This window comes from Canis lupus, chromosome 23 (genome assembly GCF_011100685.1).
Source record: "Canis lupus familiaris isolate Mischka breed German Shepherd chromosome 23, alternate assembly UU_Cfam_GSD_1.0, whole genome shotgun sequence".
Taxonomy (NCBI): domain Eukaryota; kingdom Metazoa; phylum Chordata; class Mammalia; order Carnivora; family Canidae; genus Canis; species Canis lupus.
The window spans coordinates 3,279,209-3,351,297 of record NC_049244.1 but is presented as its reverse complement, the minus strand read 5'-3'; the positions used below and the strand labels follow the sequence as shown (position 1 = coordinate 3,351,297).

At 43.9% G+C, this 72,089-nt stretch overlaps 2 long non-coding RNA genes across 2 annotated transcripts; both read right to left on the bottom strand.

Moving 5' to 3' along the window:
- Positions 1-25,395: 25,395 nt before the first annotated feature.
- Positions 25,396-53,731, bottom strand: LOC111091904. Its single transcript, XR_005376798.1, has 3 exons — positions 49,928-53,731; positions 49,607-49,676; positions 25,396-25,777 (listed from the first exon to the last, which is right to left on the bottom strand). It is a non-coding gene; the product is annotated as an uncharacterized LOC111091904 (long non-coding RNA).
- Positions 53,732-57,459: 3,728 nt separating this feature from the next.
- LOC102153192 lies at positions 57,460-63,106 on the bottom strand. The gene is made up of 4 exons (XR_005376797.1): positions 61,386-63,106; positions 61,195-61,270; positions 60,550-60,626; positions 57,460-58,954 (listed from the first exon to the last, which is right to left on the bottom strand). It is a non-coding gene; the product is annotated as an uncharacterized LOC102153192 (long non-coding RNA).
- Between the last annotated feature and the right edge of the window lie 8,983 nt (positions 63,107-72,089).

Sequence of the window (72,089 nt, the reverse complement as noted above, 5' to 3'; positions counted from 1 at the left end):
TTCATGGCCTGAGTGTGCACAGTATTCACCCCATCACTTGGCATTGGGTGAGCTCCAGCTGGCCCCAGAGCACCTACACAGACTCCAGGGTGGAGAGGGCCGATTTCCCCAAAGTCTTTCTTTCTGAGGTGGCATTTTTAAACTGATGGGGCCCCTCTCTTCACAGCATTGGAGCTTTTAGGCATCTCTTATTGGAGGACACGGAGACCAGTCTACTGGACCTAACGCTGACAGGGCCATGCAGTTTCCTCCTGCTTTGGTTTTGGGTGGAGTATGCACGTTAGTGAAGGATAAGACTTGGACTGAGGTAGACGTCGTGTTTCCCCAACAACCCATTCCAGTGAGTCAGCCTCTCTCAACCCATGTCCTTTTTGGGCTATCTTGACCTGCACGGCTCATGCATGTGCAAACCGCGCACTCTCTCTGAGTGCTTCAGCACCCTGCTCTGGCCGTCTAGGCTGGGGCTGGTCCCAAACCCCCTGCCTAGCCTCGTCAGTGAAATTTTTGTGAGGTGGCACCCTAGAGCTGGATCAGCCAGTCCACATTTGGACTGGCTGCCTGATGGGGTCTTTTGCTGCTTCCTCAATCAGCCTCCCACATCTCTCTCTCTCTCTCTCTCTCTTTTTTTCAGATATCTCTTATTAGAGGGCACCCTGACCATCCCATGAGGCCCAGCCTGGTGAGGCACTGCAGGTTTTTCCAGTTCTGATCTCAGAGGGATTCTAATAATTATATAGGGTAGAGCCTGGAGATTGAAGCCCCAACAGCCAGCTCCCATGCCCTTGTCTCCCCAGACACTTGCTGTGTTCTAGGTCCCTGGCTATTTTGCCCTGCTGGCTGGTGCATGCACAGCTGGGATCTTCCAGCCTGTCAAGCTTGGGTAGGTCCTGAATCTTCACAGACTATGTAAGGGTAGAGGAAAGTCAGGGACCCAGATTGTCCTTTCACATCCATATCCTTCTCTCTCCCTGCCTCCTGACTTCCTCACAGCCCACTTAGAAACTTCCAGAATGCCAGGCACATTCATAGGAGATTCTTCCATCAGTCAGAGTTTGCTGCAGAAAGGGAGGCTGTTTTGGGGCGCCTGCATGGCTCAGTAAGTGAAGCGTCTGCCTTTGGCTCAGGTCATGATCCTGGGGTCCTGGAATCGAGCCTATCAGGCTCCCTGCTCAGCAGGGGGCTCGCTTCTCCCTCTGACCCTCCCCACTGCTTATGCTCTCTCTCTCTCTCTCAAATAAATAAATAAAATCTTAAAAAAAAAAAGAAGAAGAAAAAAAAGGAAGCTATTTGTACACAGCTCCCCACCTACATCAAACTTTCTCACTTCTAGCTGTCCTGGCCAGGGGCAGGAGATATGATGCCAAGTGCACAGGCATAACTGTACAGCTGAGTAAATGCCAGGACTCAGCTCAGTTCCAACAGTTAGGATAGCTGACCACGCCCTCAGCAAAATGGTACAGGTGGTGTCATCTGTCATTAGTACCTCTCCCCCTTGTTTTTCTGCATCTTTTTTCTTTCCTTTGGGCTGACTCTTCCTCCTCTCTAACCAGCCTTCAGATCCATAGGTCAGTGTATGTTCTCCTGTCATCTTTTCTTTCTCTTTCTTTCTTTCTTTCTTTTCTTTCGGTGGGCGGGCGGCGGGCTTTCTTTCTGGATGGCGTGCGTGCATTCTCTTTTCGTCTTCTTTTCGTTCGTTTAGTCTTTTTAGTTATTTCTTGATGTCGTTATTCTTCTTCTTCTTCTTTTTTCTTCTTTCTTCTTTCTTTCTTTCTTTCTATTTTCTTTCTTTCTTTTTCTTCTTCTTCTTTTAATTTTATTTATTTATTCATGAGAGACACACACACAGAGAAGCAGAGACACAGGCAGAGGAAGAAGCAGGCTCCATGTGGGAAACCCGATGTGGGACTTGATCCCAGGATCCTAGGATCAGGACCTGAGCTGAAGGCAGACGCTCAACCGCTGAGCCGCCCAGGTGCCCCTCCTGTCATATTTTCATTATTACAAGTGATACAAGGGCAGCATTTGGTACCAGTCATTAATCGCACAGGATGAGTTTTATACCTGTGTACTTTCCCCTTAGGTATTCTCTGTAAGGGTGGAGGAAAGGCTTTGTCCTTTGCTAGAGAATGTTCAGTCGGGTGTCAGTAAGTGGAAAGGTATCAGGGTAGAGTAAGACCTTCCCTATCACACTCAAAGTCATACTCAGGAGGTGGCCACACCTTTCCAGATGCTTCAGTTATTTTTCCAGACTGTACGGATCTGCCTTATCCTTACCAGTTCCATATACACCAGTTCAAAACTCCCGAGACGCCCCCTATATGGGAGGAGGCCCATGGGGCTAGCTTAGCGCCAGGCTGGTCTGGGTTTGAAAGCCAATTTACTCTTCAAGCAAAGTCCCCTGTGTTTCTTCCGTGTGAAGGAATACAGTAGGCAGGAGTTGGAGATGTTTGGGATCCTGCTGAGAGGCCACTGGCTGAGTCCCATCATGATGTGGGCTCCATGAGTGACCAGGATTCTCCATCACCCCCACTCTCTTGTCTTGATGGGGTGGCTGCAGAGGCTTGGCCTTCAAGAAGAGCATCTTGGTACCTGTACCAGCTCTGGAAACATCCATCTGTGGGAGTAGTTGGAGTGTGGGCAGCCAGACCTACAGGAGAGGCCCAGGACTTCCTATTTGGGATCATAATCAAGGAGCTTCTGAAGGGAGGCCCTTTAGGCAGAACTGCACATTTTCCAAAACACAATGGTATGCTTTATTCCACTGACTCCTTACAAGTCATGCAGCAAAACAGATGGGGCAAGTACTATTACTCTTACTTCGTAGACATATCTGAGCTCAGAGAGTGACTTTCCTCATAGTAGAACTAAGAAGTTCTGTGCCCAGCGTCAACTGACTGCTCTTCCCATCCTTGATCTACTCATACACTGCCTGCTAACTTCTCTGTGCCCTTGTTGTGAGATTGACAAGTGGTAGGGCCAGGTCTGTAGCAGCCTTCACCAGCCACTCACCAACGTGGCCTTTCTCCTGACACTGTCTTCCCAGGCTGCCATCACTTGGACATCATTCCTCCTCTGTGTCCTTCCCATAGCACAGCAGCAGCTATTCAGGAGAAAGAGCCTCTTGAACAACTGCTGGTAGGGCATGTGATTGTACATACCCAGAACCCAGTGTGGGGGGCCCGCAGAAACCAGGAGTTTGCTCCATCCATGTTTACACCCAGGACTTGTGTCACCAGGCATTTCTGCTGAACTAGGACAATACCTCTGGAGATATAGAATGCATAACATCTGAAAGCATCTATTACCCAAACATGTAACTTGTCTAATTGCCCTTCCTGGGACAGGATCCACCTCTAAGTTCTATAGGTCAGGCCTGGAGTCCACACCTCAGCTCTACGAGGAGAACACAGTTCTTGGGGAAGAAAACCAGTCTTCAGGCTCAGCTGAGGCACATTTTCAGAGATGGATGGTAATAGTCATAAACTGTGCTCATTCCCATGTCCCTTTCCTCCTTGGCTACACCAATCATCAACTGGAAAAGCAAAGAGAAGGAGGCAGAGATAAAAGAGCTAACCAGATTCACAAAGTCCTATGGCTATTCTCATGGGAGAATAGGGGCTACTTCCTGAGAAGTCCCAACCATGGGCTCCAGGGACAAATAGCTCCAGGAAATCCTCCATCTCTTTGCAACCCACAGATACTCAGATACTCACCTAGAGGTAGGTGCCTGCTCTACCTCTCTAGACTTTATTGCAGCTCTGTGTGTGCCTCCTGGTCCTGATCTGTCGTCCCCATATCTCCTTACCACCTCCCCTCACTCAAGCTCCTCTTTGCTCAGTAATCCTCAGAACTCTGGGTCTGGAAGTTCTGGCAAAATATCCTCCAAAGCTTTCCTAACCCTATGCAACAGGCATCCATGGGCTGGTGTGTGGTCCAGGGGGCAGCTGACTTTAGGGTTGACTTGATCAAATCAATATACTAGCAATAACAAATAATTTTACTTACAAATATTTATTAAATAGCCAAAGAATAGTGTCTAAAAGGATTAAGCCCAGGATGCAAGAAGTCTTGTGGAATAGGAAAAAGACAGCAAGTGACATTTCTAAATTAGCCACCTCAGAGGAGGAGGATGTGAGGAAAGGTCACTGCTCAGGGAAGAAACAAAAGTTCTGTCTCCAGAGTTAACAGATAAGAGAGAAGGCATAGTGACTAGAAAACTGTCACCTGCCTGGATAGCCTAGCACAGACCTCACAGGGGAGGAGAGAGCAAGGTTTCCATGAGTACAGGCCCAGGGACTTCCCCCCAGAGGACTGACAGTGTGGCAGCCTGATTTTCAGGAGTCCCTGTCAGTGGTCTTTGAGAAATTAGAAGAGCAGAGAGGTGCTGCAAGCCCAGAAAAGAACAGATCCTCATTTTCAAAAGGATAATAATGATTTAGTCTAAAAACTTTAAGCAAGAAGTCTTGATATTGATCTTTGGCAAAATTCAAGAGTGGATTGTTGCACTGAGGGTGTGTGAAAACTTAGAAAATAATGAACTTTAGAAACCAGAGTGTTTTCGCTAGGAGTAAAGTAGGCTTCATTAGATCAGAAGATCAAGGGCATTGCAAAGATGGAGGCTCCCCTTCCGCTTGGTGAGCCAGTGAGCCAACACTGTCTGCTTTCCTGGGCAGTGCAACATGAGCTGGCCTTCCTATTGTTGCCTTAGCTCTGTGTGTCTCTATGGATGCACTTGGGCTCCTTTTCCTGCTGACCTTTGGCCCCACACTACATATACTCCTGTGTTCTGCTCACCAGAGCTCTCTCAGGGGACAGAATGCTTGAGGGAAGCTCTGCTGTCTCTCCATCTCAAGCCCAAACCCAATCCCAATCCCAATCCCAGCTTGAAGACCTGGAGCTGGAGCTGGAGCACCAAAAGGGGGAAGAGTAGCAGCTTTTGGAAGACTTGAAGGAGAAGCAGCTGGAGCTCTTGCATTTTCAGGAGGAGCAACTATCCCTCCAGGAGAAAGACTCTGGGTAAGAGGGAACCCATTTATAAGGAAGGTGGCTCCATGTTCAAATCTAGAAGAAGGGATATTAGCAAGAGAGTTACTGGCCCCTTTTCAAAATCTGTTACTCCCCTCTGCTATTCCTGCTTTATGAATGACTTTGAGCAGAAGGAAGGACTTCTCTGGGAACACTCTTTTTACTCCAAAGATAGAGTGAAAAACTTTGTTGTATAAGTTCTCAGCATACCAGATACTGGGGAAAGGGTGTATTCATGCTTCCAATTACTTTAAGGATATTCATTTTACCATAAGGTAGGAAGCATCTACACGATCCATGATGCCCGTCCCCAGCATGAGCCCTATAACAACTTGCCAACATGGGAAGAGCAGTAAGATTACAAGGCTGCTGTGCCTGTTGTTAGCTAACCTAGCTAATGGCATGACTTCATGAAAAGTTACTTCCCTTCTCTGAGCCTCTATTTCCACATTGTTAGAATAAAAGTAATGGTCTTTGTGATCCCTATGGTTGACAACTAGGGCTGAGATTCTCTGATGCACAGGCTGGCTGACAGGCGGTTGCTGTGGGATGGCTGAGGATCCCCAGCAGCTCGGCAGGCCCTTGCCTTTCTTTCTGCAGCTGCAGCACAAGCTGGCCTCCTGCAGCAACTGTGTGAAGAAAAATCACAGTCCCTCCAGTCCCTCCAGTCAGAGCTACAGATCCATTGGGCACTTATGGTAATTCCAGAAGGGGCTGAAAAGTGTGTGTTCCCTCACTTCTTCCACCCTATAAGCTTCTTGCTCTTACTTAGGATTGCAGTGAGGTCTTTATCCTGAGAATTGTGGAGCTCTGGAAAGCTACAGAGTTCTGTCTCTGAAAAACAAAACAAAACAAAACAAAACAAAAAAAACAGCTAGGCCTGGTTCCCAAGAAGAAGAGAGGAGAGCTCTCATCCACAAAGCCCAGAGGTTGGTGACATGAGCAAGATCCTGTCCAGACATCTTTAGAAATATGCCATAAAGGTTCAACTCCACCCACCTAGATGGCCAGAGAAAAGTTAAAATCCAGATTAGAGAGTGATTTTTTTAAAATATAAAGCACTGTCCTGCTCATGATGTGTAAAGCTCTCAAATACTATGAATAAAACAGTATAGTAGACAACCTGCTCCCACCCTGACCCAATTCCCCAGTGAGAAAATTAAAAGATTCAATAAACATTTACAGTAATACCACTAAGAGAACTTGAATTTCAAGCCTGGATTTAAAATTTAAACTCTTTTATTAAGGACTTTTACCACCCGCTTAAATAATCTAGTATTTGAGAATCTTCTACACATGAAAGAGGGTATTCTAAAGTTAAGAAATCCAAGCAGGCTAGAACAGAGGGTGATGTCAAGATGATGAAGTTTAGCAAAGATTTAAAAAAAAATCCTGAGCTTGATTAAAAATATCAATGGTAGACGTACTGGCGGGGAGCCATTTATGGGCTTGTGGATGGGGGAGTTAGGTAGAAACACATTTACACAAGCAACCTGTAGGCCAGCATTGCTGGAAAAGCCAATTTAACTGGAGACGGAAGTAGTGTAAGGATAGAGTCCATATGGTGAGACCGTGTTGGAGACATCACTAGATTGTGGGATGCCATCTTGTAAAAGGGACATGGACAAACGAGACACCATAATGAAGACAGGGCCCACGTTGCTGAGGGGCCAGACATCTGGAAATGGTTGAAAGGACTAAAAAAAATTAGGCCTGGAGAAGATCATGAGATGGGAATTTTATTTGAGGAACTGTCAGATGAAGAAGAGCTGATATGTTTTGAGTTCCTTCAGAAGGCTGAACAGGGTCAAGGGGTAAAGGACAACGGAACGTCAACCTAGATAGCTAATGCTTTCCTCATCACGAGAGCCTTCTTAGTGTGGAATGGCTGGTTTGTGAAGGAGCAAGTTTCTCATCCAGGCCCCCTTGAAATAGAAAAGGATGATCTATCAAGAACCCCATCGAAGCAATTCTTGCTTTGAGTGGGATTTTGATTCGGTAAGCTTTCAATTGTAAGTTTTCTTGATTATATTTTTAAAAATTCCTTAAGCAATATAATTAAAGAATTTTCAATGTTCAGCCAAACTTGAATTTTCATAAAACCTGATTGAATTGTCTAATTTGCTGATGGGAGGTGAACCGGAACTTGAAGAAATGTTGGGGGTGCAAGCAAGCTGAGGGTGTAGCTTGTGCACAAAGTCATGGGAGTGTCGGGTCACTGGGGAGTGCTGGGAACAACTTGCTTGTAAGCCAGCTTTTTGTTTAGGGGTATGAGACGTAGGCCTATAAGGTAGGATGAAAGTTTACATTCTACACAGTGGACCATGGAAAATGAGCATGTTTTTTCCAAGCAAAACAGGTACTTGGTGGGAACAGAACTCTCAGATGGTAAGACTGGCAGGACATCTAGAGTCTGGAGACATTAGAAGCAGGAAAACCTGCTGAAAGGGTACAGTGATATTCTGGGCATTAGTGATGAGACTTTGATATAAGGTGTTGTCAGAAAAATAAAGCAGAATGGTTAGAGGGAGGGCATTTAAGATAAAACCGGTAAAATTTTGTGAATATTTGGATTTAGGGAAAGAAACATAGGGAGGAGCTTCATGGAACTTTGTGGGAACTACAAAGTACACAAAGATACCAAAGTATCTGGCAATCACTTCATCCTGAACTACCTCCCCTTTTGTGCCTTTCTCCCTTTTAATGGGCCTTTTAGGATTTATTTCCAAGCTACTGCCACTAAAGCCCCATAACCCTTATCCTTAATTTTATAATTTAGTAAAAGGTCTGAATTGAAATCTTTTCCATATAACTTATTTGGCGATAAAACTTAATGACAAAAGGGGATTCGCAGTGTTCATGTATCCCACTTAGTGAGAATATTCACCTAGCTCATCCCAGAAATATGAATGTGCTTGATTAAAGTCTGTGGCCCAGATGCAGCTGGGCGCATGTGCTTTATGGCATGTATGGCATATGCATCTGATTGTCTTTCTAGAAACCAAACAATTTCTATCTTTAGAAATAAATTTGGCTTCCAAATTTTCAGATAAGAGATTGTGATCTCATAGACTATTTCTTAGATCTCTTTGTCCCCAGTACATAGAAACACACTGTGTGCGGTGAGTACAAGTAAAAAACATGGAGAAGTCAAACAAAACAATGAGTTGTGACCCCTGGTCTATGCCGGCCTCCCATCCTATGTGCCACCAAAGGCCTGGTGCCCTCCTCCTCCCCTCCTCTGCGATGCCTGGGTGTAGAGGCATGAACCTCCTCTTCCTCAGTGCCTGCCCTGGTTGAGTTCCCTGCTGAGCCCTGTCTCAGGAGACCCTGTTCTCTAGCTTGCAGGACTAAGGTAAATGTGGAGGTAGACTACAAGGCTTGACTTCCTCTGCCCATCAAAGCCTCTTTAGGACCCGTGGGACATGCAAGCCTCAGCAACATTCCAGACTGGAGTGTGTAGTATCTCAGTGCGTGCCAGGCTCCACACAGGAGGAGTGGCAGCTCTGGCCCAGATGTGTTGCTGGGACCCTGAGATAACAGTGCAGTCTTGAGCAGAAAGAGATGTTCTGACAAATGCTTGGAAATGCTTGGGTCTGTGCCAATAAACCCCTCCTGTCTCTTTTAGCCTCCACCTGGGATGCATGTCACCAGGTCCCTTTGAGTAGTCACTTGAGCCACCTGGTGGCAAAGCTTGGAGCTTTGCGAGGAGAGCAGCCAGGTGAACAACTGTCTATGACTGCAGGTGGAGCAGCAGTTGGATGGTGGGGGGGGGCAGGAGGACGGTACGCAAAGCCAGCCTCAGCCCCTCCTCTGTCAACCAGGACATCCCAACCCACACAGAGCCTGGAAACCAGCAGCACCTCTTCCAAGGTAAGAAGGAAAAAGTGCCAGGAAGCCCACAGTCCATGGGACCTCACCAGCATGTCTGTGGCAGAAGGGGTAATCTTGCCTCTTCTGATCTCCTTAGGCTTGGGGTGAAATCAGAGGCTTCAATAGAGAGTCTTGGGTGAGAGCATGGGATTTAGGTCAGACCTGGCTCCGGATTTGGAGTTTGCCACATACAGGTTGCTTGTCTTGGGCAAGGTGTTTTAATTCTGCAGATATTCAAGCCTTAGTTTCCTCACTTTAAGGTGGGAATATAACAACATAGAGAGAGTACAGTTATTTGGAGCATTATGTGAAATAATTTGCAAGTGCCTGCCACAATAAGAATTGCTCAACAAGTAACAGTTTTGTAAATTAATATCTATCTCTTGTATTCGTGGAGTGCTTTAAAATTTACCAAGTCTTCAAATATTTTCATCTGTGGTCGGGCAGGATTACGCTCTCTGTATTTGACTTGAGAAAACTCAGGCTCGATTAATGTCTCGATAGACATTAATTGACATGCTAAGGTTTATAGCAGCTGAGAAACCAACCCAGGATTTGAAACTGACTTTTTTAAACACTTAAAATTTTTTTATTTTTTAAAAGATTTTATCTATTTATTCATGAGAGACACAGAGAGAGAGACAGAGACAATAGGCAGAAGGAGAAGCATGTTCCGTTCAGGGAACCTGATGGGGGACTCGATCCCGGGACTCTGGGATCATGCCCTGAGCCAAAGGCAGACACTCAACCACTGAGCCACCCAGGTGCCCATTGACATTTTAAAAAAAGTATTCTCTGATGTGATGTGGGCTAGGAGTGAAGGGTCAAGAAAGGATACTCGAGACATTTCCAGTGCAAAAAAAGGGTAGTTTTATCATATAGCACGGGGACAGGACCCATGGGCAGGAAGAGCTGCCTCAGGATTGTGAGAAGTGAGTGGTTTTATACTTTTGAGTTGGGGAGAGGAGTAGAGACAAAGGAAGTTTCCAAAAGGATTTTTATATGTTAAAGAAGACTTACAGGATCTTGGAGGCCTGGTTATTGTCAAGCTAAAGTTATTTTTTTTTTTCTCTAGCAGAGCATTAACATTAAGACAGCTGGGAGTTCCTGAAAGAATGTCATTCTCTGCCTGTCTCAAGTATTTGTCAATGGGATTTCGTTGTTGTTGTTGTTGTTGTTGTTGTTGTTGTTGTTTTTAAGACGCTATTTATTTGAGAGGGAGGTAGGGGTAGTGGAAGAGGCAGAGAATCTCAAGCAGACTCTGCATTTACTGCGGAACTTGATTCGGGCCTTGATCCCACAACCCTGAGATATGACTTGAGCTGAAATGAAGAGTCGGATGCTTAGCCAACTGAGCCACTCGGGTGCTCCAAAATTTAGTTTTATCTATGTTTCCCTTTGTCTTTGTTCTCCACATAATTCCCCACTGAACAATTTTGACGATTAAATCTTTAGGGTTGTTGAGGGTAGAAGGTCTTACCTTCTGTAACTTCTTCCTGTTGAATTGGGCCATAGAGATGCTTCTACCTATGGGTCAACATTGGTCAGTTACCAAAGGCAGAGGCAGCCAAATGCAAGCTAGACAACATATATGAACACCCTTGGGTAGAAAGGATCATCTGTAGGCTGGAATTATGGCAGTGAGGGAGTCTTGGCACTAGGTGGAAGACACTGGAAAAGACAGCAAATAAGGTTAATATTATTATGAGAAAAAGAAGCCCAAATAAAAAAAGCCTTTGATAGTTGATGAAAATTCTCTTCTAGTCCTTCACTGTCATTTGAAGGGAAGTTCAAGGTCTTCTACAGGCTCACAGGAATAAGATGTGTTAGTTGGCACCACCGGATTCCTGTAAGGAACATACAGGTTTAATTCTTGATATATGAGTCCATGAGGAATGTCCTTCTAATTTTATGGTCATGAAAGTACATGATGTTACCTGGTAGAGGGCCTTCCATTTTTTTTTAATATATTTTAAAAAGATTTTATTTATTTATTCATGAGAGACACAGAGAGAGAGAGAGGCAGAGACACAGGCAGAGGGAGAAGCAGGCTCCATGCAGGGAACCTGACATGGGACTCGATCCCAGGTCTTCAGGATCACACCCTGGGTCAAAGGTGGCACTAAACCGCTGAGCCACCGGGCTGCCTGCCCTTCCATTTTGGAGTTAAACCCCCTATTGTATTAGACTTTCAATCTTTTAAATGAACCATGTCTCCTGGGTTTATATGGGGTGGGTTGCTAGTCCTGTCAGATCAGGTTTAGGGAGAATGTGGTCTGTGTATTTGTTTAGACATTTATGAGTATTAACTCTGCTTTTTGGGCAGACATATTTTCTGGGAGGGCTTTGGCCCCAATAGTCTGAGTTAGACTGAATATAGCATACCCAGCTTTTCTTATCTCTTTTTCCAGGAAATTACTGCCATCAGTAAACCAACTGTTATCTGCATTATCAATAGGAGAACCGTAAGTCTGATCTGCTGGAATAAACCCTGTCAATAACCTCTGAAAAGTTTTGCTCTGTAGAAGTAAAATAGTCAGGTCCAGGCATAAGGGATATAAATAAAGTTTTATTCATTTATTTTTTAAAGTTTTTATTTATTCATGAGAGACACAGAGAGAGAGGCAGAGACACAGGCAGAGGGAGAAGCAGGCTCCCTGTGGGGGGCCCGATGCAAGACTCGATCCCTGGACCCAGGATCATACCCTGAGCTGAAGGCAGATGCTCAATTACTGAGCCACTCAGGTATTTCATAAAGGCAGTTTTAGTTTGCAATGACTTTTTTTAAATTTTTTTTTTTTAATTTATTTATGATAGTCACAGAGAGAGAGAGAGAGGCAGAGACACAGGCAGAGGGAGAAGCAGGCTCCATGCACCGGGAGCCGGACGTGGGACTCGATCCTGGGTCTCCAGGATCGCGCCCTGGGCCAAAGGCAGGCGCCAAACCGCTGCGCCACCCAGGGATCCCAGTTTGCAATGACTTTAAGCTAAGAGAATGAAAGAAGATTGGAAACCTCAGTTTGGAGAGCCATAGCTAGATATTTGATGAAACCAGAAGAATTCAACATGTAGTCTTGTTTATGATAAATATTAAATTCCAATATCTACAAAGATGTGTTGTTGAAATATTTTCTCTTTATAATCAGCCTCATTTTAAATCGAAGATAGCCAAATCAAGATTAATTTGTAAAACAAGTCCAGTTTTATAACTTGGCCTAGTTATTTACTACATAAGCTCAGTAAGGATAGTGATTGATCATGTAGATCTTTTAAAATCTGCTTTGTTGGAACTTTTTATAAGGAATCTTGATTGAACTTTTAGTAGCCTCTCTAGGCCAGAAGCCAAGTCAGATATTTGCCATCAGACATGCCTGCAATATCTGTAGATTTGGGTAAATTTCTCTTTTTGAGGTATCCAAAATATCCTGAGTTCTTTGCACCTGCCAGGAAGGACATTCTTTACTCCTCAGGTAAGCTGGGAACTCTGTAAGCAAGGTATCAGGCCAACATTTCCAAGGGGCTCTATTGGCTTCATGCTTCATAAAGTCAAGCTGTCTGGTTATATTCGAGTCCAGGAATGTCTCTCAAATAGGACATCCAGTCAAAAGCCTTGGTAAAATGACCAAGTTTCCAATAGTGTCTTATCACGAGGAGAGCAGATCCATATTGAACTTATGCAAATATTGTAATTGCCATGGCAGAGAGGATATTCATGGAGAGTTTTTGAATTCTGGAGGGTGTACATAGAGAGAAAAGTCAAATGTTTCAATTTGTTCACAAGGGAATATTTTATTATATTTCTTTACAGCATAGGTACATATATATTTTTAAAGATTTTATTTATTTATTCATGAGAGACATAGAGACAGAGAGGCAGAGACACAGGCAGAGGGAGAAGCAGGCTCCATGCAGGGAGCCCGATGTGGGCCTTGATCCAGGACTCCAGGATCACACCCTAAGACAAAGGCAGGCACAAAACCACTGAGCCACCCAGGTGTCCCTGTATATCGTAGGTATCTTAAAAGAAAGTTTACTTAATCTGGAAGAGCAAACATTAGGGAACCAGCAATGTTTCAAACAAGAGTCACAAAAACTGTTACCATCTTCCTCAATTCATTTAGTCCCGCGTTACTAATTCTTGTTCAGTTTGAGTGCAGCCTTTTAGTTAGTTCTGGAAATTCTTACTTAGTTCAGTTTTAGGATTTTAAAGTTTTCAAAAACCTGTATTTGTTGAAAGCCCTTTTTATGAATCTCCTTGAAGATGAAATGTTTCTCAAGAGAATAAGAATGATAACGATAAATGACAAGACTCAAAAATGGCATGGTGAAAGATTGCATAAGTGATCAGTATAATGTAGCTGACAAGGATATCGGTTATTTCTGTGACACCTAACACTTCAATAATCAGGATATCAAGTGATGGCCTTGTACCAAAACATATGAAAACTTTAGGAATTTCTGGGGCACCTGCATGGCTCAGTCAGTTAAGTGTCTGCCTTCAGCTCATATGCTCTCAGGGTCCTGGGACAGAGCTCTGTCGTTGGGTCCCCTGCTCAGTGGGGTATCTGCTTCTCCTTCTCCCTCTGCCCCTTTATGGGCCCCCTCCTTTGTGCTCTCTCTCTCCCAAATGAATAAATAAAATCTTAAAAAAACAGACTTTGGGAATTTCATATAATCGCTAGAATAGTTATAGCATTTACCCAAACAACATAACCTTAGGCTTATCATTTGTTTAATAGTATTTCCAGAGTAACTTAGCATATGAAATGAAAAGGCCTAATTAGTCAAAAAGACTGCATTTGCAATTTAAATTTCAGGGAAATTTGTTAAAAACCTCAGAAAGTTATATAACGCATGTCTAAATAGGATTACAGATCACTACATCATTTAAAACTTATTTATTTAACTAAGGTAGCAATAAGAGATTCCGAAGGCTAATATGTAGGGTTATATAGTTGTTAGCAAAACTTAGCTCCTTCAATGTTGAGAAGTTTTAACTTTTAAGTAATCAAAGATCTGATAAAGATAAAACATAAGTGTTGGTTTAAGAGGCAGACAAAAGAGGAAAATCTGTTTACATTTTCATATCAAGAGCATACCAACAATCTAAGAAAACTTTGCGTTTTAACAGGGAAAAGCAGAATCCTAATCTTACACCAGTGTACTTTCAAAGCTCATCATTTTAACCTTAGCCTTGACTGCACATGAAATTTATTTCTAGGGGTGCCTGGGTGGTTCAGTTGGTTAAGCATCTGCCTTTGGCTTAGGTGGTGATCCTGCGGTCCTGGGATCAAGCCCTATGTCCAGCTCCCTGCTCATCAGGGGAGCCTGTTTCTCCCTCTCCTTCCTGCTGTGCTCTCTTTTACTATTTCTGTCTCTCTCAAATAAATAAATAAAATCTTTAAAAAATTCCTTTCCAAAGCTTTCCCTTCATAAATGCTCTATAACTTTTTCATTCAGATTTTGACCTAAGCCTTTTTTTCATTAGTCTTAATTACATTTAGCAGAATTTTAAGTCTTAAGAACCTATAGTCTCCAGTGAAAATTAAGTAGTAACCAATTATGAACATTGTTACATCAGAATTCTTTAGATCTGAAATTCATGAATACATTTCAGAATTTTAAAGACATGTTTATCCATAGTACAATCTTTCAATAAAGCACAAAGCATATTTACCAACAGACCCAGGTGTCCTCAGCTTCTCTGAAATAGGAAACCAAAAGCAGATAAACCTTATGTTTAGTAATCAATCCTTCAGCATCTTAGCTTATTTGGAAAAGGCTTAGATGTTCAATGAACTCAATCTAAATTATCATCCAAGCAAAACTTATTTATTTATTTATTTATTTATTTATTTATTTACTTATTTATTTATATTTTTTTACTGGAGTTCGATTTGCCAACATATAGCATATAACCCAGTGCTCATCCCATCAAGTGCCCCCCTCAGCGCCCATCACCCAGTCCCCCCAACCCCCTGCCCACCTCCCTTTCCACTACCCTTTGTTTCCCAGAGTTAGCGGTCTCTCATGTTCTGTCACCCTCACTGATATTTCCCACTCATTTTCTCTCCTTTCCCCTTTAATCCCTTTCACTATTTTTTATATTCCCCAAATGAATGAGACCATAATGTTTGTCCTTCTCCGATTGACTTACTTCACTCAGCATAATACCCTCCAGGTCCATCCACATTGAAGCAAATGGTGGGTATTTGTCATTTCTAATGGCTGAGGAATATTCCATTGTATACATAGACCACATCTTCTTTATCCATTCATCTTTCGATGGACACCAAGGCTCCTTCCATGGTTTGGCTATTGTGGACATTGCTCCAAGCAAAACTTTAAAGTTTCAGATTACTAAAGACTTTGAAAGCTATCTTTACAATTACCCATGAAAACTTTGAGACTGACAGAATTAACCATCACTTTAAATCATCTTTTTGCTAATAAATTGCAGCAAAGATCATTATTCAACCCTTAGCAATCTCCGGTAGACTAAAAGTTTTATTTAATGCTGATAACTCTAAAGACATGTCTGTCTTTCTTAATAAACCAACAAATTAAATCAGCTTAAATACCAAGTACTAATAAACAGTTAGTTAAATACCATACCCATGTTGTACCTGGGTCTTCTTAAATGTCAATTGATTTGTTCCCCATTGTCAAGTTTTTACCTTGGGCACTAGTAGTGAAATCTGAAGTGCGTGGTGTAAGTCTAGAGGGGTGCTCTTTGCTCACTTGACAGCAAGGGAGGAGGAGCAGGAAGCCAGTGCTGCCAGAGGCACCCAGGATGATATAGGAGCCAGTTATGCGGGCACACTCAAGGTGGTGCAGAAACAGGAGGAGGGGAGAAAAAGGCAGAAGAGGCGAGGTGCTGCCAAGCAAGGCTGGAGGTAGCTGAAAGCCCAGAGGGCAGAGCAAGAGGCCTCCCAGTTCTGAAGCTTGTCAGCTCAGACAGATTAATAGGCACTTTTTAAATTTTTTTTCCACCAAGAAGTGAAAATGGGCAGCCCACGTTGGGCTGGAGAAGACAGGGAACTTCCCTGAAATAAATGAAGTTTCGGCAGGTGCTTGGGAATATTCCTTAAAGTCCTTGACCTGAAAGGTACACTAGCCAGAGACAATTGGCTCCAGTTGTCATAGTCATTAACTGGGGGAATGAATGAGGGAGAAGCCCCCACAGACTACAAAAGTAACCTGGGTCTATTTAGGAGGTGGAACGGTGAGAGAGTCGGTGTCCCCTTTGTTAGGGATGGCGTGTGTATCCTCCCGCAACCTGGCCGTTTTTCCTTGTCTCCTAAAGAGTACTGAGGCCACGCAGTATTACAGAAGAAGATCATTTCTTCCCCCTTAAATCATGCAATCCAAATTTTTTCCAGGGGGGTTAAAAGGCATCCCAAGGGAAAGTCTTGGGGACAGAAGAAGATCCCATGCTCCTGGAAAAGTAGAGAAGGTCTAGTACCAAGAAAATCTGCCCCCAAACACAGCTCCCAGGTGATGTCCCAAATAGGATGTCAGAGGGGCCTGGTATCAAAGCTACTGGAGGCATCCCTCAAACAAATGACTATGATCACCACCCTCTCCTGTAAGAGGGATACTGGTATTACAACCTCCTGCTTCCTCATTGTATTCTAGACTGCAAATGGGTGCTGTACCATCAAGAGCCCACCATTTTTAACCCATGGAAAACACTAGAAAAGTTTTAGAAGAGGAAATTACCCAATTTTGTAATTTAAGTAGTTAGTTGGGGACACTGACAGAAAACAGCAAAGATAGAAATCCATTACGGTCAAAGCAACACTTCAGACATGTAGTTCTTACAGCTAACTTCCCTAGGAAACAGTCCCTGGCTGGGTTTTATTTTATTTTAAAAAATGTTTTATCTATTTATTCATGAGAGACATAAAGAGACTCCGAGACAATAGGCAGAGGTAGAAGGAGAAGCAGGCTCCCTGAGGGGAGCCTGAGCCGGACTCTGTCCCAGGACCCCAGAATCACACCCTGAGCTGAAGGCAGATACTCAACCACTGAGCCACCCACACCCCCCTGGTTGGATTTTAATTTTAACAGTCCCTGGTTGGGGATTGGTTTCGGCTGGTTCTGTGTGGTCTTGGGGCTAGAAGTGGCTAGACCAGACATGTGAAGGCGATCATGTTAGACCAGTAAGGAGGAAACCTCACTCGCAAGTCTAAAGATTGGGAGCTATCCTAGTGACTTAAGTGGCTATCCCATGCCCAAGACAGACAACTTTACATAAGAATAGGAATAAAGAGAGGGCATCAAATTTCTGGGTCTTATTACCATTCCCACCAGGGTACTAGCTTCTAGCCAAAAAGCAGGCTTTTTATTTCTTCCCATAGAGTAGCCACAGGCTAGAGGATTGCAGCCCGGGAAGTTGACATGAGAGTGTTCCAATAAGTCAGTTCTTCTGGAAAAGCCCCTGAAATGAAAGTAAGGAAGAGAAGAAGAAGTACTCACTGGGTTTGCACCAAGGCTTGGAGTCCTCAGTCCTAGTTTCCCTCCCCATCCCCCCCCCCACCATCTTGGTTCCCTGTCACACTGTAACACCTTCTCACCCTGCTTATCCCTCCTTCCAGCTGCTTCTGGGGTCTAAAGAATTGCAATTCAGTTGGTTCTCAATGTCAGAAAATATCTGGGCATCCACTTCTGAATTAGCTTTCGGTAAAGGCACCCTGGGGCCTGTTGTGCCATTGGTGGTCCTATACCACTTCATGAAAAAAATAAAAGCAAGATGCAACCTCATCAATCAATTTCACTGCACACTATGGAGCTGAGAACAGCAATGGGATTTTGATACATCTTTTTATTTAAGCAACATCACAAAAGAAAACCACTGGGTCTATTGGCCTAAAAGAGAATCGGATAATAAATGAAAACTGAAACTTCCAGGGAGAGATGTTCTGTACGTCGATTTAAACACTAATACATTCCCTAGCAAGCACTTTTTTTAAAAAAAATATTTTATTTATTTATTTATTTATTTATTTATTTATTTATTTATTTGACAGAGAAAGATAGAGAGCACAAGTAGGTGGAGCAGCAGGCAGAGGGAGAGGGAGAAGCAGACTCCCCGCTGAGCAGGGAGCCTGACACAGGCTCCATCCCAGGACCCTGAGATGAAGACCTGAGCTAACGGTAGACACTTAACCACCCAGGTGCCCCTGTAGTAAGCACTTTGAAGAAACATTTGAGGTGTATGACATGGCTTGAAAATCAGAAATTAACCCTTTTAACTAGGACTTAAAGCTTTGCCATAAGCAATTGAGTATATTCCTCAGAATGTTCCTCAATTGTAACCTGAAAGAATGTGGATCTTGCAGTATGAAAATGGGTTGGGCCATGATTTCTCTGTGCCTTTTTTTTTTTTTTTTTTCTAATTCCCCTTTAGTATTTCTCTGGTGATTCCTTTCTTTCCTGAGTCTTTGTAGAAGAGCTTTTACAAAAGGGCCTCACTCCTGCCCCAGCAAAGGTAATCCAACAGCACTACAACCTGAGAGCTTCTCCCAGTTGGGAAGTTTCCTTTCCATTTCCAAGAGGCCATAGAAAGCACCAGAGGCCTGGATTCTAATCCCAGGCTCATCACTAACTGACTGTGTGGCCTTGACTGGCCCCTTCTCTCTAAGAGGTAGCAGTGGACTTAGGGGATTTCCAAGCTCCCTGCTGATTTGGACCCTCCCACCCTCATAAGAAAATGGGACATGAACTTCACAGGGAGACTTCCTGCAAAATGTCTTCTCCTTCCTGCAACAGACTGTTTCTATATGTCCTTGTCTCATAATAAGCACTTCTTTCCCTGGGAGGTCACAAAAAAGCCATCATTTGCTCCAAATTGAGTTACAGAGTAAAGTGTCCCCTGCAGAGGGAGTGGTGGGATCTAGCTACCTGGTGTGCAGCAGCTCTGCAGGGACAGGCATCATCACCGGAGGAGGTGGAGGAGGAAGCTTTGTCCCTAACCTGGTGGCACCAGTGGCTCCTCCTCCCCTTTTGCAGTGCCACCTGCCCCAGTTCATCCCTGAACAGGTTCTAACGGTGCTCCTGTGTCTCTAACCACCACTCCACTTGGTTCTTGCTGCAGCCTCAGGGAGCCACCAGCGGGGCCTGATGATGGACTCTAAGCTTGTTTTATTTTTGTCACCAAGTGAAGTCTCTAAGGGCTCTGCTCTGGGACGCCAGTCTTGTGACCTTTTCCTTCCAGGAGCCATGTGAAAAGCAGAGCCCCTGAGCCTTCAAACAGCAGGAAGGATAGGCCTCCCCAACTTTTGTGCAGTTCCCCATCTGCTGAGGTGATCTGGCCCCACTTTTCCACAGCTGCTGGAGGGTCCAAAAGGAGCCAGAGACGAGGCCTGGTAGGGCAGGGCTAAAGGCAGAGAGCCTTTCCTGTAGATAAGGAACACCATTAGCCAACGTCTGTGTGGCCCCACACTCAGCAAAACTGGCATGGTTCGTAGAGGACCTTCTAAACATCACAATGGCCTGAGAACTAGCAACCGCCGTTCCTCCCCACCTCCCCACCCCAAGTGCCTATCTTCAGATAGTCAATGCTACAGATGGAGCACGTGGTCCCAATACAGGAGCTCCCAGAAGTTCTAAAGCATATGATGGACAGTGGTGCACTGCTGGACAGTGGGGCTCAGCCAACACTTCTCCCAGGGAGGTGCATGTTCACCTGGGGCCGGCTCAGCCAGGTTACCCTCAGGTTGGACGTCAGGCTAACATTGCAGCACCTGAGTACTTTGAATCCACATAGCAAAAGCAATGGCTGCCCACATGCCATCTCATGCTTAGTCTAGGACCTCCTATTTTAATTCCTTTATGATCTCCAAACTGTGGCAACTTCACTCTAAATACACTGTCCCATTTTATCATCCTAACTTCTCTCTGGGGAATTGGGACCAATGGCTAGAACAGCCCATTGTAAGTCTTATATAAAGCAAACCAGGATTGATTTTTATGTGGTAAGCGAGAGGCCCCCAATCATGAGAAAACCTAGCCTGCATCTCATGGTGCTTTAGAGTGTGCACACATGTGTCTGAATGTATGATACACATGCACATGTGTTACAATAGCAATATGGTGAAGGCCAACATAGCTAGTGGACAAGGTCTATTAGAGGCAACGAAACACAGTCTTGGTGGCTATTAAAGCAATAAAGAAAGAAAGAAACGTTTTTTCTTCACTTGTTTTGTTTCCAATTTTTGCACCCATCTCCAGGCTGAGTGTGGAAGAGTAGGGAAGACACACTGTGGTCAAAAAGCTCATAGTCTAATGCTTGAAGTCTAAGCCTAAAAGATTAAGCTTTTCCTTGTAATTTTGTAAGAATCCCCAATCTAAAAACGATGAGAGAAGTTCTGAGATTTGGGGGACCTTGGAATCAGTGGTGGATATAGAAGCTGCATCTTGGTCTCCAATCCCAAGCCATTTAGTTGGTTGAACTAGAATCTGCATTTCTTACATAAACACCCTAGAAAGTTCTGATGCAGGTCTGTGGCTGCAGACCACAGTTTAAAAAACATAGATCTCTAACATTGAACCAAACTACAAGTAAATTTAATTAAGGGGCTTTAATTGAAAAGTGTATGTCATTCCATAAGTGTTGATATAAGGGTCTTAAAATATTCCTTGGGGAAAGTTCTTTGTTATGCCTTTTTGCCTTCCAGAATGAAAATAAAACTATCACATCACATTATTTCTGAGAAAGTTAAACATTTAAAATAAACAAGAACAAAAAACCACAACTACTATCACCATAACCACCAGGAGCAATACCTGAGGCGGAGATGCACCCTACTTCCATGGTGAATGTAAGGACCTCAACTTCTACTTTCACACTGTGTTAAGCATTTTCCCGAGTGCCTTTGGGTGTCAACCCTGAGGAACTCGCTGGCAGAATCTGCAGAATGGATGAAAAGTCAGCAAAACCACGAAGTATCACTTAAGACAAAGTGACACAATCTGAGGCCCTAGGCCTGTGGTTGTTCGAGCATCCCAGCAATTCTTCCTTCCTCCCTGTGCTGTCAGGTTGGTGGTGCTGATCATATAATCAGTAACCAATGCAGAAGTCAGACATTCTTGTAGGAAATTCATTTCGTGTACATAACATCTATGAAAACAACAGCATACGACACCACGTAAGCCTCAGATCTGGTCAGGATCCAGTCACAAATTCACTCTATGAAATGTGGGCAAGTAGCTCTGTGCCTTAATAAAACTCCTTGCAAGATAAGAAAAAAAAGATGGTGAGGATTGTCCAATATTTAGCTTTTTGTAAGTTACATTATTCTCCCTCATGTGACTGAAACAGAGCCCATTCTTTAAAAAAAATCCACCTGTGTCACTGCCAATGTCTTCCAATTTGCGTAAGTCACATAGGAATCATGTGCTCTGTGCAGGGGAGAGGGTGCAATCCTACAGAAAATAATGGAAAGAACAAGAGGCAGAGGGATCCCTAGGTGGCGCAGCGGTTTGGCGCCTGCCTTCGGCCTAGGGCGCGATCCTGGAGACCCGGGATCGAATCCCACGTCGGGCTCCCGGTGCATGGAGCCTGCTTCTCCCTCTGCCTGTGTCTCTGCCTCTCTCTCTCTCTCTGTGACTATCATAAATAAATAAAAAAAAAAAAATTAAAAAAAAAAAAGATTTTAGAACAAGAGGCAGATACTTAACGTAACATTCAAATATGTAAAAGCAGCTCTTGACCTGCCAGCCTCAGACAGACAAACTGCAGGATTTCTGTAAGGTTTATTAACATCCTGCAGATCTTCTTAGTGCTCAAGCAAATGAGCCAGACATGTGTATTGGTTTCTACTGCTCTCATAACAAGTTACCATAAACTTTGTGGCTTCAAAGAATACACATTTATTATCTTGTAATTCTTTTTTTTTTGTTTTGTTTTTGTTTTATTTATGATAGTCACAGAGAGAGAGAGAGAGGCAGAGACACAGGCAGAGGGAGAAGCAGGCTCCATGCACCGGGAGCCCGACGTGGGATTCGATCCCAGGTCTCCAGGATCGCGCTCTGGGCCAAAGGCAGGCGCTAAACTGCTGCGCCACCCAGGGTTCCCTTATCTTGTAATTCTATAGGTTAAAAGTCCAAAGGGTATCTCATTGAACTAAAATCAAGGTGTCAACCAGGCTGCCTTCCCTGCTGGAGACTGTAGCAGACAAGCTGTTTCTTTGCTTTTTCCAGCTTTTAGAGGTCCCTCACAATCCTTGGCTGGTGGTTTGTTCCTCCATCTTCAGCACAAGCAACAGCAGGAAGAGTCCTCCTCACACAGCATCATTCTGACCTCCTTTTCTGCCCCTTCCAGTCGTAAGGCACTGGCCCCAAAGGGGCCAGCCGGACAATCCAGGAGAACTGCCTCATCTCGGGGTCCTTACATAAGCACATTGGCAGAGTCACATTTGCTATGCGATGTAACACACTCACAGGCTCCAGGGACTAGAAGGGGGACATCCTAGGAAGTGGAAAGGGCGCAGGTATTTTGCCTACCACCACATCATTAAATCTTGGTGTCAACTACTAATATTGGAACTAAAAAAGTATCTTTTCTAATATTGACAGTAAAGTCACGACACTACCCCAAGGTGCAATCAAGAAGAGCAAATCAAAACAAAGGCAAATCAGAGCCCTAGAAGTGCTCCGTGGATGACCATAAATATTGCCCAAGTACCCAGGCTGTTTGGAGTAATTGCTCTGCTTTGCGTTTAGATGGGACTTTTTCCCTCCAAGGGCCGACTTTGATTGCAGAAATCTCATTCTGGGGGATGCGCAGTGGTGGAGGAAGGGAAGGCAGGGACGGGGTCCAGGCCCCTGGGACCCCACTGACATCTCAGCAGCGCCTAAAGGGGTCAGGCAGGATGGTTTCCTTTGCCTTGCCGTTGCCTGAACTCGAGGATCCTTGGGCGCCTCCCCCAGGCGGCCACGGTGGGGCGCCCTGGTACAGTGCCCTGAACTCGCCCTGTAAGGAGGCAGGCACCTGGATTCTCAGGGTGTGGGCATCTCCGGGGGCTGGCGTCAGCCTTCAGTGCCCAAGGGTTCCTGACTTCTGGCCACACGCCTGCCACGTTGCACTTAGGCGGCGCTGCCCGGGCTTCGTGGCTGTGGAGACGGAGCTCCGCAGGTGGAACTACCTTCCTCTGTTGCCTCCAAACCAGGTCCTGGACAGAGAGCAGAGAGCGGAGAGCGAGGCACCTATGCTGCTCCAGGGATGCGGAGGAGGACTGGGGCTCTGCGTGTGTGCCTGTGTGTGTGTTTAGGAGGTTGGCCTGGGTGTGATCAGCCTGGAGAGGAGAGGATGAGGAGGCTAGGGGTGGAGGAGGAGGAGGACCAGAGCTGAACACCAGCTGGAGCTGGGGGCAGGAGACAGGCGTGGAGGAAGGGGGTGGCCCTAATATCACCGATGTGAATCACGGAGCACAAGGGTATAGTTCTCCGTAGAATTCCCTGGGCTGTGGAAGTACCAAGCTACTGCTTGCATTTTGTGAGGAAGAGTTGTGCTGGGCCCGGGAGACTCCAGAAGGGAGGGGGTGCTGAGGGTTGTGGGCCGCCGAGTGCCCCGTGTGTGTACAGTGCGAGGCTGTGAAGCTGTCCTGGGCAGAGACAGAGCTCCTACATCTACACTCGGGCACATTTCTCAGTTTGGGGCTCGCCTGTTGTACACTAGCCAGGGCTCAGGGGTGCAACAGACCACGTCTGGCCACTGGCCACTGACAAAATCCAAAGGCAGAGAGACAAGTGGTGGTGAAACAAGAAAGGAATTTATTTCAGGGAGGCCAATTCCAGGAAGACACAGGACTAGCGTCTCAAAGGCTGTCTCTCACGTGCCGAAAACACTTCCCATTTTATGCAAGGAAAATGCAGGACAAAGGTTGGAGGGTACATGCAGGTGGACGCTGAACGGCAGGTTTATCACTGTCACGGTGGTGTCTGGCTGGCCCAGGACGGTCGTTACTGCCTGAGAGGATAGTTTCAGTTCCCATCAAGGGGTGTTTTGTCTGCAGAGTCATTCGCCTGGGTTCAGAGATAAGCTGGAAAGAACGTAAGCAATTAGAAAGTACAGACGGGGGCAGAATGGAGGTAGGTGAAGTCAGCTTTTGTGAGACACGTGGGTCCTCGCTGCCTCCCCAGAGGAGGGGAATGGGGCTGTGGGAGCTGCAGCAGCGGGGATCCCGGTACTCTCCCTGGGCCACGAGTGTCTGAGAAGTCAGCGTGGAGGACGTTACTGTTGCTTACTTAGGGGAAGCGGCTTTTCATAAAAAGCAAAATCTAAGCGCCAGGATTCCGACTCTTGGGCCGCTCCCATTCTGCAGTTTGGGCTGGATTGGGAAAGAACTGGCTTCAGTCAGGGAACGGAGAGAGACCCATGAGGACACGTGCTGTGTTCTGCAGCACGAGACATGCAGACAGCCAGACCTCCAGCTCGTAAACGGCATCCAGCCCCATTTTTGTTGCTTAGCAGGTAAGGTACACAAACTTTTTAGTCTGATCTGATGTGGGGAACAAAGGCAAAAGAAATGTGGAAAAAATGAAATCTTACAACTTGCAGCCCCTTGATAAATATTGGAGGCAGACAGAGTGACCTTCCTCCAGGAAGTCAGCTGCCTCGATGTTAACACTTGGCTAGAGGCAGAGGGCAACCTTAACATGACTTTAGCCCCACCTCCGGGATCCTGGAAGTTTTCTTGAACATATGAACATTTTGTGTCAGAAATTTTGTGTCAACTCCAACAAGCTACACGTTAGCAGTCTTCCTCCAAACATATGGCCTACTGATGTACCAGAAGGCCCTCATGACTAATATTTTACTAGACAGCAATAAATAACCTTATCTGGACAGCAGCTAGCCCCTCAATGTTCTGGAAGCCTCGCTTCCACACTCCTTAGAGACCTATGCTCCCCCTCACCCCCACTAACTAAAAGGTATATAATCAGTCAGACACTCCTCACAGCCCCAGTGAGGTTCTTCTTGCTTAGGCTCCTGTCCCTGTGCTTTAATAAAATCAGTTTGTTGTTTTTTGTTTTGTTTTGTTCTGTTTTGTTTTTCCTTTGCCTCAAAGATGTCTGCAGAATTATTTCTTGGCTATTCACTCCTGGACCCCAAATATCACAGCATGATCCCATGAGGAGGGGCCTTTCTTGGTCTGTTTTGAAGCAGCCCAGTGAGGTGCAGGAGAGGTTTGGGCATCCTTGCCCCTCCTTCCATGCTCCGGTTACAGGTTACTGCTCATGGATCGGGCCAAGCTGCTCCCTCTATCTATTCATGGGGACATGAAGACGTCAGCTTGGGCCCAGTGTTGGTCAGGGATACCTCACAGAAGCTCAGAGAAAGCTGGGACTTTGCCTCAGGCCACTTTGTAGTCCTGTTCCTCCTTCCTTTGGAGGGCCCTGGAGAGAAATGATCAAGGCTGACATGCATTTATTTGTTTGTTTATTTATTTTTAAAAAATATTTTATTTATTTATTCATGAATGACACAGAGCGAGAGGCAGAGACATAGGCAGAGGGAGCAGCAGGTTCCCTGCGGGGGAGCCCGATGCGGACTGGATCCTCCCTTCCCCCCTCGTAGGTGGGCGTGGGCATAGTAGGGTGCATGTGCCATAAAGAAACACGCCGGTCCACACCTTGCAGGTTACGTAAATGAGGCTCCAGCTCCTCGCTGGGCGGAGGTCTTAGTATCACAATGAGGTAAAAGTTGTCCCGATCATTCTGCAGGTCACTGCGTGATCCGTCTGCGCAAGCAGGAGTCCGGGCTTAGGCTCAGACTGGTGTGGCTGGAGGTCATCATCTGGGCAGCTCTTATCCCTCTGGGGGAGCTTTCGCTTTCATTTGCCTGAGGTAAGAGATAAGCTGGAAAGAAGAGCTTAAGGAAAAATGCGGGACAGAGGTCAGTGAGTACAAGCATGTGGGCGGTAAAGGTCAGGTCTTGGGGTATAGCCCGTGACAGCTTCACCCTGGCTTTGGCTGTTCTCTGTATTCTGTAAAAGCCTCTATTCAGAATCCCTATTAACATTTTCCAACTTTTTTTTTTAAGGTTTTTGTTTATTTATTTGACAGAGCACACACAAGCAGGGGGAGTGACCGAGGGAAAGTGAGAAGCAGGCTCCGCAGTGAGCAGGGAGCCTGATGAGGGACTCGATCCCAGGACGCTGGGATCATGACCTGAGTCAAAGGCAGAGCTCAACCACTGAGCCCCCGAGGAGCCCCAACATTTTCCAACTTTGATATTAACATAGGGGTACCATGACATTGCAGAGTAATAGGAACTGGATTTGCCCTCCTGCCTGAAGCAACAAAACAAAACAAGAACAAACCAGGCAAAATCCAGGAAACAGATTTTTGAGATATTAGACATCAGGCGAAGAGGACAGTGATCCCCTGAGGGATGGAAAACAAACAGGTGAGCCTTGCAATTGCTCCAATTTACTCCCTCGAGCGAGTTTCCAAGCACTGAACTGAAGAGTTGCTTAGTGGACCCTATGGAGTTGAGCACACGAGGTGAGATTCCAGGAAGGCTGAGGTAGCTGGTGTCCACAGGCCAGAGTGCCAGGGAGGAGAGAGACGAGGAAAGTGGATCAGAATGATTTGCCTAGGGGGCCTGGCCTGAGTTCAGATCTATCCTGACTGGGCCTCCAAGTGAGGCAACTCTACTGTCAGGGGGAAATCATTTGAGAGGATTAGAAGGAACAATGTCTGGCACTCCTACTTCGCTGGCAAAGGTGCTTGTTCCCAACAGAGAGACTGCAGCAAAGCAACCCCTCAGAGTTCATGGGGTGTGGGTGGAGCCCTCAGGAAGGTCTTGCCTCAGTGGTGGGAACTGCTCCTCGACTGAGCACTGCTCTGGACAGCTTGAATCATAGAAGCGAGACCAGAAATGATCAAAGTATTTTCTTTTTTTTCTCTTTTTTTCTAAAGATTTTATTTATTCATGAGAGACACAGAGAGAAAGAGAGGCAGAGACACAGGCAGAGGGAGAAGCAGGCTCCTTGCGGGGAGCCCAGTGTGACTCCATCCGGGGTCTCCAGGATCACGCCCTGGGCTGAAGGCGGCGCTAAACCACTGAGCCACGCAGGCTGCCCTATCAAAGTATTTTCAAATAACTTATATGCATCCCAAAACAAAGCTCGAAATTCAGAGAAGACTTATATAAAAATAATAAAATCAGTATAAGAATAACCAGCAACCAACAGAGTAAACTTCAAAATGTCTGGCATTCCATCAAAGGCTTTGAGGTATGTGAAGAGCTGGGGGAAATGACTCTTAAGGAGGAGATCAATGACTTGAAAATGACCCAGAGCTGACGCAGATATTAGAATCATCAGAAGAGGACGTGCAAACGTTTATTACAATTATAGTCCATAAATTTAAGACATTAAGTAGAAAAATGAAGCATATAAAAAAGATCTAGTCTAACTCTTCAGAGATGAAAACTGCCATGTCTGTGAAAGGAAATGTACTGCAAGGGATTGACAGCAATTAGGAAATGAAGAAAAACATTTGCTAGACTTGTGTTGAGTCTGCAAATCCCTTTGAGCAGTAGGGCCACTCTCACAGCACGAAACCCTCCAAGCACAGGGTGCTTTTCCACTTCTTTGCACCTTCTTTAACTGCTTGCAGCAATGTAGAGTTTCCAGTGTACAAGTCTTTTGACTCCTTGGATAAATTTATTACTAGATAACTTTTTTAGTAAGATTTTATTTATTTGAGACAGAGAAAGAGAGACAGAGAAGGGTCACAGGGAGAGGGAGAAGCAGACTCTTCACTGAACAGGGAGCCTGATGCCGGGCTCGGCCCCAGGGCCCTGGCATCATGACCTGAGCTGAAGGCAGACACTTAACAACCCACTGAGCTACCCAGGTGCCCCTATTCCTAGATAATTTATTCTTTTGGGTGTTCTTGTAACTGGAATTGTTAATTCCCTTTTCAGAGTGTCATTGCTAGTGTCCAGAAACTCCATTGATTTTTGTCTGTATTCTACCCTATGCCTTTACAGTTAGTTTATTGACTCTAGCAGGGTTTTTTTTTTCCCCGTGTGAATTAATTGAGATTTTTCACCTGCAAAGAGAGATGGTTTTATTTCTTATTTCTACACTGATTTTGCTCACCTTCAGTTTTAAAAGCTAGTTTGGCAGGGTGCCGAACCTGTATATAGCCTGCCACGGGCCACCCTTGGTCTCTGCAGGTTATCCAGGAGCTGAGACAGGAGGTTGCCTACCTCAGCTGGTGTCCGTGATTGGCACTCACAGGCTTGCCCCCGGAAATGGAGATCAACGGGACCCTTTGCTTTTTGCAAGTTAGGTTCCAATTGGAAGGATGCCAGTGACCCCTTGAGGCCCCTGCAGGGAGGGCTCCTGGCCCTAGGTCAGAAAATGTGGATCCCCAAAAAGCTAGTCCAAGTGCCCCTCTGCAAACAAAGGAGAAGTCAAAGGATCTGCAGGCTTTCTTCTCTTGGTGGGATTGGGGGCCTCAGAGTGGGTGCAGGGGAGGGGCTGCTGATTCCAGGTCCTCCACAGGGTACCACTGCCTCAGAATGTGTACAGTTCAGTGTGGTGTGCCTGGGCCACTTGGCTTTCCTGCTCCGCGGCAGAAGGGCGGGGAGCCACCACATCCAAAGGGCAGACTCCCCACGTTGCTGCTACAACCCAGCTCCATAGTCCTTCCTCAGTTAGGGCTCACATTCAAACCCGAGCCTCAGGGTTCCAACAGCACACCAGTCACACCAAGACTGCCACCAAGACTGCCGTCCTGCACCACCCATCGCTTGTGGTGCGGGGTGGGGGGGGGTGGGGGGGTGGCTTCAGGTCTCAGCATCTGAGGTTAGAAGCCAGCTACTGCTGAGCAACCCCGCCCCATACTCCAGGTGGCCTACTCTCACTGCTCCTCTCCAGCTTTCCCTGTTCACCCTGCTGCCTGTGCAGCCCTGTGTCCTCCTGCTGCGGTGTCCGTGCAGATGCAGGTGCAGGTGCAGGCCGAGGCTGGACATCAGGCATCCCCCTGTCCTCTAAGAGCCGTCTCCTGTGACCAGCGTCTGCAGACCCCTGCCCTGTTCCAGTCCCTGGAGTGAAACTGTATACAACCACTGTATGGAAAAAACTCCCCATTTGCTTTTTTTTTTTTAATTTTTTAATTTTTTAATTTATGATAGTCATACAGAGAGAGAGAGAGAGACAGAGACAGAGAGAGGCAGAGACACAGGCAGAGGGAGAAGCAGGCTCCATGCACCGAGAGCCCGACGTGGGATTCGATCCCGGGTCTCCAGGATCACGCCCTGGGCCAAAGGCAGGCGCCAAACTGCTGTGCCACCCAGAGATCCCCCATTTGCTTTTTAAAACAAATAGGCAAAGAACCCTTGAATGGGACAAGGAGACCTTTGAACTGGGACAGAAGAGGCAATTGCTTTACAAGCAGTTGCTCTTTAAAATTCAACAGGACCACTGATATCTAGACCACAAAAGTGTTGGGGTGAACTCTCTGGAGACTAATTAATGCATACCAAGAATAGTCTTCTTTGTTTATGCCAATAGAATAGTTGGTCCAGTGACCCAAAAGCCACTCACCTGGCTTTGCTTGCACCAGTGGTGGTAGGGGAGGGCGAGGTTCTGGTGCTGCCAGAATCTGTGGCCCAGAATCGCAATTCTGAGACCCCAAATAAAATGCCTTTTAATATCACCTCCTTTTCTTGGTTGCCGCTGGCAACCCTGAAGTGCTCAACTGCGCATACGCAGAACCCACCTCCCCAACCGGACATCCCCCTCCTCCTTCACCTCTTCAGCGAGCCTGCCTGCCCAGATAAGGCCCTCCAGGCCCAGGGAGCTAGGACTGTAGTCCCCAGGGTGGTGCGAACCCACCCCCTTAAAATCACTCTGCTCTGGCAGCTACAACTTGAGTGAATCCTCCGTGGACCTGCTGTCAACAGGCCCCAGGTTTCTCCCAAACCAGGGAACCCAGATGACTCTCAGAGTCACCAGTCAGCAGCCCTGTCCTTCCCTGACTAAGTAGTGCGAGATCCCTCAACTAGCCTGCAGGGGAAATATGCAGGCTATGGTTTGAGAATAGTCATACCCTGTTTCCCCAAGTGACACCAGTCAGTCAGCACCTGCAAACCCCCATCCTGTTCCAGAAAGCTGACAACTGCTGAGCCGTGAAGCCCCCTTATGCTCAGTAGTCTTTCAGCAGGTCTTGGGCAGCAGGAATCTTCCAGGCCTAGGGAATTTGGGCATGACCCCCCAGTTATCAGGGGATTTGGAGCCCAACCCCCTGATAACTACCCTGGGGCAGCAGCTCAAAAAGGTGACAGCCAGTCCCCAATGGAATCTGCTGTCTAATCTGCATGTAGGCTTCTCCCATACAAATCTCTCTTCTTGGGGGATACCCAGTCATCCTGCTAGGCTCTGCCCTGGCAAGGCATTCCAATTTCCTCCAGCTCTGCCTTCAGGACAATATGCCCATTTGAGTTGGTTAGGATTTGGGATTAAAAAGATGCTTTGTAATTTTCAGAGTGTGAGCTGTCTCCACCCGGAGGCCATTCAGGTGGTTAAAGTTTTACCTGAGCTCCGCAGGCCTGGAGTGCTTCCTGCAGCCCAAGGCCTGCTCACAGAGTACAGCTCTTACATATAGGGGACAGGCTCACCTCTGCATATGGCAGCAAGAGGACAAATTAAAAGGTGAGTCTAAAAGCTGCACCGCCACAGGACAGAGCAATGTTATTAGTGATTTTTTTATGATAAATTTATTTTTTATTGGTGTTCAATTTGCCAACATACAGAATAACACCCAGTGCTCATCCCGTCAAGTGCCCCCCTCAGTGCCTGTCACCCATTCACCCCCATCCCCCGCCCTCCTCCCCTTACTCCACCCCTAGTTCGTTTCCCAGAGTTAGGAGTCTTCATGTTCTGTCTCCCTTTCTGATATTTCCCACACATTTCTTCTCCCTTCCCTTATATTCCCTTTCACTATTATTTATATTCCCCAAATGAATGAGAACATATAATGTTTGTCCTTCTCCAACTGACTTACTTCACTCAGCATAATACCCTCCAGTTCCATCCACGTTGAAGCAAATGGTGGGTATTTGTCATTTCTAATGGCTGAGGAATATTCCATTGTATACATAGACCACATCTTCTTTATCCATTCACCTTTCGACGGACACCGAGGCTCCTTCCACAGTTTGGCTATTGTGGCCATTGCTGCTATAAACATCGGGGTGCAGGTGTCCCGGCGTTTCATTGCATCTGAATCTTTGGGGTAAATCCCCAGCAGTTCAATTGCTGGGTCGTAGGGCAGGTCTATTTTTAACTCTTTGAGGAACCTCCACACAGTTTTCCAGAGTGGCTGCACCAGTTCACATTCCCACCAACAGTGGAAGAGGGTTCCCTTTTCTCCGCATCTTCTCCAACATTTGTGGTTTCCTGCCTTGCTAATTTTCCCCATTCTCACTGGGGTGAGGTGGGATCTCATTGTGGTTTGGATTTGTATTTCCCTGATGGCAAGTGATGCAGAGCATTTTCTCATGTGCGTGTTGGCCATGTCTATGTCTTCCTCTGTGAGATTTCTGTTCATGTCTTTTGCCCATTTCATGACTGGATTGTTTGTTTCTTTGGTGTTGAGTTTAAGAAGTTCTTTATAGATCTTGGAAACTAGCCCTTTATCTGATACGTCATTTGCAAATAGCTTCTCCCATTCTGTAGGTTGTCTTTGAGTTTTGTTGACTGTATCCTTTGCTGTGCAGAAGCTTCTTATCTTGATGAAGTCCCAATAGTTCATTTTTGCTTTTGTTTCTTTTGCCTTCGTGGATGTATCTTGCAAGAAGTTACTGTGGCCGAGTTCAAAAAGGGTGTTGCCTGTGTTCTCCTCTAGGATTTTGATGGAATCTTGTCTCACATTTAGATCTTTCATCCATTTTGAGTTTATCTTTGTGTATGGTGCAAGAGGGTGGTCTAGTTTCATTCTTCTGCACGTGGATGTCCAATTTTCCCAGCACCATCTATTGAAGAGACTGTCTTTCTTCCAATGGATAGTCTTTCCTCCTTTATCGAATATTAGTTGACCATAAAGTTGAGGGTCCACTTCTGGGTTCTCTATTCTGTTCCATTGATCTATGTGTCTGTTTTTTTGCCAGGACCACACTGTCTTGATGACCACAGCTTTGTAGTACAACCTGAAATCTGGCATTGTGATGCTCCCAGATATGGTTTTATTTTTTAAAATTCCCCTGGCTATTCAGGGTCTTTTCTGATTCCACACAAATCTTAAAATAATTTGTTCTAACTCTCTGAAGAAAGTCCATGGTATTTTGATAGGGATTGCATTAAACGTGCATTATTAGTGTTTGCAGGCACCAGAAACACAGAACTGATTGACTTGGTAAGAACAGCTGAGGAAATAAACCAAGATAACATCCATGTATATAGGCAAAGCAGGCCTACGCCTAATGTAAATAGACCCAATCAAAATAGACCAAAGAGACTTACACTACCACTCTTTAAAACAAATTATAAAAATAGAAACCTGAACAGAAACCCCAGAAAGTACGTAAGTGACAGAGAAGTGGAAACAACTAACATTCGAGAGTAAATAGACCTACAGAAAATAAACCCATACATAGAACCACTAATCCCTTTATTGTAAATACTAACCTCTTTATAAAGCCTAATCCCGTTAAAAGACAAGCCACTGAGGGTCAAAGGAGGCATTCACCCATGTTATGCTGGCCATATCAATAGAAACTCCATTTGCAAATAAAAATACTACATATACCACCAGATTGTTAAATACAAGTTCCCACGTAACAATGATGCAAGGATATTCTACTAATTAAGAACCTTTAATAATAAAAAGGGACTAATTGAAGGGTTGGTTGAAAATTTCCTAACAATTGTTGACAGATTATGCATTAAAGCTAAATGCCTTAGAGGGCCTGATTTAGGAAACATTTTTGGAATGGATGTAATAGGACATATTCAAAGAAAACATTCAGAAACGCCTAAGGAATTTATTACTGTGCCTACTAATTCACCATATAATAACCCAATCTGACCTATTAAAAAGCCAGGCGGGTCCTATAGGTTTATAGGAGATGATAAGAACTTAAACATTCTCCCAAAATTGAGGGAGCACCCCCCAGATACAGGCCTATCATAAATGGTATCACCACTGGACCTTGATGAACCTACTACAGAGTGATAGACTTATCTGACATGTTCTTTGCTATTTCAATTAACCAGGAGAGCCAACCCATGACTGCATTCACATAGGAAAGCAGACAATGCCACTTTACTAGGTTACCACAAGCACAGTTTAACAGTCCTGTGACAGCCCACAGCCTAACACGAGACATCCAGACCTTGGACAAAAACAGCACACACATAAAACAATTTTCCCTATCCTGATGACATCCTTATTTTTGGGCTCAGTTTTATCCATCCTCACTTATGTCAAGAGGAAAATAAGAAATACAACATGATGACATGTATAAAATAAAACAGGTAACAAAGTCTTCTAAAACAGGTAATAAATGGGACAACAGATGGAAAAAGATATTATTTAAGGTAAGATAAAGAAGATAAAGGAATTATTAAGATAATTAGAGAAATATCTCACATTGAACCTCCTAAAATAAATCTAACAAATGTAAGTCATACCTTAGAAAACTTAAGAAAAGAAACATTTGGAAGATAATACTGACAAAGTCAAGATAACTTTGCAGATGTTAAAAACACAAAAACATGCATTCCCTAAAACAACAAGAGCTTTGAATTCTGATGTTATGACAATCGAACATGTACTTGATAGCAGTGTGCAAGCTTGTAACCACCAGAGATTTATAAAATACTGGGAAGAAGCCCTATGACATGGGGACATGTAGACTATGAACACTGGGACTTGTGAGGAGCACGAGAGTGGTCGGTTTGGGCAAAGTACACTCTGTTGATCTAAATAAAATAGCTCTCCAGAGGCCTTGAGGCAATTAGTTCTTGCTGCAGTAAAGGCCACCCTTTTGCTGGCACTAGTGAAAGTCATGCAGCGACCCCTCAAAAAATGTCCTCTCGCCCATCTTCACCAGCACCCGTGTTCCCAAGAAGTGTGCTCTGGCAATGCAGGACTCTAACTCCAGCACTGGCAGCTGGACATCAGCTCTCAGTTGGCTACACTGTCTCTCCTGAGTACCAAGTCCTATAAAGGTACACAACAACAACATTTGGACTTGATTGTCTTCATCTCCCCTTGCCCGGACAATAGTGTGATTAGTTGATGTTGCTTTGGACTATTATTTCTTTACTGGTAAATTAAAACATCATCCTGAAAAATAAAACATCATCTTGTACTCAATGAGCTTATGGAATTTGCCCAGTGAACCAGAGTTAAATACATTTTTGGGAAAGACAGAATCAGTTTGAGCATTATTTGCCTCCACAGACAAAGCAGACCACAGGGACAATGTGTGCACCAGTGTAGGTCAGTCCTCGGATTAAGGCAGATGCCAGGTACGTCCGATATTCTGCTTCTGTGACTTGGCCTCACCCAGAATCGCTGTGTTTCAGGTCCCCAGCTATCCTGACCATTAGTAGGCCTTGGGCAGCTGGGGACCTCCAGGCCTGTGGAGCTTGGGCTTGTCCCCAACCACATGCATTTCCTCAAGGGTTGAGGGAGCCCACTGCTGGAAAATCACTTTAAGGCAGCCACAGAAATGGGTGACGGTTAGTACCCATGTGTACTTACTGCTTGCTGGGGTCCCAGGCTTCGGCAGAAATCAAAGCTGCCAGGTGTCTCTTACGGGAGGATACCCCAGCTGGCCTGCACGATCCAGCTCTAGCCAGGCAGTCCAGATTCCTCTAGCTCTGCCTTCAGAGGTAATATGTGCATTTGTGTAGGTCGAGGCTTGGAATTAAGCAGATGTCAGGTATACTAAGCAGCTCCCTCCTGTGAGCTAGCCTGGCTGGACATTGCCCTGTTCCAGGTCCCTAGCTCCCCTGAACTGGGCCTCCAGTGTGTGTACAGTCTACACCTTATCCTGCAGAGCTCAGGCCTTTCCCAACCATCTGCTTAACTTCCTGGGTGAAAAGAGACCATTTCCTGAAAATCTTGCTAAGGAAGTGGCTGTAAAACTGTAATTGTTAGTCTCCATTTGGACTGGTTACCTGATAGGGTCCTGGCTTGTCAAGCAAAGCTCCAGAAGTCCGTTGGTAGAGAATACACTGGCCAGCCTTACTGTCCCAGACCTAGCAAGGCCAATCAGATCCTCCAGCTCGGCTTCAGCAGAAATATGCACAATTATGAAGGTTAAGGCTTAAACCTAGAAGGATGCTAAGCACCCCCTAATATCTGTGACCTGGCTTCACTGGACATCACCTTGTCTCTAGTCCCTTGGTGACCCTGAATTGTATGGTCTGCACATGCATAGTTTGTCCCATGGCCTTGGGCTATAGGATAGAGCTCTAGCTAAATCCCAAACCCTGAATAGTTTCGGGCTGCATAGAGCCTTCCCTAAAATCTTTCTGAGGTGGCAGCTTTAAACTGGCAACAGTCAATCCCCATTTGGGCTGGCTGTCTGATGAAGTCCAGAACTTCTCCATGCTCCCATGTATCTGTTATTGGAGGATACCCCTGTCAGTCTTCTCAGCTTTGCCCCAACAAGGCAGACCAGATTCCTGCAGATTTATATTCAGGGGAATATGTGTGTAGGTGAAGGCCTGGAATTAAGTAGATTGCATAAACCTCCAAGAGTTTGTTTTCATAATCCACCTTCTCTGGATACTTGCCCTGTTCCAGATTCCTGCCTAATCTGACCTGCACAAAACATACCTGGTCAGCTAGCCTTGGGCAGCAGGGACCCTCTAGGCCTGTGGCATTTGGTCCATCCACAACAAACTTTATAAGATGTCAAGCTTGAAGCATCTTCGGAGGGTGTGAGAACAAGGCCGTTGCAATCTCACAGATTTTCCTGGTTTGTAATTTATTTATTTATTTCTTAAGTAAACTTTATACCCAGTGTGGGGCTTGAACTCATGACCTCAAGATCAAGAGTTGCATGCTCTACTGACTGAGTCAGTCAGGGGCCCTCGTTGGTAATTTTCTTTTTAAAGATTTTATTTATTTATTTATTCATGACATACACACACACACACACACACACACACACACACACACGCAGAGACACAGGCAGAGGGAGAAGCAGGCTCCATGCAGGGATCCTGATGTGGGACTTGATGCTGGGACTCCAGGATCACACCCTGGGACTAAGGCAGGAGCCAAACACTGAGTCACCCAGGCAGCCCCCTTGTTTGTAATTTAAATGTGTCTGATGACCCTTTTGAATGGCTTGGAGAGCAATAGGCACAAAGACTGTCTATATGTGAGTAATTTTGGTAATTTTCCATCAGATCATTCATATTCACTTTGTAGGGCTTAAAAATAAGAAAAGGCAGGGGCACCTGCACAGTTTAGCTGGTTAAGTGTCTGTCTTTGGCTCAGATCATGGTCCTGAGATCAGCCCTGCTTCAGGCTTCCTGCTCAGTGGGGAGCCTATTTCTCTCTCTGTCTCTCTCTATGCTTGTACTTGCTCTTTTCCTTTCAAATAAATGAATAAAATCTTTACTTTTTAAAAAAGATTTTATTTATTTATTCATTAGAGACACACAGTGAGAGAGACAGAGAGAGAGAGAGAGAGAGAGAGACAGAGAGAGACAAAGACACAGGCAGAGGGAGAAGCAGGCTCCATGCAGGAGTCTGATGTGGGACTCGATCCTGAGACTCCAGGACCACACCCTGGGCCAAAGGCAGGCGCTAAACCACTGAGCCACCCAGGGATCCTGAATAAAATCTTTTTTTTTTTTTTTTTTAAGTAGTTTTAGTTTTCCATGATTCCAAGTCAAAGGATGGGAGAAAATTGAAAATGTTAGTTTTCAGAGTTGTACCCAGACATTGGAGGAGACTAGAAAAATTCAGGATTTAGTATAGTTTACAGGCAGTAAACAAAACCTCAAAGACAAATGAACAGAATTGAAGTCACAAAAGTGAGTTATTGAAACAATTTTTCTCTCTAAAGTCACCCTTGTTTTCAAAGTCAGCCAAAAAAAGACTAATTTGTATTTAAACTAATCTGTTAATGAACAAGGCCTGGTTATTTATGTAAGTGCAGGAGAATAGTGATTGATCTTATAGGCTATTTTAAACCTGCTTTGCTGTTACTTTTCATAAGGGATCATCAGATTGAAGTTTTAATGAAAGACTCCTAACTCTGGGAAACGAACTAGGGGTGGTAGAAAGGGAGGTGGGCAGGGGGTGGGGGTGACTGGGTGACGGGCACTGAGGTGGGCACTTGACGGGATGAGCACTGGATGTTATTCTATATGTTGGCAAATTGAACACCAATAAAAAATAAAGTTATAAAAAAAAGATTGAAGTTTTAACAGCCTCTTGAACCTAAGAAGCCAAGCCAAATACTTGCCATCAGATTTGCCTGCAATACCTATAGATTTGGGTTACTTTCTCTTTTCTTAAGTCCCCAAAATATCCTGAGATTCTAGCACCTGCCAGGAAGTAACCTTCTTTGCTTACCTAGTAAGGCTGTTGGGAATCTTGTAAGTGAGGTATCAGGCTGTTTTCCTAAGGAGCTTTATTCGTTCCATAAAGCCAACCTTAGCTCTTTAAAGATGTCCAGTCATATCTAAGTCTATGCATGCTTCTTTAAATGTGACATTTCAGTCAAAGCCTTTGTGTTATAACCAATGTTTCTAATACTCCTGCTATGAGAAAAACAGATTCTTATTGGATTTATGCAAATAATATACTGCCATGAAAATATATCTTGATCCCTCCCTCACCGAGAATTTCTGAATTCTGGAGGGATCAGGTAGGGAAGAAAAGGTAAATGCTCAATTCTGCTTATAAAGGTGTAATTTACCAAATAGTTACAAATCAGTTAGCTTAAAATGCTTCTTTTCATCTGGTTAAAGAAAAATATTTTTAAAAATCAGCAATGTTCAAACAAAAAGTCATAAAAATGATAATCACCCTCTTCAGTTTATTCAGTCCCATGTAATTAATTCTTGTTTTGCTTGAATTCAGTTTTTCCAGGAGTTCTGGAAATGTTTACTCAGTTTAGTTTTATGATCACAAAATTATCATAAAGGTGTATGCTGGAGTCTTTTTCACGAATCTACTTGAAGATGAAGTTTTTTTCAGGAACACTTTTGTAAAAGCCTCTGAATAAAAATATAACTACCTGTAAATGATAAAAGACTTCAAATTCCCATGGTTAAAGATCTGATGAGAGGTCACTACAATGCAATTGACAAGGAAATGTGGTTATTTCTGTGACAGACAGTACTTCAAGATAATAATAAGAATTACAAGAAAAAAAAAAAAAAAAAAAGAATTACAAGACTTCCAGGGAAGATGGCAGAGTAGGAGGGCCTGATGTTCATCTTGTACCTCAGATATAACTGGATAACAGCCACAGGAGTGTAAATAACCCAGAAAATGACCCTTAGACTGGCAGAACAGACTCTCCACAGCTAAATGTAGAGAAGTGGCCATGTCAAAGAGGGTAGGAAGGGCAGAAACACTGCTGGGAGTGAATGGCCCTTGCAGCTGCCCACAGGAGGGAGGGAGCTGCAGGCACAGAAATGGGAAAGAAACAGATTCTCACTCCAGGGAGTCCAAATGTGGAAGAACAATCCCCATAGCATTTGTTTTTGAAAATTCGAGGGCCTGAATTTCACCAGTTCTTACAATCAGCGAGGCTTAAAACCCAGAACTTTAAAAATCAGTGGCTTGGCTCTGGGTGAGGTGGCAGGGCAAGAGGAAACTGAATCCTTGCCCTTAAAGAGACAGCACAACAAACAGCTTCCTAAGATACAGCATAGAAGCAGTGGTTTGAAAAACACTTAGGGTATACAGGAGGGAGATGTATTTACTAATCTCTGAGCATGTGCTGGAGGGGCAGAGATCCTTAGGAGACTTCTCCAGGCACAAAGGAGCTGGCAGGCATCATTTCCCTCCTCTACCCCCAAGCCTAGGCATCCTACTACTCCTAAACCAGAAACCTGTGTAAATCCATGCAACATCAACATTCCCTACCTAACTTGCTAGCAGTGTGCCCCGCCCCCACATTCTCCTTTGAACACACCCTTCCAGCCAGGCCTCCAATTCAGGCCCCTCACATGGCAGACCCATGAAAACCTTACTAAGACTGCTGCCCTGTCCCCAAGTACTTCTGTGGATCTGCCTCCCACCCTCAACCTGGCCTGCCTCAGTCCCTGGCAGCTGCACGTCCTCTGCCAGTGACACAGACCTTGCTGGCATCAGGCATCCTAGCCCCACATTCTCCTATAGTTTGGTACTACTACATCTTTAGAAAATACCTGGTCTAACTCAACTTAAACCCAAGATAGCCCCAGACTGTATCAGTAACAACACAGGGAAAAAACCCTGCCCACAATAGGTAAAGAGAGCCATTGCAGATGACTGGACTAAAGGCAAAAGTAGTTCAGCCACAATAGCAGGGCACACACAACATATAGGAGACACGCCAGGTTCTGGTGAACAGGGGACATTACACTGCATGGCACTACAGAACCTCTTCTTCATGTGGCCACTACTTTCAAGAACAGGACATGTAGTTGACTTTACTAACACTTAGGAATAGACACATAAAGTTAGACAAAATGAGGAGAGAGAGGAATATGCTCCCAAATGAAAGAGTAGGACAAAATCACAGAAAGAGACAAGTGAAATGGAAATAAGATTCTCTTCTGATAGAGAAGTTAAAGTAATGATTGTAAAGATACTGGACTTGAGAAGGGTGTAAGGCCTCATGAGACCCTTAATAAGGAGATAGAAAACATAAAAAAGAACCAATCAGAGATGAAGAACTCAATAATTGAAATAAAAAACAAATTGGGGGGGGGGTGCCTGGATGTCTCAGTCAGTTAATCCTCCAACTCTTGATTTTGGCTCAGGTTCTGATCCCAGGGTCATGGATTGAGCCTGATGTCAGGCTCTGTGCTCAGTATAGAATCTGCTTGTTCCTCTCCCTCTGCTCCTCCTCCTGCTCTCTCTCTCTCTCCCTCTCTAATAAATAAATAAAATCTTTTAAAATTTATTTATTAGAGAGGGAGAGAGAGAAAGAGAGAGAGAGAGAGAGAGAGAGAGACAGTACAAGCAGGGGGAGGCGCTGAGGGAGAGGGAGAAGACTCTCTGCTGAGTGAAGAGCCTGACATGGGGCTTGATCCCAGGACCCTAAGATGATGACCTGAACTGAAGTCAGATGCTTAACCAACTTGGCCACCCAGGCATCCCAAATAAATAAAATATTTAGAAAAATAAAGATTAAACTAGGGCTCCTGGCTGGCTCAGTTGGTAGACCCTAGGACTCTTGATCTGAGGGTCATGAGTTCAAGTTTCACATTGGACATGGAGCCTACTTTAAAAAAAGAAAATGAATGAAATTGTGAAATTAAAAGTAAACTAGATGGAATAAATAGCAAACTAGAGGAAACAGAAGAATGGATCACTGATCAAGAGGACAAAGTAATGGAAAGCAATCAAGCCAAATGGGAGAGAGGAAAAAAATAACTTAGAGAAAACTCAGGAACACCATTAAATATGAAACATTCAACATTATAGGGATCTCAGAAGGAGAAGAGAGAGAAAGGGGCACAGAAGATGCATTTGAAGAAATAATAGTTTAAAACTTCATGAATCTGGAGAAGGAAAAAAGAAATCAGTTCTAGGAGGCACAGAGAACCCCCACCAAAGTCAACCCAAGGAAGTCCACACCAAGACCCATAGTAATCAAAATTGCAAAAAGTAGTGATATATCCCTCTTGCATTTTTAAAAAAGTAACCTGTACACCCAATGTGGGGCTTGAATTCATAACCCTGAGATCAAGAGTTGTGTGCTATACTGACTAAGCCAGCCAGGAGCACCATAAAAAAGTAATGATAAATATAAAGCAGCAGGAGAAAGAAAACAGTTGCATACAAGGGAAACCCCATAAGGCAATTAGCTGATTTTTTTGCAATTCTGATTTTTTTTTTTTTTGGGAAGAAACTTTATAAGCCAGAAAGGAATGGCATGAAATATTCAAAGTACTGAAAGGAAAAAAAAATGCAGCCAAGAATACTTTATCTGGAAAGCCTATCATTCAGAAGAGAGGGAGAAATAAAGAGTTTTCTAGACAAACAAAAGTTAAAGGAATTCAAGACCACTAAAACTGCCCTGTAAGAAATGTTAAGGGGGCCTCTTTGAGTAGAAAGGAAAGACTTAGTAGGACTAAGAAAAGCAGTAAAAATAAATATATCTATAAAAGTTTGTCAAGGGATTCACAAAATAAAAGGATGTAAATCATGACACTATATACTTGATATATGTGTGGAGGGGTGAAGAGTAAAGAATGGGTTCAAACTTAACTGACCATCAACTTAATATAGACTACAGAAGATGTTATATACAGATTGAATGATAACCACAAATCAAAAACCAGTAATAGATATAAAAAAAATAAAGTGAAGTGAATCCCACTATGTCACTAAAGAAAGCCAATAAACTGAGAGGTGAGAGCAAAGGAGAATGGGAAAAACTAAAACAAAAGAAAACAGAAAAACCCCAACCAACTATTAAACAAACAATGGCAATAAGTACATGCTTATCAGTAATTACTTTGAATGTAAATGAGAGACAAATCAAGAGACATTGGATGACAGAATGGATAAAAAAGCAAGACAGAATGGATAAAAAAGCAAGATCCCTGGGGTGCCCGGCTGGCTCAGTCAGTGGAGCATGTGACTCTTGATCTCAGGGTTGTGAGTTTAAGCCCCACATTGGGTGCAGAGATTGCTTAAAGATAAAACGTTAAAAAAAAAAAAAAAAAGGCAAGACCCATTTATATGTTGCCTACAAGAGATTCATTTTAGACCTAAAAACACATGTGGATTGCAAGTGAAGAGTTAGAAAAACATTTATCATGTAACTGGAAGTGAAAAGAAAGCCAGAGTAGCAATACTTGTATTAGACAAAATAGACTTTAAAATAAAGACTGTAACAAAAGACAAAGGAGGACACTATATAATCACAAAGGGAACAATCCAACAAGAAGATCTAACAATTGTAAATATTTAGGCACCCAACACGAGAGCACTCAAATACATAAAGCAGTTTATAACAAACATAAAGGCAGTAATCAATAGTAATACAATAAAAATAGGGGACTTTATTTTTTTTTTTATTTTTTTTTTAAATAGGGGACTTTAATACCCCACTTACATCAATGGATAGATTATCCAAACAGAAAATCAATGAGGAGGGATCCCTGGGTGGCACAGCGGTTTAGCGCCTGCCTTTGGCCCAGGGCGCGATCCTGGAGACCCGGCATCGAATCCCACATCGGGCTCCCGGTGCATGGAGCCTGCTTCTCCCTCTGCCTGTGTCTCTGCCTCTCTCTCTCTCTCTCTGATGACTATCATAAATAAATAAATAAATAAATAAATAATAATTAATTAATTAATTAAAAAAAAAAAGAAAATCAATGAGGAGACAATGACTTTGAATGACACATTGGATCAGATGGACTTAAAAGATATATTCAGAACATTCCATCCTAAAGCAGAATATATATATTTTTTCAAGTGCACAGATCATTCTCTAGAATAGGTCACATATCAGGCCACAAAACAAGTCTCAACAAATTTACAAAGACTGAAGTTATTCATTGCATGCATCTTTTCTGACCACAACACTATGAAACTAGAAGTCAACCACAAGAAAAAATCTGGAAAGAGCACAGATACATGGAGATTAAATAACATGCTACCAGACAATAAATGGGTCAACCAAGAAATTGAAGAGGAAATTTTTTTTTATTTTTTTTTAAATTTATTTATGATAGTCACACAGAGAGAGAGAGGCAGAGACATAGGCAGAAGGAGAAGCAGGCTCCATGCACCGGGAGCCCGACGTGGGATTTGATCCCGGGTCTCCAGGATCGCGCCCTGGGCCAAAGGTAGGCGCCAAACCGCTGCGCCACCCAGGGATCCCTGAAGAGGAAATTTAAAAAAATACATGGAAACAAATGAATATGAAAACACAATGACACCAAATCTTTGGGATGCAGCAAAAGTGGTTCTAAAAGGGAAGTTTATAGCAATATAAGCCTAGTTCAAGAAGCAAGAAGAAATCTAGCCTAGCCTAAGGAGCTAGAAAAAGAACAAACAAAACTCAAAACCAGTAGAAGGAAATAATAAAGATTAGAGCAGAAATAAAAGAAATAGGAACTAAACAAACAATATATCAATGAAGCCAGAAGCTGGCTCTTAAAAAGATCAACAAAACTGGGATGCCTGGGTGGCTCAGTGGTTGAGCACCTGCCTTTGGCCCAAGTCGTGATCCTTGAAACCTGGGATCGAGTCCCACGTTGGGCTCCCTGCATGGAGCCTGCTTCTCCCTCTGCTTGTGTCTCTGCCTCTCTCTCTCTCTCTCTCTCTCGCTCTGTGTCTCTCGTGAATAAATAAAAAAAATTTTTTTTAAAAAAAAGATCAACAAAATTGATAAACCTTTCTTTAGTCAAACTTATCAAGAAAAAAGAAGTAAAAATAAATAAATAAATAAATAAATAAATAAATAAATAAATGAGGATTCAAACAAAATCAGAAATGAAAGAGGAGAAATAACAACTAACACCAGGTAAATACAAAGGATTGTAAGAGAATATTATGAAAAATTATATGCCAACAAACTGGACAACCTAGAAGAAAAGGATAAATTCCTAGAAACATATGATTTTCCAAAACCAAATCAAGAGAAATTGAAAATCTGGCCAATTACCAGCAATGAAATTGAATTAGTAATCAAAAAACCCCAGCAAACAAAATCCATGACCAGATGGTTTCACAGATGAATTTTACCAAACATTTAAGGAAGAGTTAATACCTATTCTTCTCAAACTATTTCAAAAAAGAGAAAAGGAAGAAAAGTCCAAATTCATTCTATAATGATTCAAGAATTCCATGCATTTCTCAGTGCTCATCAAGATAAGTTTACTCTTAATACCCTTCACCTATCTCACCCATTCTCCCATCCTTCCCTTCTGGCAACCACCAGTTTGTTCTTGTGTTTAAGAGTGGGTTTGTGGGTGCTGGGTCTTTTTTGTTGTTGTTGTTGTTGTTCATTTGTTTTTGTTCCTTAAATTTCACATATGAGTAAAATTTCTTTCTCTGGTATTTCTATTTTTAATTTTTTGAAGAAACTGCATACTGTTTTTCACAGTGGCTATACCAATTACCTTCCCTCCAACAGTGCACAAGGGTTCCTATTTCTCTACATCCTCACCAACACTTGTTTCTTGTCTTTTTGATTCTAGTCATCCTGACAGGTATAAGGTGACATCTCATTGTGGTTTTGATTTGTATTTTTCTGATGATGAATAATGTTGAGCAACTTTTCATGTGTCTATAGGCCATCTGTGTATTCTTTGGAAAATTGTCTATTCAGGACCCTTGCCCATTTTAAAATCAGATTTAGTTTGGTGTTGAGTTGTATAAATTCTTTATATATTTTGGATATTAACTCCTTATTGGATATATAATTTGCAAATGTTTTCTCTCATTAAGTTGCCTTTTTGTTTTGTTGATGGTTTCCTCTGCTACACAAAGCTTTTTATTTTGGTGTAATCCCAGTAATTTATTTTTGCTTTTGTTTTTCTTGCCTGAGGCATATCTAGAAAAATGTTTCTATGGCTGATGTCAAAGAAATTACTGCCTGTTTTCTTGTCTGAGTTTTATAGTCAGGTCTCACATGTAAGTCTTTAATCCATTTTGAGTTTATTTTTGTGGATGGTATAAGCAGTGGTTCAGTTTCACTCTTTTGCATGCTGCTCTCCAGTTTCCCCAACATCTGTTGAAGGGACTCTTTGTCCCATTGCATATTCTTGCCTCCTTTTTAAAATGTTATTTGACTATCTGATTGTGGGTTTATTTCTTACGTCTTTATTCTGTCCTGTTGATCTACGTGTCTATTGTTGCGCTATTACCATGTTGTTTTGATTACTACAGTTTTGTTGTATATTTTGAAATTTGGGATTGTGATACCTCCAGTTCTGTTCTTCTTTTTCAAGATTGCTTTAGCTATTCAAAGTCTTTTGTGATTCCATACAAATCTTAGTATTACTTGTTCTAGTTCTGTGAAAAATGCTATTGGTATTTTGATGGGGATTGCAATAAATCTATAGATTGTTTTGGATGGTATGGACATTTTAATAATATTGATTCTTCCAACCCATGACCATGGACTATCTTTTTATTCATGTGTGTTGTCTTCAATCCCTTTCATTAATATTTTATATGTAAATATTTCTAAGAATTTCAGGGTAATTGCTGTTTATCTTTTTAAAGTACAGTCCAATTTTGTCTCAATATTACGGTATTTTATAATATCTACAACCATTTGGAGAACAGGTGAGGTTTGGGGATTGATAGATAGGTGGGCTTTGATCTGCTTCCAAAGTTGCATTTCTGATTTTGTAGAGATTTGCAAGACAAAGATTGTTTTTAATCCCCCAAAATTACTGGATATCAAGAGATTGACCCACCTTTTAAATTAAACTTTCTTCCTTATACCAGAGAGATTTCTAACTAAAATAGGAATCAAAAGATTTATGCCTTTGAAATGTCTGTTTACAGTATTTTAACAGAAGTCTTCTAAGTATACAATTTGACATTGGCTTCTATTAGTCCCTATCACCTTTCTGCTGATCATTTGTAGAAGGGCCTAGAAGAAATTTTGATCAACACTTTGCTCTGTGAGGAGTGTGTTGTGAAGGGTCACTCATTTTTCTAATTCCATTCTAAATGAGAAAATTTAGAAAATTTTGGAAGTGGAGGTAAAGGGGCTTGATTTAAATTAATTAATTATATTTTTTAAGATTTAAAAGATTTTATTTATTTATTTGAGACAGACAGTGAAAGAGAATGCAGAAGAGAGGAGAGGACCATAGGGAGAAGCAGACTTCCTGCAGAGCAGGGAGCCTGCCACAGGGCTGGTTCCTGCAATTCTGGGATCATGACCTGAACTGAAGGCATGTAACTGACTGAGCCACCCAGGTGCCCCCTACAGGGGTGTTATAATTTAAAATCTCTGCTCTTCTCAAAGGGTATAAATTTGTATGTGTGTGTGGTGGGGGGGGTCCAGGACACATTTGCAAAGGACATTGCATAGGAAAGCCCGAAGCTGGGAGAGCCTGATTTTTTTTTAATAATAAATTTATTTTTTATTGGTGTTCAATTTGCCAACATACAGAATAACACCCAGTGCTCATCCCGTCAAGTGCCCCCCTCAGTGCCTGTCACCCATTCACCCCCACCCCCCACCCTCCTCCCCTTCCACCACCCCTAGTTCGTTTCCCAGAGTTAGGAGTCTTTATGTTCTGTCTCCCTTTCTGATATTTCCCACACATTTCTTCTCCCTTCCCTTATATTCCCTTTCACTATTATTTATATTCCCCAAATGAATGAGAACATATAATGTTTGTCCTTCTCCGATTGACTTATTTCACTCAGCATAATACCCTCCAGATCCATCCACATTGAAGCAAATGGTGGGTATTTGTCATTTCTAATGGCTGAGTAATATTCCATTGTATACATAAACCACATCTTCTTTATCCATTCATCTTTCGATGGACACCGAGGCTCCTTCCACAGTTTGGCTATTGTGGACATTGCTGCTAGAAACATCCGGGTGCAGGTGTCCTGGCATTTCACTGCATCTGTATCTTGGGGTAAATCCCCAACAGTGCAATTGCTGGGTCGTAGGGCAGGTCTATTTTTAACTCTTTGAGGAACCTCCGCACAGTTTTCCAGAGTGGCTGCACCAGTTCACATTCCCACCAACAGTGTAAGAGGGTTCCCTTTTCTCCACATCCTCTCCAACATTTGTGGTTTCCTGCCTTGCTAATTTTCCCCATTCTCACTGGGGTGAGATGGTATCTCATTGTGGTTTTGATTTGTATTTCCCTGATGGCAAGTGATGCAGAGCATTTTCTCATGTGCATGTTGGCCATGTCTATGTCTTCCTCTGTGAGATTTCTGTTCATGTCTTTTGCCCATTTCATGATTGGATTGTTTGTTTCTGTCTATAAGAGACTCATTTTAGACAGAAGGACACCGACAGCCTGAAAATAAAAGGTTGGAGAACCATTTACCATTCAAATGGTCCTCAAAAGAAAGCAGGGGTAGCCATCCTTGTATCAGATAAACTAAAATTTACCCCGAAGACTGTAGTGGGAGATGAAGAGGGACACTATATCATACTTAAAGGATCTATCCAACAAGAGGACTTAACAATCCTCAATATATATGCCCCGAATGTGGGAGCTGCCAAATATATCAATTAATAACCAAAGTTAAGATATACTTAGATAATAATACACTTATACCTGGTGACTTCAATCTAGCGCTTTCTACACTCGATAGGTCTTCTAAACACAACATCTCCAAAGAAACGAGAGCTTTAAATGATACACTGGACCAGATGGATTTCACAGATATCTACAGAACTTTACATCCAAACTCAACTGAATACACATTCTTCTCAAGTCCACATGGAACTTTCTCCAGAATAGACCACATACTGGGTCACAAATCGGGTCTGAACCGATACCAAAAGATTGGAATCGTCCCCTGCATATTCTCAGACCATAATGCCTTGAAATTAGAGCTAAATCACAACAAGAAGTTTGGAAGGACTTCAAACACGTGGAGGTTAAGGACCATCCTGCTAAACGATGAAAGGGTCAACCAAGAAATTAAGGAATAATTAAAAAGATTCATGGAAACTAATGAGAATGAAGATACAACCATTCAAAATCTTTGGGATGCAGCAAAAGCAGTCCTAGGGGGAAATACATCGCAATACAAGCATCCATTCAAAAACTGGAAAGAACTCAAATACAAAAGCTAACCTTACACATAAAGGAGCTAGAGAAAAAACAGCAGATGGACCCTACACCCAGCAGAAGAAGAGAGTTAATGAAATTCGAGCAGAACTCAACGAAATCGAGACCAGAAGAACTGTGGAACAGATCAACAAAACCAGGAGCTGGTTCATTGAAAGAATTAATAAGATAGGTAAACCATTAGCCAGCCTTATTAAAAAGAAGAGCGAGAAGACTCAAACTAATAAAATCATGAATGAGAAAGGAGAGATCACTACCAACACCAAGGAAATACAAACGATTTTAAAAACATATTATGAATAGCTATACGCCAATAAATTAGGCAATCTAGAAGAAATGGACACATTTCTGGAAAGCCACAAATTACCAAAACTGGAACAGGAAGAAATACAAAACCTGAACAGGCCAATAACCAGGGAGGAAATCGAAGCAGTCATCAAAAACCTCCCAAGACACAAAAGTCCAGGGCCAGATGGCTTCCCAGGGGAATTCTATCAAACGTTTAAAGAAGAAACCATACCTATTCTACTAAAGCTGTTTGGAAAGATAGAAAGAGATGGAGTACTTCCAAATTCGTTCCATGAGGCCAGCATCACCTTAATTCCAAAACCAAAGACCCCACCAAAAAGGAGAATTACAGACCAATATCCCTGATGAACACCGATGCAAAAATTCTCAACAAGATACTAGCCAATAGGATCCAACAGTACATTAGGAGAGCCTCATTATAGGGCTCTGGGAAGTAGGAGCAAAATGGGTCTTCCAGCCAATCTCTTTTGTTATATTCATTTCCAGGCTTTCAGCATTTCTCTGAGTAAGTGTATACCTTCAACTTAGAGGTTAGCCTGGAGAGCTTTCTGTAAATCTAGTAGGGAAAGGAAAATCAAAACACATGGATGGGGCTGGATTTTGAGAAGGGGACTTTGTGTTGGATGTGGACATTAATTTTGGTCTTAAGTCTAATTTTTGTCTTTTCATCTTGTCAAGGGAGACCTAAAGGTTATTTATTACATTAATATGACAATTGATAAACTGTCTATAAAGAATGTTTTTCTTTCAATATAGTCACTTTAAAGGATCCAACAATTGGCCACTGAAAAGTAGAATTTTATCAATCTCAATAATGACTCAAAGCCTTTTAATGGAAAGACCCTGAGACAATTTTCCAGGTTTAGACCATGGACATGGGAGGCATTCCTGGAGAGGGCATAGGTGATGCAATCCTGGATCTAAAAGATTACTCCCAAAAATAGTCTGAGGCAGCAAAGGCCTTCATCGCACAGGTAGTAAGGATAGTGCTAAAAATACCCTGTCTCCAGTCTTCCACAAAAATGTGAGGTGCTTCCAGTCACTGACCTGCTAATATTTGATAGCAGGAAGGTTCTACTGAAATGGGATTTTTCCAGCACAAACCAGCAATAAAGACTAAGAGGACAAAGGTCTTTGTGGGCTGAGATCTCTTATGACAAATTCCCCTGAGAGCTGCCAGAGCCACAGAGAGAGGGTACTGCTTGTAAATGACTTGGTACCCCAGGCTACTTGACAGGACACCAAGGTGCACTCAGTAAGTACACCCTTCAGATGGTGGAGACTGAAGAGCATATTCCTACTGGTCACAAAGCCAAGCACTTAGGACATAGGACAAGATGAAAGAAGAAAGCTCATCCAGCTTTTACGTAGGGGACCCACACCAAAGTTTGTCTAAATAGATGCTAGTCACATGATTACCATGAACTCACCGGTTTGTGAGGCTGGCTCAAACACCAGGCTAATGGGGTTTATGCCTGTAGTCTTTCCTGATGATAATTCCTTTTTATGACAAATAGTACAAAAGAGAACAACAAAAGAAAAATTGTGACCATCTCTGGGAGAAAATGGGTGAGTCAAGCCAAGACTATTCTACCAAATTTACTGGTATCGTTAAGCCCAAGCTACTATTCCACATATATTATCTTCTGCTAATCTAAATTTACACAGCAAGAGAAAAAGGACTCTCACCACTCTTGGTCCATTAGGCCTGCAGCTGACCCCTGGGAGGCTGATGTGGCAGGGATGCTTACCCTCTGATGGCTTCTGTGAGATGTCCCAGGATTCTCCAGCAGCACTGGTGTGCAACCAGTTAGTGTTATCTTCCCAACTGTTGAGGAGGAAAAATTACATGACCATGGAGGCCAAATATTCAAGTTGAGGCCCAAAGAAATAACCAAAGCAGGCAGCTTTTATACTTTTTGGACAAACAATAAATCTGTGAGGAATTGAGGACAAAGAAAAGTTACATTCAGAAGCTTCAATTAGTAAGGCATTCTAACAGAATTTGGGCTGGGGTTAGTAAATTATTACTAACAAGGTTTATTTATATAGACTTCTTGGTTCTGAATCCCTTCTCTCTGGTGATAAAATTGTCATTTTACCTCCTGATACAGGAAGGAAGGGTACCTTTCCATGGGACATTTATTTCCTGCTCTCTGGAGAAGAAGAAGGCTCAGGGTGTCCTTGCAGTGACTGTTTCTTAAGTAACTTTAATTTGAAAGAATGAACATGCCAAAGTGGCACATTTTGGGGTGCCCTTCCCTTGGTCTCCACATGTGTATCTGTGTAGGTTAGAGCTTGAAATTAGGTAGATTCCAGATATCCCCAATAGCCTGCTGCCATAATCTAGCCTCTCCTGACACTTGTCCCATTTCAGGTCTCTGGCTACCCTGACCTTTGCATTTTATTCATGCACCGTACATACTACCAGTTGGCCTTGGAAAGCTGGGGCCCTTCAGACCTGTGGAGCTAGAGCTGGTCCTCAAACACCTGCCTATCCTGCCAGTGGTGGGGAGCCTACCCCCTAAGCTCTTCCTAAGGTGGCAACTTGAAACTGGTGACAATCAGTCCTATTTGGGCTAGCTGCCTGATGAGGTGTTGGCTTCTCCAGCTTTCAAGGCTGAAAGGTGTCTCTTATTGGAAGATACCCAGGTCCAGCCCCACTCTGGCCAAGCAGTCCAGATTCCTCTAACTCTGCCTTCAGGGGGAATATGCACTTTTGTGTAGGTAAAAGCTTAGATTTAGGAGGATAGGAGTACCCACAATAGCCCCATGCTATAATCCAGTCATACCTGATTTTTTCTCATTCTAGTTTCCTGGCTACCCTAACTTGTCAACCCACACATGTGCAGACTGTACTTTGTCAGTTGGCCCTATGGCGGCCAGGGCTTTGCAGGTCCTGTGGAGCTCACACTGTGACTCACCATCTTTATATTCTCTAGCAGGGAGGGACCCCATCCTGAAAACCTTTCCAAGGTAGCAGCTTTAAACTTGCAACCATCAGTCCCCATTTAGACTGGCCACTTGATTGAGTCTCAGGCTTACAGTAATCTAGGCTCCCAGGCATCCCTTATTAGAGGCTACCCCAGTCAGTCTGCCCAGCCCTATCCTGACAAGGCAGTCCAGACTCTTCCATCTTTGCATTCAGAAGGAATAAGTGCATTTGTGTGGGTTAGGGTTTGGAATTATACAGGCACTATGGACTCCCAACATCTTTCTCTCGAGACTTGGCCTCTCCTGACTCTTATCTAGTTCTAGGATCCTGGCTACCCTGAACTGTGCTGCCAAGGCATACATAGTTCAAAGCCATTCAGTTGGTCTAAGGCAACCAGGGCCCACTTGGCTGTTGTAGTTAGAGCTGAACCCCAAACACCTGATAAGTTCAGTGTGGCGGGGACTCCTAAGCATCGCCCTGAGGCAACAGCTACAAATTGGGGACAGTCATTCCTTATTTGGGCTTACTGCTTGAAGGTCTCATGGTTCCTCTAGCCACAATGGCTCACAGGAGTTACTCCAGCCCTCCTGGCCCCACCAAGGCAGTCCAATACCTAAAGCTCTATATTCAGAGGCACTACTACCTATTGGGTAAGTTAGGGCTTGTGAGTATGCATGTACCTTGTCCCTATGAAAACTAGTAAATGAAACTTCATTTTAAGTGAAGTAGGGAAGCCCTAAAAGTGGAGATCTCATACAGGTAGCACGCATTGGAGCCTACATAACCAACAGAGAGGAGGATAATTCTTATCTTGACTAAGGAAGGCATTTTTTATGTTGGAGTTTTACCTCCTGCTTTTAAGAAAAGAAGGAAGATCTCTCCTTGCCCCAGCAACAATGCACTAACTGCTCCTTGCAGCCAAAGAGAAACCACCACAAACTCAAACTCTTGTTCTTTTCCAATGAACTTTTGTTCAAGCAATCCTCCCCAATTTCCTCTTGAAACCTAATAAAAACTGACCCTCCATTTGTCTCTTTGGATCTGTCTGTGGCCTGCCATAATTTTGTTCTAAATTGTAGTTCCTCTGTTATTCCCAAATAAACTCATTTTGCAAGAAAATAAATGGCTTTTTTTTGTGTGTGTGGCTATTTTATTTTTAAGATTGACACTGTCACTGTAAACCAAACACACCTTTTAGAATCTCTAAAAGTAAGGGAGTTTTATTCAATTTAAAATTAGAACAACTGCCTGGAAACATGCTCTTCACAAGGAAGACAGTGCTCTGGAGAAAGAACAGTTTTTACAGGGTTATACACTTTTTTTTACATCCTATAAGAGCTCAAAAGATTATAGATTAGCATACAGGCAAGAATCATGAGTTTTACCATAAAGGAATGCAGGGAGTGGGAGCATTGATCAATACCTCAAGAACAAGATATTTTTTCCTTAGGTTAGTCATTCACCAAGCAGATGTACCAATGCATGCATGGCGGGCCATAAATCAGGCTTTTGGTTTGAACAAAGTGTATATACAGGCATATTGATTTAGAAATCTAAAATGGCTTCCCTTGTATACCAGGCCTTTAGAGAGTCTTTCTCTCATCAACATTAAACACTAAACAGTGTCAGAGAGATGGGGTCCAGAAGAGACACATCATAACTCTAAGGCTGGTGAGCACACAGGTGCTGGTAGCCACAGAGCCCTTAAACTCACTGCTTTCTGGTGACCCTGGGTTTTGAGCTCTGCTCTCCTTGGGTTTTGAGCTCTCAGGCTTATTCAGGTTCTATTATGCTTTTTGTTTTTTGTTCTTTTTTATGAAGCCATAACCCTTTCTGGTGAGTACTCCTTTGCTTCTGTTTGTTGAAGCTTCCTGGTATGTTACCCATGTTGTTCAAAATTAGGGAACATGATTCCAGTTGTTTTAGAAGACCTGTTGGAAAATAGGGCTCCTCAGAGTTGAGATAACATAGGGAGCCTGAAGGCAAGATAGGTTCCACTTGGTCCTTGGACCAGGTTCTTGTGCCTTTCTGGAAAAATGGGTGAATTTTTAGATAATTTGGATTGTCATGGCCATTCTGGGGAATGTTTGTTTCAGTTAAGTCCACTGTAAGGGGCACCCTGGGCAGTGATGATTCCAAACTCTTGGAGACAATGGAATATCTTCTTTGATATGCAGAAGCTTCTAAAAGACTAACATGACTTGAAAAACAGTTCTAAAAATCCTTTCAGCACGCCAATTAAGAAAATTTTTATATAAAAGATTTTGGCCATCTGAGCAGGTAATCTTAACTTAGTCCATCTGCCAGAAGCACAATTTGGATCCAATTATTTTCTTTTTGAGTTTTGTACCTGAGACATGGCTAAAATTTCTAAACAAAAGCTATAAGTGAATCTTGTTATGTGAATCTATGTTATGTGAATCTATGTTATGTACGGTATAGATATGTGATATTTTTCTACCTCCAGGTGGTATTGACAAAATTAATCTGTAAAGATCTTTAATTGGCTTAAAGGAAAGCATTTATAAAAATCAAATATAGTCTCAGAAATATAGCAACTAACTCAAATGTTTTTCAAGTCCTTATGATCTGAGATAATCTTGATAAAAAAAAACACTAGTTGAAGTTTGTTGGTTTGATAAAAACAGTCATGCCTTCAGAGTTACCAGCATTAAATAGAATGCAGATAAACAACTTTTTCTTCCTGAGTGTACTAAACAAATAAACTCTTACTTTTATATTACAAAATTTGTCAACAAAAGAAATAATTTAGGATGATGACTGTTTAGTGTCTAATCCAAGTATATTTGTTAAAAGTAACTAATTTATATAATTATAAATAAGACCAACGTTTATACTAAGTTAAACTAAATGATAATCAGGTGTTCAATAACACCTAAATCATTTCCAAATAAGATAAACATTAAATGCTAAATGTAAGCATATCTACTTTTGGCTTTTTAAATAGATTTGGATCTATTGATCAACATGTTTTATATCACCTTCAAAAATTTGAAATGTATTTATAAGTCTACTAAATGTGATAACTCACAACTGCCTTCTTCCTAGTTTTTGCTGGGGAGCCAAGATTGTAAATATTTTTTAAAAAATTGAAATCCCCTAAAATACAAAATGAGGCCCCAAATGTCAGAACACTTAGAGTAATAAGCATCAATTAACTGTGCACAAACTGTGTGCACTAATGCTGACAAAATGAAGGTAATGCAGCAACCTCCTCCTTTGGAAGGTGAGAAACAATGGAACTTCATGAAAGCTTTCTCTTTCTGTGGACCGATTTCCTGTGTTTCTTGTTTTCCTTCCTTTCTTTCTTTTTTTCTTTGGTGATTCTTGTTTTTCAAATCACTGTCGCAGACTATTGATGAATTATGATTAACATTCATTTAAACAGAATATTTATCACCTGTATCTATATAAATGGGTAATATATCAATTTCATCTAAAATTTGTGAATGGATTTATTATAGGTTATCTATAAGTAAAAATAATTTCATAAAATTTCATGCAAAATAGAGCAAATGCATGAAATATACTAAATATAAGAAATACATGTCAGTTTATTAAACTCTTATTTCAGTTACTTAGGTGGCTTTATATATATAGGCATGTGCTGGACTATAAAATATGCTATATTTCTCGCTGTAGAAATGTTCTAACACGTTTGAAAGCCACTGCTCTTGTATCACGGTAAACTGAGCAATAGCTGAAAAGCCCATCCAAGACCTACCATTGCCTTGTCTTTTCAGATTTGCAGCCAGGCATCAATCTTTGTTTAAAATTAAGAACTTCCGCATTTCTTATAACGACTTGGAAAGCTGGATGGCAGCTTCCAATATTTCTAGCTATGCCATCAGTTTAGAAGCTGTCCCATTTTTCAAATCTTTATTCTTTCTACTTAACTCATAGTAACCCTTTTTAACAATAACATGGGGATCCTGTTGCCCAGTCTAACAGAGCACTATCAGAAAGAGCCTCCAGACACCAGTGAATCTCATACTGTAATTTCTAAAGAGTGCATGGTTTACTTTTATATTATATAGGAGGAGTTTCTATTTGATGTAACACATAAACAATTGTGCTAACTTCTAGAAGTAAATCTGCCACTATTCTGTAACAATTGCTCTACATCGTTTCTTGATATGCTTTGTAAGTTTTTTGAAATTGAAAAAATAGTATTTAAACTAATAAACTTGAAATATTCAGCAAACTTTTCACAGCACACACCCAGGACAAAGGCCTGAAACATCACGCCTTATAATCCTAGGACTTCATCTATTGGAAAAGACATGCCCAGAAAAATTCTTTTCAACTCCACTGGATAGGCTAGTGTAAGGTACTGTTAACCAACCCTTGTGCTGCCAAACTCCAAGCAATAGACTTTTGGATTCATGTGTCACAGCTAAAGAAATCACAAAATCCAGACTGGACCTACATACTAACCAACGGCCCCAGGAATTGAAGTAGATGACAGCTAGAGACTGCTTTTCCAAGATGGCCAGCTCCAAGCCTATGTATTCTTTTCTTTTCTTTTTTTAAGAGATTTTATTTATTTGAGAGATACAGAGATAGCAACAGAGATAGAGAGAACATGACTAGGGAGGAGAGGGAAAAAGCAGGCTCTGCACTGAGCAGGGAGCCTGATGTGGGGCTTGATCCTAGGACCCTGAGATCATGACCTGAGCTGAAGGTAAACACTTAACTGACTGAGCCACTCAGGCACCCCCCATATATCCTTTTCTTGCTGCTGCTTCTTACTACCTCCCTCTTTTTTCTCTCAGAGAGATAAGGCTCTTATCCACATTTCTCAATCTATTGAAAAAGGGGGAACTTCCCTGACTCCTAGATCTGTCACCAGAAGTTCCAATCTGTTCACGATGTTGGAAACTCTTTGGTCTCCTCTTGACTGCACTGTATTCCCAAGTGTTATTGCTGATTTTCCTCAAAAGCCGATGGATGTTACCTGTAAGGTTAAGTTGTTAAATCAGGTGTTCCCATGCCTTGTTTCTACCTCTCTGCACTTATAAACATCCTCTACTTCTGTCAATTATATGACCCTCACTTCCCCATCTTCTTTTCCTTACCCAGATACAATTTTTTCCTCTGGGAAAGACAAATGGTTTGCATCTCTTTAGGATAACCTCTCATAGAATGTCACCCCAATATCTCTGACCCACGGCTTGAAAGTGTCAGGGAATTCAGCTAATCAATCTATCAATAATCAGATCTTAGCTGGAGTCCTCTATGCTCCACCTGCTTCCATTGGTGTTTGTGGTGGACAACATTTCCCAGGAGCATATGTTTGCTAGTCCGTCAGAGAACACTGCTTATTGAGGCATTTAACTGCCTCTGTTAACATGCAAATGAAGCCCGCCTTTGGTTCACCCCATTGAACCTCCATGGCTTCTGTAAATGGGAACCTCTAGGAGGCATTTATGACTCTGGATTTGCCTCTATAAAGAGAGCCTTTCTCCCATGGATCAGAGTGAATGACAAGTGCAAGATCAGGAATCTCTCTCGGATGTTAGGAGAGCTGGCTGACTCCATAACCAAAGCCATAAAAACCCAACAATGACCACTTGACTCCTTGGCGACAGTAATTTTGGATAATTGCATAGCTCCTGATTATCTACTGGCTGAACAAAGAGACATTTGTGCACCAGTGAATACCACCTGCTGCACATGGATAAATACCTCCGGGGAAGTAAACATCTAGCGGAATAAAATCAGCGAATAAGCACTTTGACTACAAAGAACTCCACCTTGTGACCTGTGAGCCTTTGATCTATTTAGCTGGCTACCTTCCTGTTGGGCTCTTGGTTCAGGACTACTATGCAAACTGGGTCATTATTCTCCTTGTCTTATTTTGTGTAGTCAATTTAAAACTAACCTGTTCTCTGTCAGATCTCTGCAGAACACCTCACTCTTGATCAGTGATACCTTTGGGGAAAGCTCTTTTTCAAGTGGGGAAAGTAGCAATGAGTGAAGGCCCCCTCATCAAAATGGAGCCCGGAAACCCTAGGGGTGGAGCTCTCATGTGTGTTGCACCCAGTGCAGCCTGCATAACCAACAGAAAGAAGGAAGATAATTCTTTTTTTTTATTTAAGATTTTTATTTATTTATTCATGAGAGACACAGAGAGGGACAGAGAAAGAGGCAGAGACACAGGCAGAAGTAGGCTCCATGCAGGGAGCCCGATGTGGAACTAACTCAATCCCAGGACCCCAGGATCACGCCCTGGGCTGAAGGCGGTGCTAAACCGCTGAGCCAACGGCTGCCTTTTTTTTTTTTTTTTTTTTACGATTTTATTTATTTATTCATGAGAGACACAGAGAGAGAAGCAGGCTTAATGCAGGAGTCCGACGTGGGACTCAATCCTGGGATGCCAGGATCAAGCCCTGGGCAGAAGGCAGGGGCTAAACCAATGAGCTAAACCAGGGACCCCCGAAGGAAGATAATTCTTACATTGACAAAAGAGGACACTAGTCTCATAGGAATTTATCTTTTGCTTTTAAGAAAAACAAGATCTCTCCCTGCCCCAACAAAAATGCACTAACCATCTTGCGGCCAATGAGATATCGCCATATCTTTAAACTGTAGTTGTTCTCCAGTGAACTTTTGTTCAAAACAATCCTCCCCACTATCCTCCTAAAATATAATAAAAGCTGACCTTCTCTTGGTCTTTTCCACTCGCCTATGGTTTGCCATAGCTTGTTTGTCTTGAGTTTCAATTCCTCTGCTATCCCCAAATAAACTCATTTGCTGGTAAAATAAGTGATTTCTTTTTTAAGGTTGACATCCCCAAGAGGGATTCCTCTGACCCAGGCTCTAGAGACCAAACGTCTCGTTCTAGGTCTGGCAACCCTGAACTGCACTACACATGCATGCCAGGTGTCTTGTTGGATGATAGATGCCCCAGCCAGTCCTCTTGGCCCTGCCCTGGTGAGGCAGCCCAGTATCATCCAGCCCTGTTTTCAAAGGGAATGCGTGAATCTACATAGGTTAGGACTTGGATTGAGGCAGATGCCTTGTGTCTACAACATCCTCCCTGGATCCATGCCCTTTTCCGGGTTTCTGGCTACCTTAAACTGTAATTTCTGAGTACACGGAGTTTGGACCCCCACAGCCAGCCTGAGGCAGCTGGAACCCTCCAGGCTGTGGAGCTGGGGCCCAAACACCTATATAGACTCTAGCATGGAGGAGGCCCAGCCCCCCAAATCACCCTGGAGCAGAAGTTGTTAACTGGCCATCATCTGTCTTGCTTGGGACTTGTTTTCTGAAGGGATCCTACAACAAGGACTGTGAGATATCTCCTATTCGATGACGGATACCCCACCCAGTCAGCCTGGGTCTTCTGTGACAGGAAGAAGTATCTTCTAGCTCTCTCTTCAGAGGGAGTGTGTGCATGTGTGTTTGTTAGGTCTTAGAATGAAGCAGATGCCTTACATCCCCGAGATCTCACCACCATGACCTAGCCTCTCCCTACACTTGCCCTGTTCTAGCTCCCTAGCTTTCCTGACCTGCATGGCCTACCCATGCACAGTACCCACTGCCTGAGCTGTCCTTGGGCAGCTGGGGCCTCTGGGCCTCTGGAGCATGCTCTATGCACCACCTGCAGATCCTCCAGGGTGGAGGAAGCCCATCCCCTGGAATCTGTCTGAAGCAGCAGTTTTGAAATGGTAACAGTTAGTTCACATTTGGACGGGCTGCGTGATCAGGTCCCAGGCCTCTCCAGCCTCCTGGTTCCCAGGTGTTTCTTAGAGAAGTCTACGTTGGCAGGCTGCCCAGCCCTGTCCTGGAAAGGAAGGATGGATTCTTCCAGCTTTACCTTCAGAAAGAATAAGCAGCTTTGCATAGGTTAGGATCTGCAAAGAGGCAGATCTACAGACACCAAGGAGTCCATTCTTGAGAACTAGCCTCCCTTGTCTTTTACCCAGTTCCAGGTTCCTACCACCCTGAACTGCACAGCCAGAGCATGAACAGCTCCCACTCTTTCAGTCAGCCTGATGCAACCGGGGCCCACCAGGCTGGTGTAACTGGGGCTTGAACCCAAACACCTGGAGGTTCAGTCTGGAGGGGCCCACTCCCAAATATCACAGTGAGGCACCAGCTACAAATTGGCTACTATAAGTCCCCATCTGGACTTGCTGCCTGAGGTGTCTGGGGTTCCTTCAGCCACTAGTGCTCCCAGGGAGTCTCTTTCTTACTAAATGGTCCCCTGGCCAGCCTCCCCTGCCTGGTGACCTGAAAAGGCAGTTCAGTAACCTAGAGCTCTCCACTCATGGGGAATACTGCCCATTGGGTTGGTTCGGGCTTGTGAGTAAGCATGCACCTTGTCCCCAAGGACCACACCTCTGACCCAGCCTATCAAGATAAGGGCACCATTCTAAGATCCTGGCTACCCCAAAATGAGCTATAGGGACATACTCAGTTTATCCCTTTCAGCCAATCTGAGGCAGCTGGAACTCTCTGAGGGGGTGAAGCTGGGCCAGGCACAATACCAGCATAGGCTACGTGTGGAAAGGGACCCAGCCCTGAAAATCACCCTGAGGTGGCAGCTGTAAACAGGTTGCATTCAGTCTGCATGCGGACTGCTGCCTCCTGGAGTCCCAGGCTTCTCCAGGAACTGAGCATCCCAGATGCCCCCTGTTGGAGGATACTCAGTCCTGCCCCCAGCTCTTTCATGGTAAAACATTTTAAAAAACTTCAATCTCTGACTTTGGGGGAATATTCCATAATGAACAGATAGGCCTTGAGATTATGCCAACACCCTGTACCACAAAGAGCCTGATCGTGTGGCCAGGCCTCATCCGACATTGCCCTATTCCAGGTAGATGCAACTCTGCCCTCGGCAACTAAACGGCCAGGCCCTCTAGACTGTGGAGCTAGGGCCTGTCCCCAACCAGAGACTACACCCAGGAAATTGCTCTGAGGCCACTGCTGAAAAGGGAGTCAGTTGCCTCTGTCCTGAGTGTCTGCAGAAATGAAGGATCCCAGCTGTCTGTTATTAAAGGATTCCAAGGCCAGCTTTCTAGGCCCAGCCCGGGAAATGCAATCGAATTGTTCAAGCTCTGCTTCAGAAAGAATATGTAAGAAAAAAAAAGCTTGGAATTATGCAGTTGCCAAGTACCCTCAAATAGCCTATTCCTGTGACCTGGCGTCTCCCCACAGCAGCCCCATTCCAGTGCCCTGGCTCCTCTGACCGGGCACAGGTGCCATCTGTCCTCTCAGCCAGTTTTGGTAGCTGGAGCCCTTCAGGCCAGTGGGGATCAGGCCAATCCCTAGAAGCTATGCAGGATTGGGGTCCTAGAAAAGTATCTACTTCTCAGAAATCTTTCTGAGGCGGCAGCTTTAAACTGGTAACAGCCAGTCCCAGACTTCTCCAATCATCAAGGTTCCAGGGTGTCAGTTAATAAACACTACCTTGACCATCCCTCTCTGCCTCATTCTGGCAAAGCGATCCAGATGCCTCCGGCTCTGGTTTCAGCTGGAAGATGCCCCTTTGTGTCAACAAAAGCTTGGAATTAGGCAGATGGACACCAAACAGCAACTCCCCACCTTGAAACCACTTTCCCAGACATTGTCCTGTTCCTGGACATTTCCCAGACTCTGCCTACACCTTGCTAGGCAGTTCATCCATGTGCTGTACATACCCCATCTGCCCTTCGGGTGCAGCCAGGCCCTGGGAGCCTGAGCAGCTCCCTGGGTCCCAAACCACCTGCTGGGGCTCCAGGCAGAGGGAGCCCACGCCCAAACATCCTTCTGAAGTGGCAGCTTGGAATTGCCCCTGCTCAGTCCCTGTTTGCACTGACCCCATGGGGTCCTGGGCCCCCTGGTGACCACAGCTCCCAGGTATCCCCCACTGGAGGAGCCCAGGCTGCCCGATGGGCCCCAGCTGCACAAGTGGTCCCTGCTCCTCCAGCTTCACCTTCCGAAGGAATAGGGATGTGAGTTTGTGTAGGTGAGGGCTTGAAAGTAGGCAGATATAGGTATCCCAAATAGCCCACGCCTTTGCTCTGGCCTCACCAGTCACTTGCCCGTTCTGGATTCCTGGTTCTGCTGACCTACCTGGCTTGTGTATTTGCTAGTTGTACACTGTCAGTCCTCGAAGTTGAATTAGCCTTTAGGGTCTGTGGTCAGCCACCTGCGGATTGAAGAATGGGAAGTGAGAACTGTGGGGGTCTGGATGCATATTTCATGTTGGGTTTTTTGTTTGGTTTGCTAATGTATTGAAATTAGCAATAAATGATTCCAAGTACCAAGGCGAGGAGTCCCGTCCAATGTCTTGATGGTTGCTTTAGTTCTTTACTTCTGAAGATGGTGTGCAGAGGTTAAGTTCAGAGCAAGTAACCTGACCCTGTACTCCTAGATCTAACTGCACTGTTCACCTGGAGCGTCTGCGCCCTCAGTTGTCAGATGTCAGTATGCAGCGCCACCCGGAGGAACCGAAGGAGAAGGCTGGGTGACTTGCAAAATACCCCTCATGGGAATCTATACACAAACTGCAATGTTAATTTATGAGCTTGGTTTCTTATGCCTTGGTTATTTAAAGCCAGCAGGAAAAAAAAAAAAAAAGACAGCAGAGTTTTCTAATACAGCTTTCCCCAATGCGGCTCTAATATCTCCTTGACATATCCTTTCCATTCCAGCTTTTCTTCTAAGAAGGAAAGGAATGGTAGATGATGCTAACAATATGCCAGTGAGTCACTGGGTGACCTTGGGGAGTGACTCAATGCTCCCAGGTACCCAAGGTCAACTGCTTATGGGATGCCATGGGTGAGGAGTTCAAGGAGCTCATTCCCTCTGGTGTAGCTTTGTTCTGTTCTGTGGAGGTCGGATAGAGCTGTTTCTCCCACAACTGTTGAGCTGTGAAGGGACCCTTAAGTCTCACCTCTCTATAAGCCTCATCAGCTGAGTGGAACAGGACAGGTCAGGGCTCATGTCACTGTTTTTGGGTTTCCAGGGGAAGCAGGGTGTGTACTGCATCTTCATAAGGAGAGCCATCTCAGTGGCTCCAGGAAGGACATATTCACATGGAATAAGTCACAAGTGCTAAAACCCTTTGCTGTCTGCTTTGTGCAGGTCACGCCCCAGGCAGCAAGCATTGTAAAACTGAGCTTGTAAGCCAACATTAGTGATGTTTTTCTTTGCAACTTATTAGATGGTAGCAGGTCTGTTACCTCAATGGTATTTTAGGAATAATCAAATGTATTTGAAATCTTTGATCCGTAGCAGTAAAGACGTGGGGAAGCAGTCCTGAAATCTGATGGACACCATCATATCAGTCAGTTATAGTCGAGGACTCTGGGTGTACTGCCCAGATCCCCTTTTGGGAATGAAGGACTTATTCCTCCAGATGCACAGAGCACTGTCAGTAACTTTCTCAGGGAAGTGCTTCCACTCAAGGACAGTGCTTGGCCCAAGGTCATACTCCTTCCTAGAGCAACTGAATGAGACATCTGGTCAACTCAGAGGTATTAAAACCCCTCACCCCAACCTGGGACAGCCCAGAGCTGAACCTTCACTGGGACTGTGCCCAGCTCAGCTCAGCTTCCCCCTCTGCTGAGTCCAGCTTGCTTTCCCTGCCTTCCACAGGTATAGGTTCCATGGACCTTCTGTAACAAACCTCCTGCACACAATTCTGTGTCAGAGTCTGCTTCCTGGAGAACTCGGCCTGAGACACTTACTACCATATAACCTACCCAACAAACCCCTCCGACTCAGTGGCTTAGAGAAGGTGTCTATTCCTCCTGAGTACAGGCCTGTGGGTCAGCAGAAGCAGCTCTGCTCTAAGTGCTTGTCATCTCGGCTTGGCTTTGGACTTTGAGTTGGTTCAGGCCTGCTCTGTATGTCCCTCATTTGTTCTTCTTAGGACTACTTATTCTTCTGACCCAGATCACAGGAGTCCAGAACCATGAGCAGAAATGCAGGATGCCTCCTAAGGCCTTGACTCCAAACACAGTCTGTCCCTTTGCCTGCATGGCCATGTTCAAGTGTGATGTCAATGGAACAGGGGAATCAACTCTGCTCACTGTAGCCCACTGTGAGGTCATGCATCACAAGGAGGCAGGCAAGAACTGAGAATAGGAACTCAGTCTTCCCTCCATTGTTATTTTCTCATTCATCTGCTCATGCAGTACTTGTTGAATGTGAACCATGTGCCAGGCATAGCTACAAGTGCTGAGGCTGAAAAGATGGCCATGACAATCTCCCTGTGCCCTGGACCCTCAGAGTCCAGGGAGAGAGCCAATGAGCATGCATTCCAGGACTCAAACCTGCATTTCCAGAAGGTTTGTAGAGTACTGTGTGGAGAAAGGCCTTCTTCCATATCACCTTAGGGATCATGTCAGGACCCCATCCATATTGCCTTAGTCTCTCTTTTCTCACTCCTAAAAGGCAGCATCTTTGTCTTGTCTGGGGGCTGCCTGCAGGCTGCTGGAGTTTCCTGGCCTGTGCACCTGACAAGCTGGAGGTGCCTGGGAATTTATACCCCTCCAGGGGCACCTACAGGATCATCAGTGCAGGGCTGTAAATGCTCCAGCTCTCTCACTCCCAATTAAGACATTATGGGTGTGACCTGCACTGCCCCCGAGGTTCCCTGTGGATGGGGGCAAATGGGAGCCTCCAGGGGACTTGGCCACACTCTTTCATGATCTCCCTCCTCCTTGATCCCACTCCACACTCCAGGCTTTCCTTTTAAATAAACTGTTTTCCCATTAACGCTTGACATGGGGAAGGAATCTACCCCACGATATTTAAACACAGTGCATCTACTTCCTCATCTGCTGGATGGGCAAGGAGGGGAAGCATTTACTAGAGGTCACACAGAGCAGAGGAAGCCCAACTCAGGCCCCTGGGCATCATCCTCTGCTGCTCCAACAGCTGATGCTGGGAGAGAAAGTCTTGGCTGTCCACTGGGATCACTGAGGCAGGAGTTGGAACTTGAACTTGTAGTAAACCAGCTGAATCACCTATAAGAGCCCTCATCTGGACTCCTGATGCTCTGATACTCATCCATCTTGCTGAAATAACAGGCAGCCATTCAACTAACAGGGAGCATCTGTTTGTGCCAGATAGTGTTCTGGATGCTAGAGAATCAAGGTGAACACAACCACCCACATATCTCCCTCTCACAAAGAAGAGGGAGATAACAGAACACCAGTGAGTGATAAACGCCGAGAAGAGAAAACAACAGGGACCAGAGATTTGCGAATAATGGAAGCTGCCATGTGGTTGAGGGGGTCAGGGGGCTCACGAGGAGGGGATCCAACAGCATGAGAGACTGAGCATGGTTTCTCTGGGTCCTCTCTCCTGTGTCAGCAGAATGCTGTGCTTAAGCATCAGTGGTGGAGTCATTGTGGCACCTGATTAGCACTCGGTGGACATGGGCCATCTGCCTAGCAGGCCCCCTCTGGATCTGCAGCTCCTGCAGTGGTCCTGCACAGCCCAGACGACTAGCTGGCTTCTGCTCCGAGCAGGCAAGGAGATGGTTGGAAGCAGGGAGCTGTGGCTTCTCACTACACACATGGAGCTTGTACCCCCCAGAATGGCCTTCTAGCCACCAAAGGATGCCATCAGAGTTGTCCTCAGCTTTTCAGAGAAGCCATTATCTTGGAAAGGACAACTGAAGTTACACATTAGGTGTCTTCCCCCTGACTTCAGATTGCATCCTTGCTTCTACGTCATACTTAGGGCAGGAACTTTCTTAAACAGTAACTTTCCAAGGACCCTTTGGGAATTCAGTTTATGCTTGCCAGATTTGCTGTAAGGCAGACATCAGCTCAGCTCTGTGCTGTGTGCTCTCAGTGTCCTCACAGACCCTCTCTGAACTCAGACTTGAAAGATGAGTGTCCCAGGCTAGCACCTCTATGGCAGAAATGAGCTCGTGTTCAGAAAGCATTGATGAAAAGGGGAAGTAACGGTGGTTTCCTCCTGCGGCTGCTCTGAGGGTCAGTGCAACCAGCTACACCTTCCACTTCACCCCGAGCCACCCATGACTCCCAAATATGGCTTGTTTTCAAGGAAAAGGAGACGATGCTACCCTAAGCAAGCCTGGGGCCTCTTGGGTGGGAAAGATGTGAGGGCTCCCCGCCCCCAGGCAGGGGCCCCGTGCCAGACTCCACATTCCCTGCTTGACTTTAATCCTCACTGAAATTGGCCTGCTGTATGTAGGGGTGACTTTTAAAAATACTTATTTTTAAGTATTGCTTTTACAACAGCAGAGAAATCAGTTGCCTTTGAGCCCATCTTTGAGAGGGAAACTTCCTAATTCTTGGGTGTATTTCACTCCCATCTTTTTTATAATAAATACCTTCACATAGCCGAAAAATCATCATATATAATTTTTTTCTCCTCCTACCAACTTGTTTGTTTTCTGGGCCTGCCACTCCCTGTAAAAGGCACAACATATGGCACAGGAAGCTTCCTCCACCCAGGGTTTGGAAAGAATTCAAAATTATTCTTTGGCCACCGTTGGCTGAAATGTGTGAAACCTGCTACTTAGAATCAGGGGCCATAAAACTGAACACAGTCTAGGGAACAGATTGGCTCCTTTGACAACAAAACTCCCTTCTCACAAAGGAGAAAACTTTTTCCAGTTTATGACAATGAACAGGTAATACTTGTATAATAAAAATATTTTTAGGACCCTGGAAGATAAAAAATAAAAAGGACAAGCAAGACAGAGCATGTTATGTGTCATGTGGCTGAATTGTCACAGGATGATAAAGATGTTCTGTGAGGACATGCTCCAGTGAGGAAGCAAGTTGGGGAACACGGAGTTAAAGTTCATTGGATTTCCTCCCTTCAGGACTTCTCGGAGCCTCTAGTTCACTGAGGAGTATTGTGACCTTAAGAGGGTGCTATAGCTAGCAATGTTATCAACCTTGTTCAATCTCTGAACCCTTCTTGGAGCAGTATCTCTGCCCACAGAATACCTGTGGGACACACTTCAGAAAACCCTATTCCGAAGCACTGGCCATGTGCAGGATTGGGGAAATGCTCGAGTGTTATAAGGCCACATTCTAATGTCATCAGCAGAATTGAACAAAGCGTGTTCAGTGGGGACCCTGAAATCTGAGACCCTGTCAGCTCTCGGCCCAGGAACTCTGCTGGGATCTCACTGGTAGATTAACAAGTGTGGCTGGATCCATTGTGGGTTTTATTATCAATGAAGAGAACTGGAAAGTAGAAAGACATTCCTGGACATTTGGTTAGTAGGATTACTGAGCTTTTGGTTCAGCAGAGACTACAGGCCTTAAATAAATGGAGGGCACATGCATTCCAGGGTCATAAAATATGCCTGCAAATGAAACATCCCACAGAGGAATACAAGGAATAATGGAGAGCGGGTGCAGCAGACAGGCCAATGGTGCCCATTGGGACCTCAACATCCCAAGGGCTGGACTCCATCTGCCTAGGGCTGCCTCCCTGCCTGCCTGCGGAGCTGCCCTGGCCATGGGAGCCTGCGATGGTCAGCAGGCCAGGGCCCTATAAGAATTGATGTGGAGCAGCCTGCAACCAGCGAGAGGCTCCCCTGCCTCTCCAGGGGGGCGGGGGTGCAGAGTCCAGGCCGCTGCCAGTTCCCCAGAGCGACCTCTGGTTTGACACCACGCCCTTCACTAGCTGCTTTCCCTTCCTCGCTTCGCTTGCCCTGGGAAAACAAGGGTGAGTTCTGCAGGAATTTCCTTCCTGGTAAGACAATTAGTAAGAAAACCAGTTTTCCTGCGTTTCCGTAATTCTACCTAGCAAGATCTACAGCCCTCCGGCAGGTTGAAGTGGTTCCATCTTATTTCCGATAGGGGGCAGCATTTAGTTTTCTATCAGAGCAAGATCTATTCCTGGGCTTGCAAATGACTCTGGCCCAAAATAAAGAAAAACAAATTGAAATGAGGATTTTAATCACTGTGAAGGGGAATGAAAGGCTGTGTCAGCGTTTCCATGGTAAGCGCCGCCTTTCTGGGATTTATCATCCCAGCTGTAAAAACCCGCTTTATGCTAGTATTTGGCAAGAGCAAGCCTTTAGTCACAATCTATATATTATTAAAAATCCTACTTTCAATCAACTTGGAAACGTGACTCAGTAAAAATGGCACAGAATGCTCCTTTCCCCCTTGTGGCTGCCACTGCACCCGCTGCATCCCTACCAAATCCCCTGAGCACAGACTCCTGGAAGTGGCAAAGGCACAGCCCCTGGACCTCTCCAGGGGCCTCTTTGCATTTTGGATATGGTTACACAGAGGAAAAGGCCTTGACTTGATGGAGACAAAGTGGTGGTCCTCGTGAGGTCCCTCTGTGCGGCTGCAGGTGGTGATTCTCTGAGCCCTGGCTCGCTTGCCCCTGTCCTGCCCTCCAAGTCCTAAGGCCACCAGGAGAAGGAGAGGCAGTGGTCTAACCACATAGTACTCCTTGGTTCCTGAGTCAGAGGCCCCCAGGACATCACAGTGCAAGAGTATCAGGTTGAGCTCACCTTAGACTCATTCTGACTGTAGTGTCAGCCTGAGCACTGGTGATGTAAAGAGGATAAAACAGCTAGGTTACATTATCAGCCAAAAGAGGAGGCAGTTTGTGTAAAACAGGCCCAATCTGAACTTTTGTCCATCACATCAAAGCCACCTCTGCTTGATCTCAGATAAGATCAAATTTACTGAGACTTATAGCGTGCCCTTTATTTGAAACAGGGGGTGGGAGGTTGGGGACGGGGTGGGCAGGGGGCTCTTCATGATGAAAGAGAAAAAGTAAGAGCAGAACAGTGACTTTTTATGATCTGAAATGAATTTTTAGTATGTGCCAGTGCTGCTTATCAGATTTAAAGCATTAGTGATTTAATCTTCCTCCTTCTGACACAGGTAGTGATTTCCATTTTAAAAATGAATGAATGGTTGTTCAGAGGTTGAGGAACTCACCCCTCATGGAATCTCAGGGTGAGTAGGTGGCAGAGGAGGTGCTTGAAGTCAGATGACTATGAGCTCTGGGTATTGCACTGGGGAGAGGTCTGAAGTCCCCTCCCCTGAAATAGTGCAGGAGCAAGACACAGAGATGCCACGACCCATCTCCTCACCCTTCCCTGGGTGGTGAATAGCCTAGCACAGTGCTGGCTAGGCCCCAGCCCAGCAGATTTCCTGCTGCTGAGACAGATGATGGCTGCAGAGGGCAGGGCTGGGACTAATGGTCGAATTCTAAAGGCACAGATTCGTTTCCAACACTAATATCTTTTACATGCTTACTGTCTACCAGGCACAATGGGAGGAGCTGTATGCAATGTTATCTCCTTTATAAGCACTCACAGCAACTGCTTGAGATAGGTGCTAGCATTGTCCCCATTTTATAGATGAAGAAATGGAGGAAGAGAAACTGAATATGCAAGCTATGACCTTGGAAGTAGAGACGGCTTTCTGGCCCAGGTAGCTTGACTCCCAAACCAGGGCCTGCTGCAGGGGTCGGGTAGGGGAAGCTTCCCTAGGCTCAGAGTGTTCAAACAAAGCCTACATGTTTTTTGGTGACCTAATCATAAGTGGCTAGGCTGGACAGGACTTCAAGCCAGCTGGCCAAGCAACCCTATTTTCGTGTTGACCAAGCTGGCTCTACAAGAGGTAAAGTGGCCACCTTAGGATGTTCTTCCCTCCACGGGGAGAGCCAAAATGGGAGCCTGAGTTCCCTGGGCGTCTCGCTTTTGCAGGGGGCAGGGCATTGTGATGGAGCCTCACACTGAGCAGGTGAATCAGGGTCCTGCACTTTTTCCCCACGGTGACTCAGGGCCAGAGCTGTGCCTGTGCTGCTGCAGACAGGCTTTCCTGTGTTCCTTAGATAATCCAGGTTGCATGCTCCCTCATCTCTCAGTCTGGAGAAGGAAAGAGCTAACAATTGCTTGGGATAAGGAGGACAATATCCCTGGTTCTGAAATGCATTCTGAAGCAGAAAAACTCATTCCTGTTAGGATGAGAATATCATCCATGCTACCCCTAGAAGCCCTCCAGAGCAATGGCACCCCTGGTGCTGAAGCTCCAATATGCGGTCGTGCTAAGGTATTTTGGTTAGGATTCTAGCCCTTCCGTTTTGGTCTGATAGTTTTCCATTGACACTTAGCTATATTGGCTTATAAGGCAATTAATGGGATAGAACCTTCCATGAGTCCAGGCCCTACACTGGGGGTGGAGGAGAGGAGAGAGGAATGGACGGGCAATAATGTAAACAAAAAAAAAAGAGCAGAAATTGGGAATGAAAGTGAAACTTTACTATTGACCTTACAAAAACAAGAACTTTTAAGAGACTGCTATGAACAATAAGAATGCCCACAAATTAGATAACCTATATGAAGTAAATGAATTCCTAGAAAGTCAAAAACTATAAAAATGGACTTGAGAAGAAATAAACATTTTGGACATACTTACACTAGATGGAGCAACGGAATCAGTCATTTTAAAACTCCCCTCAAAGAAAGGCCTAGTCCCATATGTCTTCACTGGTGAATTATACCAAACATTTAAGGAAGAAATAGCAATTCTTCACAAGTCTTCCAAAAACTAGAAGAAGAAGGAACACTTCCTAACTCATTTAAATGAGGTCAGTATTAACCTAATACCAAAACTCTCTAATACAGATTCCAATGTAGTACTTAACAAAATCCCAGCTTGCTTTTTTGTAGAACTCAGCAGGCTGATTCTTAAAGTCATATGGAAATACAAGGAACACAGAATAGCCAAAATAATCTCAAAGAATAAAAAGTTGGAGGAATCACAAATTCTTGTTTCAAAACTCCCTATAAAGCTACAGTCATTAAGCCAGTATAATATTGACATAAAAATAGACAATTAGACCCATAAAAAAGAATCAACAGTCTAGAGATAAGCCCTTACCCTTATGCTCAATTGATTTTCAACAAGGGTACCATGGAAGTTCAGTGGGTAGGAATAGTCTTTTCAACAAATAGTGCCAGGACAACTGTATAGCCATGTGCAAAAGAATAAGTGTGGATCTGTACCTCACATCTTACACAAAAAATTCACTCAAAATGAATAATAGACCTAAATGTAAGAGCTAAAACTAGAAAAACTCTTAGCAGAAAACACAAGAGTAAATCTTTGTAACTTTGGATTAACAATTGTTTCTTACACAAAAACACAGTTTATAAAAGTGAAGGTAGGTGGGTTGGACTTCATCAAGATCAAAACTTTTTTTTTTTTTTTTCTGCGAATAATACTACCAAGAAATGAGAAGACAACCCACAGAAAAGGAAAACAAATTTGCTAATCATATATCTGATAAGGGACTCATATCCTGAATACATGAGAACTCTTACAGCTTGATGATAAAAGACAATCTAATTTTAAAATGAGCAAAGATCTGAAAAGACATTTCTCGAAAAGAGACAAATAGCTAACAAGCACACAAAAATGCATTTGACACCTCAATCAGCATTAGCCATTGGGGAAATGTAAATCGAAACCATCATGGCATCCCTTGGCATCCACTAGGATGGCTATAATCAAAAGCACAGACAAGTATTGGTGAAGACATAGAGAAATCAGAACCCTCATACACCGCAGATGGGAATGTCAAATAGCATGGCCATTTCAGAAAACAGTTGGCAGTTCCTCAAAAAGTTAAGATACTGTTTCCCTATGACCAGCCAATCTATCTCTGAGAGAATTAAAAACATATGTTCACACAAGATCTTGTGCACAACTGTTCATAGCAGCATTATTTATCATAGTCAAAATTGAAAAAATCCAAGTGTCTATCAACTGATGAATGGATTAAAAACTGTGGAATAGCCACACAATGGAATATTATTTGTCAGTAAAAAGGAATGAAGTACTTACTCGTGTTACAACATGGATGAACCTCGAATACTTTTATGCTAAGTGAAAGAAGCCAGACAGAAAAGGCCATATACTGTACAGTTCTATTTACAGGAAATGTCCAGAACAGGCAAACCGATGGGGGCAGAAGGAGTGGTTGCCAGAGCTGGGAGAGGAGGAAGGATGGGGAGCCACTGCTAATGGGAACGGGGTTTCTCTCTGGGGTGATGAAGATGTTCTAAAACTAGATACTGGCAATCGCTGCACAACTCTGAATATACAGTAAACCTACTGAATTATACGCTTTATATGAATGAAGTTTATGGTATATGTGTCAATAAAGCTGTTAAAATTCTAGGGAATTAGTTAAAAATATTATGATAAAAGAATACAATGGATTGCTCTACAGAGCTCCTTATATTAATGCCATTTATTTAATTGATATGGAAAGTTATCCACAATATAGTGAATGGGGGGGTGGTGGAAAGCAGGTTTTAATTCATTACAACATGTTCTCAGGTGGTTTTTTTTTTAATAACATAATCTCAGTTTTATAGAAATAACCAAACACATGTGTGTATGTCTGTGCGCATGCGTGTAAAATAAAATTTGGAAGGATATATGAGAAGAATGATTTTCACTGAGTACCACATAATAAACTATTCTTTTTCAAAATTTTATTTAATCTTTGAAAAAGTAATAAAATCCCATGGCATAAAAGTCCAAAGCTCTAAAAGACTATCTAGTGGAAAATGTCCAAACCACCCAGTTCTCCTTGCAGGTGGCAATGAATATTACCAGTTGCCTGAGTGTCCTTTGGGAGAATGTGACACACACAGGGACTGCTGTGCCCGCTGCATAGCACCTTGATGTACTCACATCACTGTGAATCTTGTCCAGACTGAGTTCTAACGGGAGTCCTCCCTCTTTTCTATATGGCTAAGTAGCTCTCCATTCTGCAGATGTTCCACTGAAAGATTATACTCTTGCATTTCCTGTTTCTGCACTTAGCAGGTATTTGACTTGGGATGAGAAAGAGATGAGGCTCTTTCTCCAAAAGAAGTACATATCCTGGGGGTTCAGATGTAAGAAGAGTGAGGAGAAGGGTTGCATGAGGAGCCTGAGAAGCCTAGCCATGAAAGCAGAAGGAGAGCAGGAGAGAGG